This window comes from Netta rufina (genome assembly GCF_964035555.1).
Source record: "Netta rufina genome assembly, chromosome: 1".
Taxonomy (NCBI): domain Eukaryota; kingdom Metazoa; phylum Chordata; class Aves; order Anseriformes; family Anatidae; genus Netta; species Netta rufina.
In genome coordinates this window covers 148,455,929-148,528,017 of record NC_140123.1, presented here as the reverse complement: position 1 = coordinate 148,528,017, position 72,089 = coordinate 148,455,929, and the positions used below count along the sequence as shown (strand labels likewise).

The 72,089-nt window shown below is 35.3% G+C and overlaps 1 protein-coding gene across 1 annotated transcript; it reads left to right on the top strand.

Moving 5' to 3' along the window:
• Nucleotides 1-19,733: 19,733 nt before the first annotated feature.
• IGF1 (insulin like growth factor 1) lies at nucleotides 19,734-71,578 on the top strand (the record flags this gene model as incomplete). The annotated part of the gene is made up of 4 exons (XM_084286302.1): nucleotides 19,734-19,796; nucleotides 24,151-24,307; nucleotides 60,152-60,333; nucleotides 71,519-71,578. 4 exons carry the CDS (start codon nucleotides 19,734-19,736, stop codon nucleotides 71,576-71,578), a joined length of 462 nt encoding a protein of 153 aa, XP_084142428.1.
• Between the last annotated feature and the right edge of the window lie 511 nt (nucleotides 71,579-72,089).

Sequence of the window (72,089 nt, the reverse complement as noted above, 5' to 3'; positions counted from 1 at the left end):
AGATAAAATTCCTAAAACATTCACTCTCTTTCTTCCAGTTCCTTTTCCTCCAGGCATTCAGTAAAAGTCTTTATGTAGAGGTTTTATTGAATTGTAGTATCTCTGTGATCTTTCTAGATAACACAATATGTAGTGTTCCCCATGATGAAGAATATTCCGTATTATCAAGATGTTGCTAGAGCAACATAAGCTAAAAACCTCATAATAGTTTGTTAAAGTGTTTTAAGGCGAGAACGTTTTTTAGGTTTCAAGTTCATTGAACAAATTCAATTAATTTTGAATATTATTTTACTAATTTGAGGCGATTCTAAAGGTATTAAGGCTCTTAAGTTCTGTTTGGCTAAAATTTCACACAGTGGTAAGTTAAAGCTTTTCAATGATCTCAGGATTAGCCTTAGCTTTTAAAGCTCATACAAAGAAAAGTTCTATAGTCCTTTCATCTGAAATCTTATTTTCTTTAGGATTAGGAGATAATGCATCTGGAACAACATTCATTCATCCAGGTTTGTGGTTTATCTGAAAGTCAGTTCAAATTCCAGTAATCGCAAATGACATCTGGCTAAACATGCACTTGGGTCAAATTTAGACCTCAACCACTATAAAGGTCTGTGGTTAGATAGCATGCTAAACTTGACACCTCCCAAACAGAGGAGTACTTACATGCTCAGTATACAACAGAAAAAGTTAAACAGTCTTTTTTTTTTTTTTTTTTTTACCCATGTCTCAACATTTTTCTTTCAACAGCCCGCAAGATTAATTGTTAAAAGCTTTTGTAGTGTTTGTATAGGATTTTCTGCAAGATGTTATGCTAAAAATATTCACATTTATAGCCGATGCCTTCTTCTGTTGTTCAAATCATAAACTGAAATTTCAGAACTGTGAAATTTCAGAGACTGGTTTTGGAACCAGTGGTTCCAATAGGCAAAAATTGTACTGTGTAAACTAGACAGGTAATCATTTTTAAAAAGTGGGAAAAAAAAAACAAAAAACAAAAAACAACTAGTTTGACAGTATAGGGCATATCAGAAATTCTGCAAGTCCAAATTCAACTAAAATACAAGTTTATTTTTCACATTGTAACTAAACTGGGGAGCTACAAGTCTCTTTGCATCAGCTGCTTAAGATGAGACTTAGTGACAGGTTGTAGTCTCTTTCATTGTCCTTCCCCTTTTCTTGTACAGATGAGTATTGGCCTTCTCTCACTATCATTTTCTTTGGTTCTGAATGAGGGAACAACAGTCATCTTATAGATCCTCCAGGGCCTAGGACTGGTCACTCTTGCTTACATTTTTAAGAGTTCACACATTAAAAAAATATTCTTCCTGAAAGAGCAAACTACTTAAATCTCTTCCTACCCTTACTACATCTTACATCACTGGACCAAAAGTTCGATGGAAACTTAAAGAGGAGTAATTCAAGTCCTGACAGCTATTTAATGATATCTGTTTACTGACTAAAATATTCTGTTGAGTAAAGACCATGAGAAATATCAAATGGATGAGCCTGTTCAAAAAACATAAATGTTAGAATTCCAGTGAATACCTATGCTGTTATATAAAGAACCAGTCATGTTTGTTCTGAGTTTTTCTTTCATGTTATTTTTGAAGTACTGTACTGCACTATTTTAAAGCAGCATAAAAGTACAATCCTTACTGTCCTTCTTCCTAGGCTAATTACACCACTGATTCCACATCTCAGTATTTCAGTTATCACTTCTTCAGTGGCCATGACATACAGATCTATATTCCATTGGGCTTTGGGCTTTAGACTCTTAATATTAATTCTGAATACTTTTGCTGGCACAAGATGTCACCTATGGCTTTCAATGACTGGACAAAGTATTGTTTAATTAGAAGCAAGTCATTTCCAAGGAAAAGCTTTTGTATACCAATTTACACCTGAAATTCACCATCTCAAATACTCCGGCTTGTTGCAGTTAGTACAGCAATGAAAAGAAGAATTTATCTTAAAGGAGGCAAGGAAGCTGACAATGCATGGCAGTACACAGTAGTCAGAAAAAAAAAAAAAAAAAAAAAAAAAGAACACAAATCACAGGAGAACTACAGTTACAAAAATATTTGCTGCACTGCAAATTGAAGAGGAGAAAAGAGAAAATGACATGGCAAGAAAGAAAAAAAAATTCAACAAGACCACTATAGGAACAGTAAAAGAGAAGAGTTAGATAAGAATTTGGTAAGTGTTGTGTTTTTTGTTGTTGTTGTTGTTGTTTTGTTGGTGGTGGTGGTTTCTTGTTTTGTTTTGGTTTGTTTTTAGTAATATCAGATAAAGCTTGGCTTTGGACAACTCTCAATCTATTCCTATACTTCTGCCTCTAAGAATGTGCTTTTTTTTTTTTTTTTTGGATGTATATATTTTCTATTCCTTGTATGCTCTTTACTTATTCCTAATTCTGTTTTTAAGGTGGCCCTTTAAGTTAGTATATTCACAGCTATTTCCTACTCCTTCTCTGCAGAGCATTTTTTTAACTGCCTCCTGTCCCTTTGGCTCCAAACTGAAAGTAACATCTACACTGTTGATAGCTTGCCATAGTCTTATAATTACCACCATCTGTTTGTCCAGCATGCTTTTTTCTAGACCTTTAACTTGCTTGTTCATTTTTCTATTGGTCAGATGTGGAAAAGCCTATAATCCCAAATAACTGTACAGTAATTTACTTACAAATGAGATTGACTTTTGTATGCATATTGTTTTCACCTAGCATTTTCTTATTTTCATATAGAGAAGCTTCACATTTGGCATTTTTTTCATTAAGACTTTCTTAAGGGTTTTTCTGGGAGTTGGGCCAGTACCCATTCATAATAGGTTTCAATATGTTAATATTTGGTAATGCTGCAAATAGAGTTCCATATGGAATAAGACTACCCAGGCAGTGTAACTGAGAACCAGCATTTTTTTTCTCCCCTAAACCTGTGTTTGAGTTTCTTGTGTTGATGGATGCAAAACAAGCTGATTTCTGAATGAGCCATTTATAGAAAATTGTTTAATAGTCTTTGGAATTAGAGAAAAAAATATCCAGTCTGCCATATGGGGTGAATATATAGATATAGATGGGATAGAATATTTTAAACTGAAATGATACAGAAGTATATATCTTTGGTGAGATAAAACTCTCCCCTTTAAAAATCAGTAGCTTACCCAGAGTTAAATACCAGCAATCCAACATTAAGTCTATAAAAACATTCTTCAGCTCAAATTCTTTATCTGTTCTTGTCAGTATGATTAAAAGCTCAGATGTAATGTAACTGATGTCTAAATAACTTTAATTTTCCTTTGATAAACTGAAAAAAAAATGAAACCAAAAAAAAAAAAAACCCACAAAAACCCACCAACATTTCTCTAATGTTAATCCAAAGGGCACAATGTTACAATGGACTCCTTGTGATGCACTAAAACATGTGAAAATCTGTTCTTATCTTCAGAGCCCTTTACTAACAGCCACTACAATACCCAGCCAGATACAAGGGTGTTTGCAGTGGATTAGTCTGGAGCAATTAGCTATTAACACTTGGTAGTTGTTGCTATGGTGGGAAGAGAGGCATATATAATTTCCCATAATGATGACAGTAAAATAGTGATTGGTTCAGAATCAATCCCAGCAGGACAGGGAACATCTGAAAGTAAGTAGGAGAACCTGAGGACCTGCAAGTTAGGGATGACAGCTCCTAAACAGCATGTGGGGGGTGTGAGAGGGTGGAGGCACTGGTATTACTGGTATTTGATTTCTGTATTCTACCAAATTCACCACTTTTGTCTCACTGTTCTTTCAAGATTGCCAGGACAGGTGTGCATGCTGCCGTAAGCCTCTGTGCAGAGCAGGGCTGTACTACTGCAATCACTATTATGATGTGAAACAGAGGAATGTGAAGTCTATACAGAATGAAGTCTACAGATATGAAGTCTATGGCAGAAATGAAATTTTTTTGTTGCCTTCATGATTCTAAGCCAGTGATATAATGCAGGGCCACTTTTCTGCCTCTTCTCTAGAAAGAATATCTAAGACATTTTCTGTGACAATGTACGTAGCACATGCAACATTCATCTATATTTTAAATTGTTTCATCTAATAATTTATGCCTTGGTTTGTTTAAGAAGAAATTTAACATGACATAAGTTCAGCTCAGAGGAATTCATCATGTCTGTATCATCACTGGAATGAAATGTCTCTCCTATCCCTTGTTTCCATTTTCATTCAAATTGGACGGAAGAAACAGCCCTAGCAGATTCAGCTCGTCAGCTATATTGCTGGTAAAAATCTGTTTGGAAACAGATTCCTCCACATGAAAATGTGTGTGTTAATTAGCCCCTTTTGTGTCAGCCTGTTTCTAAGCCAAGTCTGAAGAGTCATTTGAGGGCACCGAATGTCTGTTCTGAAGAGAAGCTTACATGATTGAGAGTGTCATGACCACTTGAAAAACTTTCTTCAAGGATGAGAACTTTTCTGTTGGCAACATGTTATCAGGAACATCTAGTCCAGCACCATCAAGGATTTTTCTGTTTATTTTAAAAACATGCAGACACTACAACTTTTAGTTGTAGTGATACCGAGAATTGAGGGCAGAAGGAAAAATACTCAGAGAGAGATTGATTTAATGAACAAAGTACATTTCATATTGAATAAGTGCCTGGATTTAAGTGCCACAAGTTTACCTATCACCTCCTGCTTCATCTGTAACACTTTTAAGCACAGAATGAGGCCAAGAAATACAGCTAGAGCTTATGAATTTCATACCCTATTAAGAAGACTGGCAATGAACAAATGAGGTGCATTGGTCAACCTACTACCTGCAGAAAGAATTAAGTCAAAGGGTATCTGCATGATATGTGCCCATTTTTACTAAATTTGTGGACATAAAAACCTTCCCTTCTTGGCTTATCTAGTTGTAGCCAAGGAAGCACAATCTATTCCAAACCACCCTGACTTCATTGGCTCATATAGGGCCCCAATCCTCTGGATGGAACTGGAGTGAGCAAGGAAAAACTAACTCATTTCCTAACTAAACCAGCAAGTTTCTTCATTCCCTTCCCCCACAGCAAGTCTATGAACTCACTCTATCTTTCCCACAACTCTCTTCTCAAAGAGAAACAAGGGTTATTTTTCTCATAACCACCCCAAACTGCATTTCTGAGAGGACACTACTTCCTTCCATTCTCAACAATTTCAGAGGCTGCCAGAGGCTGCCCGTCTTCCCAGAAGTCACTCACAAAGTCAACAAGCAGTTTACCCTCTAAGTGTTTTGATGTTGGCCTGCCTTCCAGCAATTCTCAATTGGCACATAGTCTCCTGCAGACTATAATCAGCTTGGCACACGTTAAAACAGCCATGCCAGGGCTACGGCCAGAACGAGTCGAGTCAACTGCTGTGTTGCAGTTACAGTTTGTCTTGTTGGAGTTTCAGCAGCACACTCAAGACCAAATTCTCCGACTGCCCACATTGTCTGGCACTTTAAATCTCCTTTATGTCGAACTGAGAGCATTGCACTTTTAATGGGAAGAAATAAATCTTAAGAGAGCTGTCCTCCAGCATACTCTGAGTTCCTTACACAGCTAAGATGTTCTGCTCTCCAGTCTTTATTCCAAAAGCATCAAATCACAAAGGCTAGCTGGTCCCGTTACAATGTCGTATCAGACTGCCTAACACCCTTGCCTCTACACAAGATACAGCCCTTCAGAAATCCTGCTGAACAGACCAAACTCATAAGGCAGGCATTTATCCTTTGGATACAACACATTCACAACAGGGAGAAGGGCATAATCAGGTCCCCAGAGATAAGCATGAGGAAGTGGACTTCATCATTCCCTGGGAGGAGAAATGTAATGAGGCAGATACCAAGGTCTATCCTGAGGATGCCTTTGCAGATAATGACAGTGGAACATCACTCCTATCTATATAGCCACAGTCCTCTTCCCACTAAGCCACAAGGGCAGTCTTGGCAGATAAGATCACCATTCAGAAAAAGTAAATAGTCAGTATAGACTGTTAATATGATTAAGCACTCAGCTGTGCCCATCCAGTCAGCTCACCTGTTTGCTGTAGTTCTATATATAAAAAAAATGGGGAGTCCGGGTGAGTGATTTTACCCACCTGACCAAGAAGAGGGGGAGGCATCCAGAACATCTTCAACACTGAACAGTAAAGTGATTGCTAGGTACAGGTTTCCCAAAGGGTGACTTACAGACATGGAAAAGTAACTCTTCCTTGACTCCTGAGTTTGTTGTTGCTTTTTGCTTGTTTGTTTGTTCATTTGTTGTTTTGTTGTTGTTTATGTAAGGCAGGATGTATTTGCAGTAGGATATAGAAACCATGATGTTGGGCATGTTTTAATGAACACACAGTGGAGAAGTCAACAACCTGTACAATTGAGAAGTCACTCACTTTTCATCTATTGTTCTTCCAGAAGCCCATGATGCTCTTATTGGACTTTTTTTTTTTTTTTTTTTCTTACATGCTTTGAAAACCCTTATCATTATCTCACCCATATTCAATTTTCTTTTTTCCCTCATCAACTTGCAAAAAGTCATTAACACTGTGAAAGCATCCAAACAAGGTAGCCCTTGAAGGGCACTATTTCCATAAAAAGTTCAATATCTAGTCTGAATGAAATTAATATGGATAGCCTTTTCATGTAGATTCTGACTGTATTGGCCATAAACACTTTCTGGTTATTGGTAGTTTTCTAGTTTTACAACAGAGGAAAAAAAATCTGTCATTAGATCTGTCATGAAGGGTTCACTACTTTTTAAGCCTCCCTCTCTTCAAGTAAGTCTAATACAATCTGCTTAAATTGGAGAGCAGAAATTACTTTTACACTTAACTACAAAACCTGTTTTTGCTGTTTATGAAGATAATCTATTATTTTGTTCTAATGACCAATATATGTTGATAAAGATGCTAAACTTCCCTTATTTTGTGTCTACCAAGGTCAAGATCTTCACTGGGTTGGAATAAAGAGTGGCAGTCCACGCTCTCCTGACAGGCTTTTTCAAGAACTCCATAGTTCTGAATGATCCTTATAGCTCTCTCCACATGGCCAATCCACCTGCTTCATAGGCAATGTCTCTGTGCTTTAAGTGAACCAGAGGAAAACTCAACAGAATGAGGGAAGCCATTCCATGGAGCTAAATTCCTTGCAGTCTCATTGTATAATATTACAAAGGATGCTCACAATGAATGCCCAAAATGACCAAGACATAGTTGGGCAGAACTGAGTAAATGCTGTTACCCAGTTACCCAGATATGATCTTGGTGTGGCAAAGAGAAGCTAAGACTAGAATGAGCACTGGCCATAGGGACACAGTACTCAAGATCCAGTGACCATACATGCAGAAGGCAGAATGGTGTTTCTTTGTCTCTGGGCAGTAGGTTCACCTCCTTCCTTGGAGCATCCTGCTTCCTCGCTTGCTCCTTCCCTATCATGTAGTCACAGAAAAATCAATGACAATGTTGAAGGGAAGCACTGAGAAGGCTCCCTAACGAAAGGCAGCATGGCAGACCATAGAGAGTGATATACATGTAGAGCAAAGAAGAGAGCAAGTATCCTTACAAGAGATGTTACAAGAGACTGTATCCCAAGGACATCCCGTGAACATGAATGATTGAGAATCATGTGATAGCCACTGCAGCCTTTTACATGTCCCCTCCCTGAGCTATCCTTACTGGGGAGATTCTCTGGAACATTTTAGAGGAGCTACATAACTGTAGAAATCTAGGATGCATTAATAACTTTCTTTGTTTTTTGAGCTTGCTTTAGTGCAGGAGAGCTTCTGGGCCATCATAACTTTTCCTAGACTGTGAAGGGAGGTAAAGTCCAAGAAAAAGGTATTTCCTCCAGCCTATTGTAATGATTGAAAATAATTCCCAGCTACTACTATAACACATGCATATATATATACACACACACACATATATATAAGTATAAATCATGTTTCATCACCTTGCAAGACCTTGATTTTTTTCCTGAAGTTATAACCAATGTGCAGTTATTTAATATTTTGAACAAGTTGGGACATGTCTATCTAACGTAAGTCTAGTAAAACATACCCATGTTGGCAGTAAGGCACTGAATATTAAGTTTCTCTTGGAGAAACCTCTTAAATATAAGCAACTAACAAATATTTTTGTTGTTGTTAATATAGGTCACTTAATTTTATGCTTTATCAAAAATCGGTATGTGATGGTACACTTGAATCTGTGTGTGGCTTGCTTTCTTTTTTCCTTTTTATACTTTTGGTATTAACTCAATTTCAGAGTTCCTACAAATTTACTGTAAAGGATCTGTTTGACAATGAGAGAATAAGTTGCCAGCCATGCCAATTATAGTGATTTTGTGGTGTGGGACTGTAGGCCACTGGGAACTAAAGACCCATGCCAGAAAAAAAGAAAATGCTTTTCTAGGCATCTCTGTTTCTTTCACAATTCTATTCACTTATTCAAATCAAGCTATGGCTTACTAGTATGTTATCTAAAAAAAGAGATTAGGTTTACATTGGGACTTTTTGGGTAGCTGATATTAAACAGGGACACAGAAGAAATTCTTTTTCTTTTTCTTTTATTTAATCTTTTTTTTTTTTTTTTTTTTTTTTTTCTTTCTTCCCCTTAGGAAAGTAACATCTGGAACAAATAGAGTCTTTAACTGATTATCATTAACACAATTGTGTTGTGTTCTCAAAAAGCTATTAAAAAGTGTTAACATGGTTACATCATGAACTTCAGCTGGTTCTTATAACACATGAATCAACTGAAATGTTCACATCGTGTATATTTAAGATACTGTATTTTAAAACATGATTTTGAGAATATTTTCATTAAATTTAAGATGATTTACCAATTCTTGTAGTTAATTTGAGGATAGATTTAGTTTCCCTTATCACACTGAATGGTATTTAAGCAAATATGTAAGTATATTTACAGGTCTGTAGGTAGTAAGCCACAAATCAGCTTGGATGAAGACAAAATCTTTTATTTTTTTTTTCTTTTTTTTTCTTGTTTTTTCTTTTTCTTTTTTTTTTTTCTTTTTCTTTTTTTTTCTTTTTCTTTTTACTTTTTCTTTTTCTTTTTCTTTTTTTTATTTTTTTTATTTTTTTTTTTTTACATTAAATCCTTCTGTTGTTCCTATTATTCAAACACTGCCTTTAAAAGGGTAACATATATGATTAAAATTAAAAACAGACTACATTAATTTTGAAATAAATCAATAAATAATCATAATCAGTATGTGTCTTGAAGGCTCTATAAGGATGTTAAAAATGTCTCCTTGTCTAAAGCCCCAGTGGAAAGTGACAGCTGTTTTTACTATGCACAGCATGGTGTATCACTACAATACAGGAAGGAAAGAAAAACATAGCCATCTGTAACTGCAGGGATAAAATCAGGGACCTAGGATCTATCACTAACATCTGTTACAAACCTGCTTTTTTGGCACCAGTGTATCCCTACACACCTTTATGGAGAATAACTGTATCATCTAAACCATTTATTTCAACAAACAGGTATTCTTAGCAGAACATCCCAGGTAAATCACAAAAACACCTCAGTTAGTTCATCATTTATAGTGATACTATAGCCAAAGGCCATGTGGCTTCTGAACTCTGAAAGGATTTTATGTGTTTGGAGTGATAACTTCTCAACCCACCTGACAGCCACAAAAATCCAGTAGTAGTTAGCAAGTACAAGTACAAGTTAGTACACAGTGCATCTGGATCACTTCAAATCTTTTAACATACAAGGTCATATAATGCATGCCTCAGTCAATTGGAAGGCTGAGCTGTGTGAGAATACACGAGTCTGTTTCCCGGACAATGTTTAGTCATTGAGGTTCCTGAGACTACGCATGGACAGTGAAACTGAGAAGTACATCTAAGCTCTCAAGTTCAGATGCACATCTTGTACACATCCTGAGTCTTTAGTCAAGAATTGAGTATGTACTCTTCCTTGCTGTGGTTTCCAAAGAAAGGCACTGTCGAGGTTGCCTGCTCTGTGAAGTGCAAGCATAGCCTCCAGAACCAGCATCACTGATGTTGCCACAGGCCAGTTTTCCACAGACTATTTTTCATGTCTTTGGGCACTATATGCCATGTGCAGTGATGAAGAAGCAATAAGAATTGTACTAAATGGTAATTTTGTGGCATGGAGAATGAAGCATGAGCAAAAGGAGTGAATTTCATTCTCAAAGCCCAAGAAATGGCATCTTTGCTGTTCAGATGGATGTTTAGCAAGACTGGAAAGTGGTCTGGGCAATGCCAAACATGTGGCTGCTCATATTGCCTTGATTCCAGCCTCTTATTAACCTGTAATTACATGACCACATAATATTTCCCCCAAATAAATCCTCTCTTCTTCAGGGAAGAAACTGAATGAACGGTGAGGAGTGATTAAAGGGCTCAGGTGCAACAGTAGATTTTTTTTTTTTTTTTTCATATAATGTGCTTGATTTTTCAACAGTAAAATCCCTCTTTTTAAGTTAGAGGGTAAAGGATGTAATTTTTATATAGTAGCAATGTTTTCAATGGAAGAAATACTGGCAAAACAAACAAATCTTGTTCCAGAAGTATCAGTAAAAAAAAATGAACATAATGTTTTACATTGAACATAGTGTTTTATGTGTATTAAAATACAAATAGATTCATATGTACCAATCATAACAAAAAGTAGACAGAAAAGAATCTAGCACACTTTTGTTGCCATATAAACAATATATGTTTATAGAATAAGAATAGCAGAAAATAAAGATGATCAGTTTTTAATCTTTCACAACAAAAAGAGTAGAATACAAGAAACAGAAACTTAACAAGCATATGAGAGCACTGTAATTAATCTTCTGCAAGAAGGATTGAAAGATAAATTTTAAACTACAAAAAAGCAATGCATTCTAAGACAGTATGTTTCAATCTTGCTATAATGTCCGTGGTTCATTGATTAGTATATTTGGTGTTACTGCTGTAATACTATACAAAAATATTCCAAGCTTACACGACACAAAGCTTCAAACAAACTTCACTGTGCCTGTTAAAATTTGCTTAAGTTTTGACAGTTTTGTACCTGCAGTCTTTATGCCAGCTCATGTAAGAATTGCTGGCACCCCTCTACTGCTATGAAGAATAAAATGCCATGTCTCCTTCTGCACCCAGCACAAACCAAATCAACACTGAATCTGCTCTGCCTTGTTCAGCTAAAATGTGATCTTACATCCACAGCTGATGTGGCTCAGACTTGTATTTCTACATGACCCATTAGCATATAGATCTGGTGTTATAGAAACACAGCCTAACCACTTCACATGTAAAGAAAAGCAGATAATATTAAAAAATTCATAAACTGAGAACTGACAGATTATCAGCAGTGTTTGTCACCACCACTAGATAGGACTCAATGCTGTTGAAATGTCTACTTATATCATCCACCTTTATTGGGTTTGGTAAAAATCTGAAGCATTCACGAAATGACAGAGAACTATAAAAAAAAAACACAATCAGTACAATGTATAGGTAGACAGAATGCTTATATGTATATTTTCCTTTCTGTCAAGAAACAAAATAATAGAAATAGAAATACAAAAATAAAGAAAAAATGTATTGATTTAAACATCAAGTAAAGATTGTCATTCCAATGATAAAATCTGCTGCTCAGACTGCTACAGTTTTCAACTCTTGAAGGAATTAATTCCAAACACTGATATTTGGAAGCCTCTCAAAATTGCACCAATATTAAGTACTTTATTATAATGATGTTGTTGCCCATAAAAAGAAAGATTTTAAACACTTCTCTATAAAAACAATAATAATCTTTGATCTATAAAATGTCCTATGTAACAAAAAGGCATGCAAGAAAAATAAGGATTGAAGATGTGATAGCTGTAAAATGAAAGTAGTGAAAAATAAAAGTCCTGTTTAAATAGATAACAGAGATAGTTAAGTAAATAGATAAGTAAGTGTACTCCCTCTCTCAATCTTTTCTGAAAAACCAACCAAACAAACAAACAAAAAAAACACACCAACAATTAAACTACTAAAAAATGAAGTCAGTTCACTTATGAGTCTCATTTATCTCCAACATCTAAACTTCTATCCCTTGATACTTCTTACAGAGCTTGCCTACAGAGCATGATAAAGCTTGTTTTCTTACTTTTTTTTGTGTGTTTTTGGATGTGACAAAACATTTTGGATTTGTGATTTTTTTTTTTTTAAGATTTTTTAAATTTTTTTAAAAGATTAGTTTCCTTTTTTTTAAGAAAAGGAAACTAGATTAAATATTTTGGAAAGGTTAAGTAAGATTCAAAGAAATCTTGCCAATCTTAAATGGTAACCACCTATTACCATCAAAAGAAGCCAACCAATGCTGCTACCACTAGAAAGCAATCTAAGAGGCAGTAGCCTCTTTGCTTTTTTTTTTTTTCTTTTTTCTTTTTTTTTTTTTTCCTTTACAGGGGCATGGCTCAACCCATAGGCAGGCTGAGGAACTGAAAACAAAGTTTCTTACCAATAAGCCTGAGAATCAGGACACTATTCTATAAATCAGATGTGTGGACTAAAATTTATTTACTAAATTGTTGCCTATACCTGACAAGGAATAAAGTAGTGTTAGTATAATATAATAAACAATAAATTATTTCAGAAAAAAAATTGTCAAATAAGGTCTTTGACAAGAACACTTGTGAAGAGTGTAAAAGGAAAAATAAGAAAATAAGTAAAAGGAAGCATCTGTTGGGAATTCTTCCAGCTGTGCTTAACTCTTTTGGAAGATGACAGAGACATAATATGCGCAGGGCTATGCAGCAACTTTCACTTCCTATAAATATACAGATGTGTTGTTCTGGCCACCATGATGTTTTTCAAAAAATTCATAGCATGGTTTGCTCTGTTTTCTGTCTACAAGCTTCAAAGCACATCACAAAGCATTTCAGAACTGCTGATCCTATTTTACAGATGGGAAAATAGAGAACCGATTGGAGTGATGGCTCAAGTGGCTTAAGGTAATACAGTAATGCAGGGGTGCAAATGATAATATGAGCCAAGTTCAACACAGTCATATTCAAGATCTATTAGATATCAAAGAAGCATTTTCATTTGTTTTAATGCATTCATGTGCAGGATTCATTGAAATCTGAGACCACAGACAAAAATGGTCTCAATGGCCTAAGCAACCATCACTATTGAGAAAAACTAAAATTATAACCAATGACAAAATAGTGAATCAAAGCTGATGAAAATAAAGGGGTGAAAAATACATTACACTTACTAAGCGGTTATTCAGAATCATAAAATCCATGCATGAGTTAAGGTAGATGCACTCCTTCTATTTTGCTAAATGCAGAGTCTAATTCTGCTACAGTCCAACATACTCTGTTTTTTAGAATTTTTTTGGAAAGACAGAAAGGAATTGTGATTTGGTCGTTTGATGAGAAAATACTGCATACAATGCAGTAACAGTTGCAGAGATAGTCGGTATATGCTATGGCTACCATATAGATTGAAGTCAAAGCTTTAAATGGCAGTGGTTAGCTCTTTATTACTGTGAGGCACACATCAGTAAGAATCAACATAGCTTTTATTTGTGGCAATTCTGTCATTCTGTGAGTTCTTTCTTACAGTCATTAGAATTTCAGCAATTTCAGTAGCTCAATAGTTAAATAAATTATTCAGTAGTTTCTTAATGAAAGCAGAGTTGATCAAAATCTGAAAGTTATAATTAGGTGAAGTTATTTATGGGTTTCTGTTAATTTTTCATTAGCTCTTAATGTTTTGATAAAAATAAACCTGAGGATCATTTTAGCTAATAGGTCAAATTAGAGGTGACCGATGTATCTTTATTTTCTATTTGAAGAAAAAAAAAAAAAGTCTATAAGGGGGCTTAGTCTTTGAAGATGCAGAACGTACTGGCTTCAGTCCACAAAACACTGTATAAATTTTATGAGATAAGCCACTTGTGTGTAGTAAATCATGGGAGTGAAGAAAACTGAACACAGAAGAAACAGTCCTAAGCAACTCACTAAAAGCCAGAATAAATGTAATTTAAATAAATTAAAAATGGACTAAGTGAATGGTAGTTTTTTGTTTAGAGACATCTTATTTCATCTCTAAGTGGTGTTTGCTTGCAAGAAAGGTATAGACGTAAAGTATTCCTTATTGTTATTTATGAAAGATCTCTTCAGGTCAAGATAAAATGTACAGGTATTTTTGCCATGTTCTCATACCATCTGATATGTAGGGAAATATGCAATCTACCTGCGATAAAATTTACAATATTCAGTTTGTTCTCTTTATAGTCCTTTCTGAAGCAGGAAAAAAAAAATCAAAAAAACATCACACACAGACATTAGAAGTCACGTACATATTTAACACCATTAAATATATCTGCTAGGCTTTATTTTATAAAAATGTATGATCAACAGATACACCCTTGTGATGACTCAGGAAAAACAAGTATGTCTTCACAATTCATCTAAATGTGGGGGTAAATGTTTAGGAAATGAAAGAAATATCTACGGCCATGCATTTTTCTCTGGGTGACAGAGACATATAAGTGGCAGTGCAAATCATCCTTCATCTACCAGGAAGCTACACACACACACATCCCAGGCTATCGTAATTCTCACTTGTTTTGCCTTCTTTCTCTGTATGCAAGCATAGTGCTTATGCAGTCATATTTCCCAATTTTATTTCTTTGTTAAATCTGACTTTTTGCTTCCTTTAGAAATAAAAAAAAAAGCAACTTTTTGGAGCAAAGATGTTCTATTCAGTGCTTAACATTGGGAAAGGGAGAGCCAGAATACAGACGGCTGGAACTGGGAATTTCCAGTTTAATGGAAAATTCTGGTATTCTGGTTATTCTGAATCAGAACAAACTATTTCAAAATTTCCCACAAAACAGAAAATTAAAAAAAAAATAAAATAAAAAATATGCTTTCAAAAATGTTGAAACACATTTTGTTTGGGCTTTCTAGTTCTGTTTACTTTACATTAATTTTCATATTTTGTATTTTTGTTTTGCCAGTCATAGCTATACATCATCTCATGCCACTTAGTAATAATAAGTGTTACTTCCACTATTTTATAAATTTAAGTATTTAAATTGTGCAAACAATATACATAATAGTGTATATACACAATAATTTATATGACAAATTAAAATTATCATAGTACTCAATATTTCAGTTCACAGATGACCCATGTGTTAATTTTGACTGTTCTTAACACCAACTGTTTCTGCTATTACTCGTAAGTAGTAACTCATAAACAGAAATTCTGGACTCACACATCCATGCTCTTCTTAAAACACGTTTTTCTTGATCTATGAATATAAAAGGTTTCAATTTACTTGATCCTCATTAAATCATGAAACTTCCACATTCCCTGTTTTGTCCTAAAGAGAAAATTCTTTTCAAGGCACTGCTATTCTCCTTAGTCTGCCTTCAATATTGCCAATGTAATGATGGCTGAAATTGCACACCTTCATTCTGCCCATCAAATTTGTACCTTGCTTTTCATGTAGTGATGATGCTACTTAGGCTACCAGAAGAAAAAGTTTTTTTGTTTGTTTGTTTTGTTTTTATACATTTACTTAGCTCAAATGAATTATGAGAATAAATCATTTCTCGAATTCCTATTTTCTTTCAACTGGATGAAAGGATTTTTCCACCATATACCTGGCTTATCACTAACTTCAGTGCAACATTCCATATTCATAAAATACTCCCTTTCACCCCTTTCTCCACAGTTGTTTCCTAGAAAAGAAAGCTAAACTTCTCCAATAGCAAACATAATATTTTACAAATAATTCACTAGAGACTGTAAGAGCTAAACAATCATTTGTGTGTTTCAGGAAATAATACTAACACTGTAAATAACATTCTATCTTATCCAAAAGCAAGCAAGATGATTTATGAAGCAAATAAAAAGAGACAGCTCCAAACCAAAAGGCCTTAAGTTGGAGGCTAAGCAAAGAATAAGGAAAATACATTCACATCATGCCGAAATTCAGTGAAATGTTACATTCTCCACTTTAAAACCTCTTCAGAAATGGATCACAAAAATAGTAAATAACAGAAGACATCGTGTCCCTATTTATGAAGAAGCCAAAGGTAATACTCAGGCCAAAGACTGCACTTACAAGAATCTCAGATCAGCATGCCAAAATAAGGCCGCCTTGTGGGGTTCAGTTACCTAAACACAGGTGTTGAAGGCCATCTGAGATGATCCAGAGTATCCAAGAAATCTACATGGGATCAGCAGATATGACACAGAGACCTCAGGGAAATACACATCCTTCTGTAGTGGAAGCTGGAAGACATGCAGAATATCCCACAACACTCAAAATGACAGTAAATGCCTAGGTTTATGTGAATACTGCCTTTAGTGCTTAGCATCATGATTGGGACCTCAAAAAGTTAAACATATATATATATATAAATATATATAACATACACAGTTCCCATTAACCTGGTGAACTGAATTCAGTAGCCAGTCAGTAGGCTAAGGGAAGACTGATAAGACATCATTCCTGCACAAGGGTCTTCTGCCTTTTGGGAGGAACAGGGGACACATTACCACGGCATTCAATATGGATCAAAAACCTCTTCACTGTATCTCATTGCATTTGTGTCTATTCTGCCCAGGATGAATACTTTTAAAACAACATAATAAAAGATGATATTATCACTGCTATATTCATATAATAAAGAACATCTCTTCACCAACCACTGTGCTAATTGTCTTCTTTCATCTTGTCTTCCCCCATGCTCTTAGCCCTAAAAAGGTAGTGTCGATTCTATCTTAGTTCCAGAAGATTTATAATCCCAATATAATAAGAGAAACAACTGTTACAGATAGCAAATAACTGGATGTAGGTAACATTTATCCAATACAGGAAAGTGCAAGAGGATGTCATGCTGGCTGACTTACTATAGTTTGGATTTTTCAGGCATTGTGGCAATGTTCCTACCTTTTAAGGAAGAATTTTAAAAGGCATAATGTATTAATTCAGGTAATTGATTAATTACAGTTTTGTTAGCTGTCTTGTATAAAACATAGTTCTCCCTGGAAAGACTAAAAAATGAGCATTACAGAGTTACAGCATGTTAATGGAATCATAGGAGTATTAAAGTGCAAAAGATGAGAATGAGAACATATAAACATATAAACTCCTAAATATCTGATTATCTCACATACTTCATAAATCTTTATGGATATTAGATCGCTACGAGCTATAGTTAAGAAGCCAAAGATATCCATGCCTTTTGATATCGAATAACTATACCCGTTCCATTTTATTTTATTTTATTTTATTTTATTTTATTTTATTTTATTTTATTTTATTTTATTTTATTTTATTTTATTTTTGTGAGCTGATTATATTTTGTGAGCATTTTTATGTTTCATTCTCTAGAAAATAACTAACTAACTAACTAAATAAATAAATAATAAAAATGGAATGGCCCATGAAGAAAAGCACTGAGCTGACTATCTAAAAAATTACTACCAAAAATCTGGAAAGTATTATCTTTTCCCATCTTTTCACAGTATCACTTTAAAACAACAACTAATTGACAGAAGTGAAGTGCTTTGGAAAGTGAGATTGGATGGCTAGAATGAGGGTTTGGAGTTCAGAATGGCTTCTTGGGAAGAAACAGGATCAACAGTTATGTATAGACAACACGATTCTTTGGCTACCATGAAAGCCAAAAGTTCCATCTTCTACTGCGTGCTGCTGTCATGACCAAGACAGGTGTAGTAAAACCTGAGAGAAACAAAAAGCAGTGAAATGAGGGTTTGAAGCTTACGCAGTGGGGAATTGATAAATGTGTGGATTCCTTCTGTTATTTCAAAAGAAAAAGCAAGAAGAATTACCTGCACCCCTCTGTAGTATGTACTTCCCACATTCTCCTATAGGCTGGTGAAATAAATGATACATGTGCTGTGAGTTACATTGGGTATCCTCAAGGTACGTGTAGAACATGTGTGGAGTTCAATGAACTCTAAAACAAGATATTAAAACAGAGGGCCTGCAGTACAAATGTGTGTTAGAATACTTGAAATTGTAGTTGGTATTACCTCAGCTAAACAAACTTTCCTCAAAGCCCCCAGTGATTCTACCATTATACTACATTAGAGGAAACCCCTTCCAAAGAGCAATCAGCTTAGCTAACCATACACAGCTTAAAAATACACAGAGCTGAGTATTAGCCATTTGTAGAGGACACTAATAACTAAGCGTGTCCTTTCTGCCTGGCAAGTACCATATAGTTCAAGGTGGATCTGAAAACTGAGAGTGGACCTAGGCCAATATGATCTCAATTGTTATTTTCAATAATAGAGTACAGCTAGCACCTCAACATGCAACTGTCTGTGACATGTATTTGGCTGCAGTCTTATTTAATCCTCTACTTTTAAAATGCCGTCTTCCAAAATCAAAGGCTAACAAGTACAAATTGTATCCATAAAACAGCATCACAACTTTATTCTCAATAGCTAAGCATTGAAATGCAAGCATACATTATAAATAGAAAAACAGCTGGCTTGGAGCACATTGCAAGCCACTAACACAGTTGAGGGATTTGAATGACATCATAACCCGTGAGAGCATGTTGCTGGCCAGCTGGTGTTATTTATAATATACTCATAATTGAGGAAAAATAAAAAGGCAAAAGTTAGGTATTACAGAACTAACAAAGTAAGTTAGTTTGAATTCTCTCTTTTCCAGAGTCACTTAAATAATCAAGAGTAACTATGAAGATGACTACTAAAAGGGGAGGAAATCACTCTATAATTACAACAGAACATTTAAAATAAAAGTCATAGAAGCCCTTGAAGCTGTACTTCTTGTTTTACTACATTCATAGTACTGTAAATTCTAGGAAATTATATGTCTTCTGTGTGGGTGCTAAAAAATCACAAAGCAATTTTGCCCTATTTACAAGTAGTGCTCAACAATTATTTTACTTTTAGCAAATTGCAAGCTGTTATTTTAGGGTTAATAGCACAGAGAGTTGGAGGGTTTAATTGTTACTCAGCATATAGGCGTGCCAAGTTTAATAACGTAAATATGCAGTAAAAAAATAGTAGATTGACTCTGTCTCTCTATGTTAAAATAAATAAATAAAATATCTGTGTCTCCGTGCATAAATAAAACATGTAGAGATGGAGGGAGGAATGCAAAGGTATACAAACAATGCCCTTACCTATGTAAGTTTTTGTGTATTTGAAATGCAGACACGCACACAAAAATACAAATATACACATAGCCATTGGAAAGTTAACCAGAATACATTTTCTTATTTTTCGTGGCAGCATAAGCTTTTTTTGTCTGCTAACCCCTCAGTCACTAATTCACATTCTTTTAAAGGGAAAAAAATATGCTTCTGTGCTCTAGTTTTAAAATGCAAAGGTATGATGTTATTTGTCACCATGCCCAAAAAAGTCCTTACTCGGTAACTTTGCCAGAAGAGGGAGAGAGAGAGAAGGCAAATGCTCCCCCAGCTGTTTCCTGTCTACAGTGTCTGTGTAATGTAGATAAATGTGAGGATTTTCTCTAAATCCCTCTTCTGTTTGCTAAATCTCACTGTCACTGCTAAAATCAGAGCAGATAGAGCCTGCGCAATGGAATAAAGTCCTCAATATTGAAATGTGACATTGCTCTCAACATCTCACATCTCTCTGGATTTCTTTTTTCTCATCATTACTGCTAACAAATTCATTTCCAGACTTTGCACTTTTAAGAAGCAATGGAAAAAATCAACAGTCTTTCAACACAATTAGTTAAGTGCTGCTTTTGTGATTTCTTGAAGGTAAATCTTTATTACTATTTCAAATAATTTTTTAGTTTTATTTTACTGTGTATTGTCTGCTTCTGGTTTGAAGAGTATTCTGCACTTTTCAATAACATTATTTTAGTACTGAGAATTATTTATAAATTGCTGAACATGCAATTTTATGTGATCTGGAAAATGGCTGTATGTAATAGTTGCAATTACATAGATAACTGTAAGGGTAAACTATTGCAGATATATGTCTTAAATGTCACTTCTATTCAGAGAACTTCACAATGTTTCAGTTATGTCATTATTAAAGGGTCCAATTACATCATTGTCTATATTGTTAATTAATGCTTTTGGACAAGAACTTTTAGCTATTTTCTGCAGGTGCAGGTTTTTATAGGAAAATAGGCATTGTACACATGTTAAGTTTCTGCAGTTTTAATATACACAATTATAAATAAAATCTTCATGTTTTGACACTGAAACTTTTAAGTGATGTTGTCCTTGCAGCAATTTTCTGGCAGTATTGTTGCATTTACTTTGGATTTTTTTATTTTTTTTTTTGCTTTCATAAATTAAAAGTAAATTTGAAGTTCTGTTTGTTTTCTACATTAGAACCCAGCTGCAACTCTTGCTGACCTTGCATATTTGTATAGCTTAAGCAACTGTATATAAAGAAAATGGAAATTCTTCTACATGTTCTTCTCCAAGTTTTCCCTTGTAGGGAGGGCTGCTTCAGGAAAGTTTGCATATGAAGTTTCATGTTATGACCCTAGAATTTCTACTCATTAATATAAGCTGTCGTTAGGTAAATTTGGCTTCAGAAGGTGCATTGACCTCTGTTTCTCTCAGTTGGCCCTAGTTCAACTTTCCATTATCAGCAAATTTATATTCTTCAAGAACTTTTTTTTATTATTATTATTTTCTTTAGTGGTTTGTAAGCACCCTTATGCAGTTAACAGAGTTCTTCTCTTTTAATTGCTTAGGGCCTAATTATTTTTTTTTAGAATGTCTTACACTTAAAGACACTTACCCCATTCCTTAATGTGATTTAGAAGAACAGGTCTGTAATTGCAATGGATTAAACCATTCTCTTAATGTACAAACAGGCATCCTTTCCAATGTACTTGAAAGGTGAAGATGACTTTTTTTAAGGTTATTAGCAAAGCATTAAGAGATATAAAAGTAATATGCTGGTTCCTCAGCTAGTGCTTCCTGCCAAGCTTCCTTGGAAGCAGGGGAACATATTGATTTAGGTTAAGATGTAGCCCTGATTTTTTTAAATCAAAGTTAGCAGTATTTAAACCTTGATCCATTCTGAAGTACATATGATTTATAAATATGTAATAATTGCTAGTGAACACTATTACTACATACTAGTTACTTGTCTTACTACGACTCAATAATTAGATCCAACAGCTTCATATCAATATGAATATAACCTGATTTTTTTCTATAGCATATACTATCCATAAAAATGTTGCCCACTTCTAGATATTTATAATTATTGCGTGTGTCCTTATATGCTATTAAAATGACCAGGGATGTGAAGAATCCTTATGCACAACTTGTGCCAAATGATAGTTTGTACTAAGAAGTGGACTTGCATATAAGAATTAAGATGCAAAAGAGATGTAGAGTGTTCATATATGACATTCCTCTGTGGTGCCACTCTTCTGGACTATTAAAAGAGGAATGCAGCAAAAGCTGGTTATTTTACTAAAAAAAGAGGAAATTCCAGCTGTGAAAATATGGTCAGTCATTCTATGCAACTAAAAGAAGTGCTTAACCAGGCTCATCCTGAACCTGTATTCAATTTCCAAATGTAATTAGATTCTTCAATAAACCCCACCCACATGCCAATGCATTTTCTTTTTAAACTCTCAACTTTCTAGTTAGACTTGGGACACTGCAAGTACTCTGCCTGTTTGCAAAGGACCTGAAGCAATATTGGATTACAACTTTGTATTTTCTTAAGAATATTCCCCTCAGACATAATGGGAACTGTGATTTTACCACAAACATATTGAATCAACTAATGTTATGTTTAATTAAAATGATGAGGTAAAGTTAAAGTCTTAAACTATGTTTTGGAATTAGTTTTGATGAAACAGCACTTAATTATTTTATTTTTTAAAGAAAGATTGAGCTGTAGAAACATGTGTGTCTACCCCCTCCCCCCCCCCCAATAAAAAGTTTTTACTTGTTTGCAAGTTCTTGACTGCTTTTAAATTTGAGGATAAAGTGTAGAAATTCTCTGTGGTTTATACTGTGCAGCCTTTTTGGCCTCCACTAAAGGAAAAACAGTTGATAATCTGTTTTGTTGTAGTTCAGTGCTGATATTTATCTTAAAATGTAACCCAGCTGAAAAGACTTAAAAAAATACAAAATTGTTAAATGTCTAAGATTTATGTTTATTTCTGGACCAAATGTTATACAAGAACAAACTGTTAAATACATAATGTTCTTGTATTTGTAATGTCTTTCAGCCTTCTGAGCCTGTGTGCTAAACAGTTTTCTGCTTTACCTCCTCAGAACTAGGAACTGGGAACCATCTTAAACTGCAGGTGCATCACATTCATCTTAAAAATTAAAAAATACGGCAAGGGAAAAAAGAAATTGATGTCGTTAAGATATGGAATCATTACAGGAAATAATGTTGTGTGTTATCATTATTCATTCATCTAACCTTCTTCCATCTGTCATTGAAGTCATGTCCATGCATTAAAACTTTTTTCTTATTTTTTTCTTCCCATGGCAAAGTTGTCTAACGACTGTTGTGAATGGGAAAATAATTATTCTTTCTTTTTATGATATATCCTGAGATTAGATTTGCTCATTATTTTCACAGTGGAAATATTATCATGAAAAAAGGGGGATACATTCTGACTTCCTAATTTTTCTCTTATTCAGCTTTGACTTAAGTTGGAATAGGGGACTCATCCAGCAAGATGCTAAGATCCCTTGCCAAGAAAAAAAAAATCTTGAAAATTATTGACTTAAACTAGAGAAAGCTCAATACCTCACTGAATCAACTTTTATATGAACAGACAAAAGATAGTTTCATCAATTTTTCAAAAGTTTAGTGAAAAAAAATCAGGGAAAGAGTCCCCGAAACCCTGAAAGAAACTTCAGGAGATTGATCACTTTATCCCAGTTCTTTGCACTTGTCTACTAATACAAGTCAATTTTAAGCCAAGCAATAATGATTTGTAACTTCTTACCTGACTGCAATACTAACATCAGCCTCGCAATAGAATGAAATTAAATGCAGATTTACACTCTTTAAAACTAACATTTTTGGCAAATGACCTAAATCAGTTCAGAATATGCATTAAGCACATTCTTCACTGTCTTGATACTAAATAGAAATATATTTTCCTACTATTTGAAAAATGCTATCTTATTTGACATGTTGATATACATTGATACAAAAGGAAGTAGAAAAATGGAATGGTGTACATTTACACCCACTAAGGATTGACCCTTCTTCAATCATAAGTCCAGGAAAAGAACAGTTTGTAACCAAATGCAAGTGAGAAAAAAATCATCACCTGTGTTCACATCTCACAGCCAAACCTGACCTAAGCAGACAGTGAAAGTATACCTGTTTCTATCAAATACAAATAAAAGTCCTTAACTAGTTCTGCTCTTAATTTCTTGAATGCTTCCAAATGTATACTTGCTAGTAACAGAGGACAGGAAGAATCATTCAGTCTGGTCCCCTCCTCTGGAAGGTCCCACATGACCTCTTCTGTAACTTTAGCAAGCTCTACCTTAAAATGTCTTTCCTTTTGTGCTCATTATTTTCATTTTTAAGGTGTCTGGAGAAACACAGAGTTCTAATAATTAAAAAACCTCTTCCTCTTGGGCCAGATTTCCTTCCATGTTATTTACAGCCATTTATTCTTATTCCAGTGCTGTTTTTTAAGTTTAAATAACTTGTCTGTCACATACCACTTCCACATCCCCTAGTACATTGGCAGACAGCTGTCATATTCCCTCTTAGACTACCTGGACCCAAACAAAACAACTCAAGGTTGTCTAGTCTTCCTTACCCTAGTACCTTCCCAGATCCCTTTGCCTGGAATATGTACTATTCCATATCCTCCTTTGGCAAGAGCATAAATCATAGTTCCTACAACATTTTCTAACTGCCTGTGAATGTGAACCAAGACTACTCAGTAACGTAAGTCATCAGTTTGCAAAATGTATATTCTAGAATGTGTAGAGTTGCAACCTCATGGTGAGGCCTACCCTTATACTGTGTTTATTGTCTAACAAATTACAGTAAATATGCATTCTCAACTCCCAAGGGTGCAGGAGTAATTTTCTTTAGGAATCTATTGGGAAACTCTGACACAGTACTTTTGTTCCTTGGCAGGTGAAGATGCATACTGTGTCCTACATTCATTTCTTCTACCTTGGCCTGTGTTTGCTTACCTTAACCAGTTCCGTTGCTGCTGGCCCAGAAACGCTGTGTGGTGCTGAGCTGGTTGATGCTCTTCAGTTCGTATGTGGAGACAGAGGCTTTTACTTCAGTAAGTCAACCTTTTCGTTCAACTCCTAAGTTTTTCCATGTAATCCGTTAGGGTTTGTAACTGCTCTAAGCAAACATAGGAATTATCAAACCAAGCTACAAAGTGTCACTAGTATCCTCTATCTCAGAGATGCCCAAGTCTTCAATGACAATGAAGACTCAGTAAAGAACAGAGGTGTCATGATCAATCTCAATGAGATTTTGATTCATTTTACTTTTCAGACATGTCATTGTTTTTAACTGCTTCCCAGCTGCTGCTATCCCACCTGCTATGTTACTGCTTTCTACTGACCTGCCACTGAAATTAAGGGAATAAAAGGACACACTAGACCCAAGATATTCATGAGGCAGAACTGCATGTACCTATTATGTCAGATGACTTGTAAACAGTTTAAGTACACATTGTATCATATTAAAACACACTAAGCTTCAACATCTGGTTTGAAAAATGAAAAGCTGGAAGGCAGTAAGTGGAATGATACTGCATCCAAGTATCCACATTCTATATCAGTTAAGCACAGGTGAAGTAAAATGCACTCATGATGAGATAATAAAGAATAATTCCACTAGAGATGATAGATAAAGTCTGTAATAGTGTGGATATATTAGTATTTGAATAACTTTTTGGAGCAAGACCTATACTTGGAAAGTAAATGCCACAATCCTTTTCCTTTGTTGCGTTTTAGATTGTGCAAAGCTCTTAGTAGCTTCTTACAAGTGTTATCAAAATCAAGAAGTACACAATTCATAAATAATGAAAATCTATTTCTAATTATCTGCTATTTTTTATTCATATATCATACAATTAATGAAACATGTAGCTCATTCATTTAACTCATTCATGAATATACTTATTCGAAACATGTACGAACTTGTGCTTTTAGAGCCTCTGATGCTAGTGTTTACTCCTAACAATATGGTATAACTGGTTATTCTTGTCCAAAGTTATCTGTCTTTCAGGACTTCAGTTTCCCTTCAAAACAAATAAACAAACAAACAAATAAAAAAACACCACCTTTTTCAATCCTCATTTCATCCTAATAATTCTTGCCTTCCAAGATACCACTTTTGTTTTTCTGATCAGTTTCCCCCCACACCATCCGTATTCATTTCTACTCATGGAGTTATTGCTTTCAAGATTTTTCTCCTTGCTTGCAATAAAAATAGAATTGAGGAAATCCAGATTCTTGGACCTTCAATTTACAGAAAATCCAGATAGTCTCTACAAAACAAGTTGCTAACTTTTTCACTTTCTTTTTCAGACTTTCTATTAAAGTTTACCCTTTGAAACTGGGAGCCTTAGTTTTGTATATGCACAGTAATTCATTAAAGAACCCTTCTTTTCTGTATTCAATGTGTTAGCTATCAGAAATCAGCATCTGCTCTTCAGTGCTGCTTAACTTAGCATGCTGATGCTGTACACAATATCAAATATACTAGAATCTCTCATAAAGCAACATACATTTTTCACCAGTTCTTTATTTGTTCATTTGAACACCATAATCTGTTACATTTATCAGCAGCTGAGTTACTGCTAATGGGCTATTTGAATAGCCTACATATACTTTCTTTTTGTAGGTAGAAGGAATGTAATGGAAGACTTTCTTCTCCCCTTCTTGTTCCTACACCAGAAAACAATGAAACAATATATCGTTAGAACAGAAGAGCATTTTTTTAACTGTGCATGTATCTTAGATGTTTTTCCAGTTATTTGTCTCCTGGCAAAATGTTTGCCACTTGTTCAGAGAACTATCACACTTGCTTACTGCAAAAATGGCCAGCACTGCCAAACAACCTGACAATTGTATACTCTTTGTGTTCCTCTAGATGAAAAATTGTGAAATATTAATTATCAGCAAACACTCTCTTTGTTTTCAAACTCAGTTGTTCTAAACTTACACAACTTGTTTCACATCTCTACATTCCCTGAGCTAGATGACCCTTACTTGAAAGAAGGTGGGTTTCTGAAGTTTTAAAGGAGTTCATAACCCCTCCAATGCTGAGTTTTGTTTGGCATCAGTAAAGGCACTCTAGTTTTCTGTGGTGTGTGCCTACCTTCTGAGTTTTCAATTGAAATTAATACAATCGTTGACACCAAGAAGTTTTACCTTATTTGGTACGGATGCCTATGGAAGATTTTACAAATGAATGACCACCGTGTTTTAGGAAAGTCTTGTATTTAACAGAATACAATCACAAGATTCCATGGGAATTTTATGAAGTTAATGCAAAGTTGTTGGGTGCTAAGTAATGTGTGCCTCATGCCTGACTCTACTTCTGATTCACGAAGTAGTCATTTAATCTGTTTTAGCCTTTATCCTCTTATTTGTTAAATCTTAATCTAAAATATAGAACTATAGAAAAGTAAGTCCAGTAACACTGTTGTGAGGATAGCAAGTTTTTTAGCCAAATATACTCCATATACAACATATTACTGGAAGCTATAAATGTTTCTCTGTTTCATGATACTTTAAAAAAGACTACATCATTTGTAGAAGTAAAAATCCAGTGAACCTTTTTCTTTTACAGTGAAGTGCATGTCAATTTAAATTGCATTTTAAGCCTTCTATTCTCATTCTCTTGTTCCTTTATATAAAGTATAATCAATGGTTATGTTTGCCTTTAACTCACTCAGGAAATAGCTGTGAGAGAAGGTTTTCTTCACTAGAGACTCCAAACATAAAGAATACCTTTTGGGTGAGGTGGAACTCCTGGTTCAGATTCAAGGTCAAAGCTTCTGACTATTCTTTGGGAGTTGTGGGTGGAAACAGAGAAGAATTAATTGTGTTACGTTATGTTGAAACTCTGTACTCCACAACCACAAGACTACATCTAGTGCTAGGATTAAAAGATTTTTTTTTCTTTATATAGTCTACTCTGCCCATGAAAACTAACTTTCCTAGCTAGAAAATTCTTCACAGATTTTGAAGAGATGCCCCAGCTGCCTCCCAAAAACAAAGACAATTATTGACTTCAAGTGGAAGTCAAAAGCTGTTTCTATCACTCCTGTTTTTTATGGTGGACTAGCAAGGAGTATTTTTTAAGGGACTAGCAAGGAGTATTTAGGGGAGGACACTGCAGAAAACCCAAAACAGAACATCTGCTTTTTCTCTTGGTCACAATTAACTCCAGCCAGCACTGGCTATTTCTTGGACAGCTTCTTCCCCCTCACAGGATTCACCAGTGAAGAGAAGTTTTGTTGCCACCTATCTAGCAACATCTCTCTAGTAGAACTTCTGTCATTAAAGTTCCCATGCTTATGTTAGGAGAAGCCAACCAACAGGGATCCTGGCCACAGCTTGCTGTTCCTTGTAGCTGAACCTCCAAAAGAAAACAAGTGGCTACACTTAGACACAACTCTTCTCAGTTAATGCTCCTTCAATATCAAAAACTGGATTTAACAGTCATGAAACAAAGTGGGATGCCTGCCATGTTCATTTGAATGTTAATGCCTAGAAAGGCATTAACATGTTATTACAAAAAAAATAAAAATAAAAATGCTGAAGGCAAAGAGTGTAGGAAAAACTGAAAGTACAGACTACAGAAAACATACAGAAAAGATAGCTCAGGAAGGGGTCAAATTTTGCTTGAATAATCTAGTCTTATCACAAGAATTTACTTTATATGTTAATCAAAAAAGAGGTTAAAAGATATTTTTTCTTCATACAAGTTGAATTTGATAGACAGTCATTCATTCTAGCTCATGTTGTTTCCTGAGAAAAGACAGTAAGTGTAGTTTGCTCTAAGGAGCAAATGCTATATTCTTTTTTTTTTTTTATCCAGTTATTTCTCCTTTGAAAATATGCATTTTCCTTTCCCCCTAAATGGATACTACTTTAGCTAACAGTATATGTGAATGCCAATAAAGAATTAGATTTCTTATTTCTTTGGATATTTTTCATCATTTTAATTTCTAAAGGCCAGCTTAGATAGCGATAGTTATTTGAAGCAATTGGACAGAGTATCAATTTCACGAATTAAAAAAAAAAAATGTTAAAAAATGAAAAAAAAAAAACAGTTTGGGCTTAAAGAGCATCCCCTGAAGCACTACTTGCATAGAAAAGGAAGAGCTGAATTTAGATACCTGACACCATCTAGTTCCTCTGATACTCTTCAGATTGTGAAGAATAACCTGGCACATGCTTCCATACATACAAGTACGAATCTCATAAAAGACACAGGCTTTTCTGGAATAAGAATAAGGCTCACAGTGTCAACTGCTTTGAGGATGAACCTGGACATATTTTTACTACTTATTAGTAACACTGAGACAATCATAACTGTGCAGCATCCTTGGGGATATTCCCAACTGTGAGCAGCATAAAAGTACTCAGTTATAATAATCAGAAATCAGGAAAAGACAGTGAACATAACTTTGAGCAATTAGAGTCGTTGTGGAATCTTACTGCTTTGTAGAACTAACATATCTATAGAGGAACTGCTGCCTTACAGAGGAGGAAATAAGGGGCCTAGCAACAGGCAATCTTGTTGCTTCTTCCATTTCCCTTTAACTACTTCTTGTTTATGTTGGGAAGTCTGCTTTTAAGATGTTATTAAAGTTTCTAGGCTTGTCAAACCTATCATTGTAATTACAAGAGATGGCATGGCACTCAGTTCTTTAACTACTCCATACCTGTAGGAACTATGAGTCATTAGCTCCTCTGTGTGTCCCTGATTGAAAGGAATGTTAATATTACCAGCCCAGAAGTGGAGTGCTGAAAAGTTGCAGTAGACATAGTCTACAGTTTCAGTGACAGTCTTACAAAACTCTGCAAAGAAATGCTAATCATCCTGGCCATGTTCACGCAGGAAGATCTGAGAATGTTTTTAAGTTCCTTAGTCTGGCTACGTGCCCCATCCATGTCCAAATCTTGTGAACATGGAAGACTTCGATGTATTCCTCAATTTTTATCCCCAGGTTCTTTATGTCTTACAGGAAAGCTGTAGTCTGGAAAGGAACTAAGGCTGGCTTTAGCCAGGTCCAGAGGGTAACTGCTCAAGGAACCAGAAATACAGGCACGGTTATTGACACAAGTCTGTGGCTGTGGCATCCAGAGTGATAATCGCTGTATAGTCAAATAACTGACATGTTTGCTTTTTTCCCCCCTGCAAAATTGAGGAAATTCTTGGGAAATATGCCAGTCTTTAAAAGAATTTTGTCCTTTTTTACTGCATTAAGAAAGGCTAGGAAGCGTTAATCTTAAGCAACCCCTGTAACAACAGAGAGAGAGGTTCCACCTACTCTTTCCATACATCAGAGAGGGAGTTTGGGAATATTTAGCCTCCAAAACAGACAAAAGTTAGTCTCTACATTCAGGTTTCCTCCACAGCTGGTTCTTCTCTGGTCCCCAAGGATTTCATTAGGGGACTGCAGTAATAATATTAAATGAACTGAGTGGAAGCAAACCATTGATCAAAATTTCATACTGAAGCAAGAAGTCCCTACTACCAAACCAAATAAGTACAGGTCCTCCAGACATTAAATTTATGTATCCTTATTAGCTGTTAGACATAGGAGATGCTAATGCATTTTATGACGTTTGTGTTTATCTATGCAGTAGACCAAGTTTCAAATTTGGTCTCAAATAGCAGAAAGCTGTTATTTGACATTTGATTCCTTAACTGCTGTTAGCTATATGCATATTTAATACAATGTTTAGTCTCATGTTGGATAAAGTCACTCAAAGAAGCACTTGGCAAGATCAGCATTAATTCTTGGCATAGCTGCCCCTCTTACTTTTCCACTGAATCTTAAATACCAAGAAAAACCCTTCACTGACTCCAATTCTGGCATATACTTTATGTAATTGGCCAAAACCTTTTCATATGGACCTCTTCATTTGTCCTGGTATTAATAACACATTTTCAATATTTGATCAACAGCAGGAACTGTCACGAAGCAAATTATTCACTTTACCAGAACCACAGTCTCTTAATTAAAACCTTTTGCATTAACTACTTCAGCATCTAGGGCAATCTATACAGAGTACTCATTCAAAGAAGGAAGTTCATACAGCCATTTCTCTAAAGCTTATTCAGCACTTCAGCTTTTATACATCTGTTCCAAACTCTCTCACATCACCGAAAATGAAGTAGAGACTTAAAGCCATTTTCATTTCAGAGCTTTGCTGAAAAAAGATGCCCCTGAACTTATTTATAAAACCGTACCCAAATGTCAACAGTTCCACATGTTACAAGCTTAACTTGATGAAAAATATGACAACACATGAAAGTAGTAACCAATGGTTAATTAATTTCTCATTCTAAAAATTTAGATGAAAGAAAGCAATACTACAGATGTATGCTAGTTGAAGATTTTATGTTAATTTATCCCTGTTAATAACTGCAGGATCTTCCATGTCAAGAGGAAGAAAAGGCCTTCACTTCATACTTTTTTTTTTCTTTTTTTTTTGCTGTTATGTTTCATGTAAAGTTACTGCACAAGATACAGCCCAAGTACTTGGTCGTTTGTTTAACTGACAGACACATTTCATGTTTGCTTTAGTAAATGAGGTTCTGAAAACAAGAATTTTAACACATCCATAGCCTTTGAAGAGGCACAATGTATGCTGACCCTTATGTAACCAACTTATAGAAAATTCTACATTGTCACTGTCAGTAAAAGTTGCTTACTTCAATCAAAAGGCACCTTAGACACTGCCTAACACACAAGTTTCAGAATAATAGTATAAATTGCTTTTCTTACTATAAGCAAAAAGTAAGAAAATTGAAATGCTATATTTGTTTCAGCATCGTTAAGAATTAAACAAATTACACAGGTGAGCTTATCTTGTCAATTTTATCCGAGCGATTTGTAGGTTAAATTTCTGATTGCCTCTCCAATGCCAATTCCTGGAAAAGTGTTTTGGAATTCCTTAGAGAACTGCTTTGAATTCCTTTAGTAAACTTAAATTCCTACAAAATCTGAAGCAGACACAAGTCTTAGACACTTGCTGTATTTTCTGATTGAATCCAATGTACAGTCAGCTTTAATGTGTTTTCAATGTTCTTGCTCTTAAAAGACAGCATGTAAGTTGTTTGCTTACCTCACACCAAATCTTTTCCTAATTAAAACTGATCAGCTTCCATATATCATAGAAACAACACAAAGTTATACCTGTTAGGGCTCATCTTTCTTATTTCTGAGTCTACGGCACATTTATCTATTTACAATCTTATTTTTGAAATTCAGCTGTGATCTCAGATTTCCCGTCTATGAAATGCAATTGTTGTGGAGTAAGAGAATGCTGTGGGGTTTGCTATCTGCAAACAGCAGACCTTTTCATTTCCTTATGTTCCCATAAAGCTGTAGAAGTAGGGAATGAGTGTCCTGTTAAAGCACTACCTTTAGAAACCTATGGCCCACACCCAAATCTGAAACTATATGACTTTTTTGGTATACAAATATTTGTTTATATTGTGTTTTTGTGTGATGAAAAGAAATGTGTACAAGGCTGAGTAAGCAGAAAAAAGAAGGGGTTGGCTCAGACCATTCTGATTCAGCTCAGCTCTGTGAACAAAATGGTTTTATTTCAGAAAATAAATATTCTAACAATACCTAGTAACTATTTCTATCTCCAAAGTAACACCCCAGCCACTATAAACAGCAGCTTCTAAGGAAAGTAAATACCACTGAAAATTGTTTTGACTTCATCTGAATTTTCATTAACAGCCATCTCCTACTAAGGCAATGGACAAAATCTTAAATTACACTCACAAACTCTGTATTTCACTAGTCAGTATTTAAAATAATATTTTTAAAGAGATTTTTTCAGACTTGCATTAACTATACTGAAGATTTCTTTTAGCTCAGACACCTAAAAATGACTGGATAAAAGCTTCTACTATTACAATGAAATTTTTATAGCTTCTTTTTGTAACTCTTCATTGATTACTTTAGGTTACGTGAAAGCTAATAAGGACATCTATTTCAGGTTAACATTGCAAGTTTAAAATGAATACGCTTTATACCTTGAAACTTCCGTAGTCAAGTAAGATGTAATAATTTGTTTCTACATCCCCTGAATTCCTGAATTACTAGTCAACAGGTCTTCCATGAAAAAACTTAGTTTTTCCTACGTATTTCAAGTTTTATGTTTCTTTCCATTAAAGTTTCCAGCCTTTCACAGACATATTTAGTTTGGCAGGAAGAATCTGGTGACTCATAGACTGAAGAGATTTGAGAGCAAGCTACTGAAAATGTATCTAATTTCTTCTTGTGTAATTTGGGAGCAAGCTACTGATAGTATGTCTAATTTTCCTAGTTTAATCAGATGTATTATTGGCAAATACATGCCCTGAATAAAAGACATGTTTATTCCTGAAATATATAGCTAAGATTAAACACAAAAACACCATCCATACTTGATTTTAGAACACTTATGTTTTTTTTTTTGTTTTTTTTTTTTTTTTTTTTTTCTAATTGCTTATGGCATTATACACTAAATCAATGGGCACTGAATGAAAACAGAGATATTGCCGAAACCATTTGCATTATGACCCTATTTACATTTTTACATTCAGCAAAATGAAGTTCCTTCTGACTTTTTTTTTTTTTTTTGCTTTTAAAGGGAGGATAGAAATGTAGCAAGAATAGGTGATGTTATTCCTCTGTGATTCATATGGAGAAGGACAAAGGAATTAGAAAACCTCTCATTTGTATTTTATATTGATGATTGTATTGTTTCTTTCACTTTTCAGACAGAAGTTTATTTTAAATTTAGTTCTTTCTAGACAGTTGGTGACAAACATTTAATTGTCATTTATCAACATACAGACTGAAAATTTTTGAGGGATCAAGATTTTTTTTGAGGGATCAAGAGCTTGGTCCAATACACATGAGGAGATCCTGGTTCACATTCACTCCATCTGCTTTTAGGCTTTTAAATTAGATATCAGAGTTAGGAACCCACTCAAGCCTATTCTAGTCTGTGAAAGGAGTTTGAAACTTTCAGAGCTTTCTGTAAGTTATAGATATGCCATAGAACATACCTGTTCTTCTCTGCTAAATTAAGTAAATGAGCTATAGTAACTGCATCCTTAAATTAGTTAACTGAATAAGGACCCTCCATTAAGAGCCTACATTTGGTGGAATTAATCTATTTAAAGCCACACATCACCAAACTCTGAAGTGGAGATAGGGGTATACTCATATGGACCAGATTTTAGATCAAAGCAAATCCCAAGCTCATTTTAGCTACCATGATATAATGCCATTCAGCAGTGACACAGAATGTACTTCATGAAGGTAACACAGGTTAGGCTTGCACCTTTGGCCTCCTTTAAGAACTACCAAGTCATTAATTTGACTAAGTGTGAATTCTGCTGGAGACTGTACTCTACTCTGATACAGTAAAAAGGAAAAGCCTATCACAGCCTATTCACACTAATCCATTCTTTGTCCTGTGCATATATGTGGCCTAGCAGTTTTCTAAGACATTCAGACAATAATAATATTTAAAACCTAGAGTGACATCTAAACATGAAAACTGTAGGTCTTTAATGGTGCAATTTCTCCATTAGAGTGCTGTGCCATAAAGTACCATGATGGAGAAAGAACACAGAATGGTGTTCAAGTACTGTTTTGAGATTCTCAGTGATAAAGCAATCTGAAGATTTAAACAATAGCTACTGATGACATATTGAGCTTAGCTATAAAAGAAAATACATGACTGAAATAAATAAGATAGAACTTTGCCTAAGTAAGTTAGACATCCACCGAGTTGAATTAAGAACACGAACGTTCTTCTACCTTTCTTGCTTGAGTTACTCTCTTCATCCAAGGCAACAGAGGAACAGTATAGAATCACTCCAGAGATAATTGCATTCCATGACCTTCTTTAAAGTTAAAATTTCCAAACTAGCAATGAGGGTAGGAGTTGTACTTCAGGTTGTTTAGATCTTGAGAAACTGTCAACTTGTATTATTTTAAGACATTCAGAGAACAGGACAAAACAAATAAACAAACAGAGAGGATGATTTATATTTGGTATGAAAAAATAGGTATACAATTTAATTTATTTCAGGTTAGCCTTAATAATATGCATTGTACCAGTTAGTCTGGCTTGAGGGAAAATGAGTAGAAATGAAGGTAGTGTTTCCACATTGTTCTCTCACTTCGCAATTATGTGAACAGGACTTCCAGATCTAAAAATCATGAAGGTTGATCTTGTAATGAGATACTCATATGAATGTTTTCCATACACTTCTAAAATTCTGCCTTTATGTAAGGAATTAGATACAATAGAAAATATAGCTATACCAAGATACAATTATTTCAGAAAGTGTAGGGGTCTAAACAGTATAATATTTCAAAAAACAGTAGGAATATATTTTAATGTAATTTGACTCTTACTTTTCTTTTTACAAACAATGGAATAAAATTCTACAACTACTTCCAGTGGCTTTAAGTGATCTACTATAATTTTATTACATAGTCACTGTACTTTAGTTTTTGAAAGCAGTAGCAGTTGATACTGTAAGAGACAACTATTTCCTATTATCATCAAGATGAAGCCTAATAAAATGAGCAGAAATTATAAGTGGTGATATTATTATTATTGTCTGCTGCTCCTTTTAAATATAAACTTATACTCTGATATTTTTGAATAAATTAGACATTAAGCCCCAATCAAGAACCATAGAATCATAGAATATCCTGAGTTGGAAGGGACCCATAAGGATTGTCAAGTCCAACTCCTGACACCATACAGTTCTACCCAAAACTTCAGACCACATGACTAAAAGCACAGTCCAAACACTTTTTAAGCTCCAACAGACTTGGTGCAGTGACTTCTTCCCTGGGGAGCTTGTTCCAGTGCACAACAACCTTCTCAGTGAAGAACCTCTTCCTGATATCCAGCCTGACCCTCCCATGCCTCAGCTTGACACCATTCCCACGGGTCCTGTCACTGGTCACTAAAGAGAATAGATCAGCGCCTGCCCCTCCACTCCCCCTTGTGAGGAAGCTGTAGACTGCGATGAGGTCTCCCCTCAGCCACCTCTTTTCCAGGCTGAACAGGCCAAGTGACCTCAGCCACTCCTCATAAGGGCCCCCTCTAGGCCCTTAGTAAGCCTTAGGCCTTAGCCCTTCTTTGGACAAATAGAATCAAATAACCATAAATAAATAAATAAATAAATAAATAAAATAAATAAAATAAACGAAAAAAGAATCAAATCACCAAATGAATTAACTGAACTGTCTTTGAATTATGAAATAGGTGGGAGTGCCCCAGTTTGTTTGTTTTTTGTTTGTTTGTTTGTTTGTTTCAGAGATATAGTATCTAAAAAGTGTATATTTGCAGTTCACAGAGAAAAGAACTTGTCAAGGAAAAGGTGTTATATAGTATAATAAAGGAAGAAATACATTATCAAAGAGGGAAAAAATAGTGACAACTTACTCATACATTGTTTCCAAAATTCTGATGTCCAAGTCCAGATGTTGGTTTGGGGAAATGGATCTTCAAAAATAAAATATATATATTTTTTAAATTTAAGAAACCTTTTTTATTTTTATTTATTTATTTTATTTAGTATGTGATGCTAATAATCTAGGCTGGCCTCGTCCAGGGTTTTCTTCACTTCACAATCCACAGTCAAGAATCAATGTATACTAACTCAAGGGTATCTGCTGACTTAATTGGCTTTGGCTCAATGCATTGAGGATAGTGTGAGTTAATTTGAGGAATTATCCATGTTCACTAAAGAAAACATTGATCATTGATTTTCCTAAGTCTTTTGGCCATAAGCACCATTGCACCACAAATATTTTCCCTTGACTGTATTCAAACCAGTCATCTGTTTTCCTAGGAACTACCAGTTGAACTTTTGATATTTTCCCCTCTCTATATAATATAACAAATAGGGTTTTTCTTATGTGATCAATAGACACTCCTTGTGCCTGATGGGAAGAGGGCAAATACACACACACACAAAAACTTATATTTAACATTCTTTCAAATCAGCATGAGAGGATCATAGTGTAATTTTAAAGTTCGTTTACCATTCATGCATGGCATAAATTATTAAAAAATACCAGTTCTTCATGTATTAGTGCTTGCTGAGATGCCTAAATTGGTCTGGGTTTTGTGGCAGCTAGGTGCATACATCTAAAAGATTAAGGCCTAACTTTTTAGAAGTGTTGATCTATTTTCAAAAATGAGTGCGAGTCTCATGAAAAGTCAGTGAGACCTTGGAGGCTTCCAAAGGCAGATGAAGCAGATTTTCAATGTTTTTTAGGCACTCAAGATGCAAATGGACACTTGAGAGATTTTCAAGGGAAATTGTGTCTAACTTCCACAAAAACCTGTAATAGATGGCCCTAGACAATTTTTTTTAGACTCCTCCTAGGCAAATACCTGTGTTTTTGATCTCTTCAGTGTCTTTGGAAATAGGAGTCAGGGTCCTTAGCCACTTCTTTAAATTTTGCTTATGGACCTTATTGAATGCTTGTGAAAAAGCTATCACTATTAAAAGCCCTTTAAAATAAGAATTGGCATAATGACTTAGCTTCCTCTCTGACGTGAAACATACTAATACGCTTAGTATGAAATCTTCTTATTTCTAGCATAAGTACGTGAAGCATCAGATGAAAGCTAATAATTTCCCAAGTGAGCTAAAAATAATGAAGGCTGAATCTGAATAAATATTCTAAGAGGCATTCTGGAACTGACTGTGGTTAATAGGGACAATAAATGCTACCTTTCTACTAACCTCATTTCCAAGATGCCAAAGACTGAATGTGGATCACAAACAGTATGGGAATGAACATGAGAAAAACAATTATCATTACATGAACTTGGAGATAATTCATATTTTGTTGTTTGCTTTGTCTTCTAAACTGAAAACTATAATTAAATCTTACAAAATTCTTTAGGAGTTATGTTCACAAGAGGTCTTATTTTGGAATTCCACATACTTCTGACTTAGACTTAGTTTCCACTTCAGTGACAGCATCTGACAGCATCTAAATTTATTACAGTAATTCTATATACAGTGTAGCATAAGGACTAGGAGAATCCACCTTTTTTTATGAAAAGGTATTTGCTTGTGTAACCATAACTAATGCAGGAGTGAATGAATTAAATGCATTTTTTAATATCTGCTGTAACTCAAACAGAAGAGTTTAATGAAAAAGTTAATGACTGAAACTGGTCCTATGAATCCCTTAAAATCAGGAGATGTTAGCCTTAATTTTGTCACTTTACATGTCCACAGGCAAATCAGTTTAATGTTATAGCCTGTCATTAAAGGACTACAGTCTTTTTAATAAAAAATAAAAATAAATGTGTTCATAGTTACAGAGGATGCGTGATTCTCGGGAGAACCATTCAAATATTTATTATGTTTTCATTAGGTAATGGCTGGTCTTGTGCCCTAGTGATTTCCAGGATCCAAATAGTACAGATAAAACTATTAATATTTTCTTCATAAACTCTTCTAGAGTGCTTATCACACAAGTATTTGATAGTTGTACTCAGATAAATATATTATATCTCACAATTTCTCAGGAAATTACCTGTTTATCCGAGCATTTATAAGGTTTTTGGTCTATTAATTGCACATCCAATTGGAAATGGCAAGGATCCATTTTGCAAAGTAATTATAAAATTTCTGCTCATGCTCTGTATGTTCAAAACAGAATACAAATGTCAGTGAATTTAACCTAGAGATACAGTCACATAGTAGTGTCCCTTTATATAGGGGAAATATGCTCTATCTTACCTGAACTAACAAAGCATTTTTGACAAGAGAGCTGGAATCAAAAGCAACCAAATCTTCCTCTAATTTTATTCAAACCTAAACACCCTTCCAAAGCGTCATGAGCCTCTTCCTGCTGCCATTGTAGCAACAGAAATTACCTCATTTCTGAGTTGCAGAAATGCCAGACACTGTGCAGGGCATCAGCAAGCACTGACCAGGAACAGTTTTCATTGCCAAGTGGCTGGTGATAAAAATAATTCAGTGCAAAATCATTTAAAATTTTAACTGATTGAAATCTCTTGGTCTAGAGATCTGATTTTAGATGAATACATGATAAACAATACAAGAAATAATATATAAAAAAACCTTTAATTTTCCTTTTCAGCTATGTAATTCATCTGATGCAATTTGGTAGAGAAAAGCCCAATGGTTGTTCACAAAAATTCATAGTGTGCTGTCATTGTGTAAACTCTCAGAGTTACACTCTAAGCCTTTAGCTGGAATAAGTAACTTTCTATCTTCAGTAGTGACAACATCAACTAGGCTTATCCATTCATGGAATGTCTACTGAAACTACCAATCAGATGTGAATTCATTCAAGTAATTTTATTGTGTAGATATTAGCAGAGACTACCAGTGCATTTCTCAACAGCAGCTATAAGAATAAAATGTTTTTCATATACCAAGTTTTGCTGGTAATGGACAGTAACTTGATTAAAAAAAAATAAAAAATCCACTTTGTGTGACAATTTGCTCTTTCTTCCTGCTTTCCCCACACTGGATGATGAGCACTCCAAAAACCATTGGGAAAACTGAACAACCTAAACAGATAAATACGATTTTGTTGGTTAAGTCTATCCTAACTGTCCTTGACTTGACTTTTTTTTTTCAGACAAAGGAACTGATAGTGTATTACTGCTATATTGCCAGTATAGATTTAAAAGATTTATAAGATTTTGTTAAAGTATTCATTTTGCTGGTTCTGTACAGTTTCAACAGATGGAAAAAGATGGCTAGAAAAACTAAGACCTAATTCTGTATCAACAGTAGATATTTTTATTTTTTTTTATTTATTTAGTGAAACAACTACACTCACAGAAATATTACAGCTGAAATAGGCAGTTGAAATCTGAAAGTCACATTGTCCTTATTTTGAGTCAGGCAGTTGAAATCTGAAAGTCACATTCTTCTTATTTTGAGTCAGTAGAGAAAATACACCTTTTATCTGAACCACCTCTACCTCTTCAGTTTACATTATATCCTCATGCCATGCAGAAAGAGGAGCCATAATGCTATTTTAAAGCACTGCTTTGAATTCATTTTAGACACGCTTGAACTCTAGTAATTTAGCTGATGGCTGTTTGATTTCAGTGCAGCCAGTGAGAAAGCAAGCAATCCAATGACCCCAAGTTCACTGAGATTACTGGAAAACAAAAACAAGGGTTTGGAAGGCCAGTGCTTTAACACGTAAAGAAATACATTGAATACTTCAAAAGATATAAAATTCTTAGAACTGTTGGACAGGCTTCTGTGTGTGAACTTTCCTGTCCAAGCAGCATTGCTAAATACCACGACTCCAGTCAGAAGGCTGACATCATGTTGTTGTGTAACTCATAACCTCATAACTCAAAGTCACTTTCTAAAATGCATTATGCGAGCATTCAGCAGCTTAAAACCTCAACAGTCAGATGTTAAATAGTGTACAATTTGGGAGATTTATTTGTAACATGAGCTCTTTATATTTTTTAGAAGAGAGAAAGAGAATGTAAAGCTTGTTAAGCCAACATCAACACTGGAAGCTTAGAGTCAGACAGGAATCACCAGTACAACTGATCATTTTAATGGACAACAATAAGCTTGGGCTTTTACACTACAAGTAGGCCAAAGTGCACCTAAATGCACACAGAAACAAACAGCATCAAGCTCCCAAAGTGCTGAGGAAATGGTATGAGTAAATGGCCAACTTAGCCTAGTATACGTTAGGCTCCACCACCACAAACAATGGAGAACAGACACTAAGAATCCTCCTCTCCTTTTCTTCAAACCTTTCAAAAGCATCAAGAGCCTCCTTCTGCTGCCATTGCAGCAATGGAAATCACCTAATTCCCGTAGGCTGCAGAAATTCCAGGGCAGAAGCTCTGAAGGGCAGCAGCAAAGCACTGACCGGGCACAGTTTTCATTGCCAAGTGGCTGCTGATAAACAGACTTCAGTGCTGCCAGGTATTAGTAAAGGAAACAACATGTTCTTTGCTTCCAGTGACATGTGGCAGGCAGTATCTGGTGTTACCTGTACTACCTTTCCTTCTCGAACATCAGTATATTGGGACTGTTTTTCAGAGACACTCTGTTGGACTCATTGACCCTGTGTGACCACAGTCATCAGTGGAGGTGTTATGTATCCACTGCCCTCTTGATGATCCACATAGGAGACCACTGGTATTGTCTTTCTCTATGACATATAAATATATGAAATAAAGGCTTACTGTACCTCTAATGCTGCACAATATTCAATGAGTTTTGAGACTATGGTTTAACAAGATAAGGGACAACGTGCCTCTTACAACACCATCACCTGGGAGAGACTGAATTAGAGTTTCTTTAGCATGAACTTAGCAAAAGGACCTGAATTTCTCTAGTGACACTAAATAAATAAATAACCATATGGTCTTTCAACACTTGGGAGTAACTGCTATGTAAAGTTCAAAAGATTTCTGGACACAGATTACTTCCAGTATAAAACCCGCATTCACTTGACTTCTTCATATGCTACATAAGATGATCTTTTTGTTGCTAACCAATTTCTTGTAAGTACAGAAAAAATATTTATCAATTTTGCGCCCATAACAATAAGCAGTGAGATGTTGAAATGTCCAGGAGTATACTATTACAGTGAACATAGTCCCTTTCTATGCAATCCATGAATCCAGAAGTAGGAATTCTGAATACTAAATGCCTAGTTGGTGTAAGCTGTCTCTCACCTTTTATACTTCAGAGGACAGCACTCCTCTAGATAGGCAGCAGATAAAAAATAAAGCAGATGGGAGGGCCATAGCTATTTCTAGCTCTAGCACTAGCTAACTTAAAAAACCTTGACCAAAGTGTTTTATCTGTATTTGTCTTACTTTCACCATGTGTGAAAATGAGGCAATGATGTTTATTCACCTTTCAAATGTTTTAAAATCCACTCATTAAGGTAACCATTCAGATCCATCCAAGTACTACTTTTTTAGACACTTACCCTTATATAACTCAACCACTAGAAGTGTTAAAATGTTAAGCAAAATGCCACATTACAGTGAAGGTAACAAATTTCAGGTAATAGTTTATCACACATAGAAAGACAGTTCAGTAAATACAGTAAAAATGTATCTGTTTACATAAGGGATAAAAATTGGCTACTGCTTTCAAGTCAGAAGTTAATGTATGCCATACTACTGCAGAGAATCCCTGAAACCTTTTTTAAACAACACCGTAACAGTTACATAAAACTTCATGGCAAGTTAAGTAGATCACCCCAGAAGGCCCCACTGCCTATTGCAAGTATATAGCACAAGGTTCATAGGCTACAGGAGACCAATTCTCCTACCCAAACAAGCAAACCATAACACTTCTAGGCACTGAAAGACTTTTCCTTGGATTTCAGCAGAAGCAGATGCAGGGCTGACGACACATGGAACAAAAAGAGCTTACTGAAAAGAGAATGGCAGTAAAAACACAAGCTCAGATTGCAATTTCTCTGCAATCATCCTTGCCTTTCACCTTAACTCTAGCTTTCTAATATTACCCCTTTCATCTGAAGATCGGTGCAAAGCTTCAATAAATCGGAAGCTCATTTCTTCATGTGTGCTTCAGATTACTCTGCTAAGCAAATTGGTGTGGTGTTTCAATCTTCATTTTACTTCGGGGTGTAAGTTCTGAGTCATCATCATTCAATTTTCTCCAGGCTTCCAGCTCCCATTTTCTGTTTTTCTTCCTGGATGTGTCATAACTACTGAACTGTACCACCCGAATAAAATGGTAAAGCCCAGCAGACATCTGCCAGTGACAAAACAGTGTGCTGTCACTCTAATTCCCCACACATTCCACTTTCACACAACTTTCTTCCCATCCTCTCAGTAAAGTGGTAAAGCCTACTAAGCAATTTCTTTTCATTCTCCACAACATTCTGCCAATACTAACACAGAGATGAGGCAATAAACCAGGAGTTGCCTCAGAGTAGAGCCCACTTGCCTTGCATGCTCTTTTCCTAGCCCTGTTTCTATCAATATTCCCAACAGGTTAACTTCCCTGAAGTCAGTGACTTCTCTGTAAGTAGGCTATTTGTTAGATCTCGGTCAATATTGTGTTAATTAACTTTTGAAGGTATTATTTTTTCAGAATTGCAAAATATTTTTGATTTAGGAAAATTATTTGAGAGTTTTACTCTTTTGAATTTTATAGAAACTCTGCTCAAAAGGTTTCAGTATTTCTGAAGGCAAAAATGATGGGGGAAAAAAAAAAAAGCCATTGTCTGAGCTTTGATATCTCCATTATTCAATTAAAGCAGTCAATACTGTAGTGTATTTATTTTAAAAGCAGTCTTTGTACATAAGAATTGTGTGCAGAAGAAATGAAGGCAAGAATTAGCAGTAAGAGAAAACTGTATCAAGCAAGATAGAAATTTTTTTTTCCAAAAAGAGGTAATAATGATGGATCAGAAGAAAATGTAAATTAAGACAGAGGGGCCTTTAAAAGTTACTATTAAAGTTCTGTATTTGGAAGCTACCTTACCTGAACTAGGACTTTGATTCCTTTGAGAGTGAATCATGTTTGAACCAGGTTTCAAGGACAGTTCTCCTCTAACAAACGCACAGCACATGCAACTGCATCCAATTTTTCTGGGTTGGGCAGTGATTGCGCTGTGTACTAGCAATTGCATGTCAGTGAATAGCTATATAAGTACCAGTCTTGCAGTCCTGATTAGTGCAGACTGTGAAGCAGACTGTGCAGGATCTTTTTAGAAGTGCCCATACCAGTCCACCTAACCTCAAAGTAGCTACATCTTTTTTTTTTAATCTCAACACAGACCAAGAAAGAATGTTTTTAAGAGAAACCTCACCTCAACACCCTGATGGAGAAAAGTCTGGATCAGACCGCTGCTATAATTATGGTAGCAGTAATGAATGATGGCAGCCATTCTAACAGAAGAGTTGCCAGATGATAATGCCTTGAAATTATCATGAGGGAGGTATAAAAACAAAACTTCTTGCATTAGCCCAGCTCTTCAGAGAATTGAACTGATACTTAGACTGAATTGATAAATACCTATACTTATATCTGTACACCTAACTCTACTGATAAGTAACTCAGAACCTTGGAAATCTGCAGTTTTTAGGTGCAGAACCTAAGTGCACATATCTGAAACAGAGTAATTTTCTTATCGCTTCCTCCCTAAATTCCACCTTAACATCCTGGAAGTACAAGGGTTATTCAATAAAACAGCCATGCACTTCAAATAAGAAGAGGTTAATTTTTAATATCAGCATTCTTCTAATCTTATTGTCAGAAACTACTCAGTGGTTTTAGCTACACCTTTCTTTCTCCCATCCTTTACAAGAAGAACAACAAAAACCTGAAAATCCTATCAAAAATGCACAATGTAAAAACTTTGAAACCCAGACAGTTAGGTTTGGTTAAATTATAACAACTCAAAGTTGTGGAGATTAGTATTAGAAAGCTTCAGGCAAACTGAGGTTTAGGTGTTGCTACCTGCTCCACTAGCAATGTTATGGTGCCAAACAGTCATAATTTATATCTATGATTACCAGACTTTATCCTGAGCAGCGTTCTGCTGCTCAGTTGTTGATAGTGTTGTGGGATATTTAGTTTTCTTTTGCAGAAATATTTGATTTTCAAACACTTACACACTCTTTGTGCAATATGACAGTACAAATTGTTCCTTAGGGAGTGGGCTGCCCCTCGCTGATTCCAGCTTGAGCCATACCAGATGCCATACCCAGAAGAACTAACCCTTAATTATTTTTTTTCTTCTACATCCACTAAGTATGATTTTATATAGTTGTCTCAGAGCACTGAGACAATAATGAACGAATGGTCCATGAAGAAATCTGGAAAGGTTTCAGCAATTTTTCTTAGGAAATGAATCAAAATGAATCTAAGCAAGATATGGGACATGGTGCAACAATGTCTAGTTTCTTTGGAATAAAAGGAAAGAACAAGTGTCCTATCACTGATATTTTATTATTCATTTTATCATTCATTCAGCCAGTATGGTGTCTAATGAGAAAAATTACAATGTGAAATAATAAATTAAGAACGTCTGTTCTATTAGGAAACAAATATAATACTCAGTAATTACTACCAGGTTCAACATTGAAATGTTAATATGTATGAATTTTTAAAGACTTCTCTTCTTAGCAATTTTACAGCATATTAGTTTGAAACATTGTGGATAGTTGCCAGATGCGATACAGAGGTATGGTAGCACACTAACAGAGAGTGTATTTATCCTTAGATCACCCCTCTCTGCTTCTCTCAAACCAAAGAGAAATGATTTCTGAATTTCCTAATGATCTCGCAAGATAAAACATTGAAAGTTGGTAGATCTAGAAATTATGATATTAAAAGGAGCATTATATATTTTAATTCTAGTGCTAAGAACATAAACCTTTCCTAAGTCCTACTTATCAGTACAGTGACGTCATCCTGGAGTAGGGAAAAGGATAATCTTCCTTGTTGCTGCTGTAATTGAAGAATGGCAAGGAGTTCTGTTAAATATACCACACACTGTGCAGATATGTTTCATTACATCTAGTCCTTTCTTTTACACATCCATAGGGTGGATTTTAAGCCATATACTGCTTTCTGTATTTCCAGTATCTTTTCTCTCAATAACAACGACTTGTTCCAAGCATTTTTCAGCACTTCCTCTCTGCTCTTTGCCTTCACTCCACCAGCTGTCACTCCAGTGACATTTCCCAAGCATGAAGCTGACAAAGAGCAGGGTAGAGCTTAAGTGCTTAAGCTGTGGAGATCAGTAGCAGTATTTTAAAATATCAACATAACTCCATGTTTGGGGAACAATTTCTGGTATCATTACTTGAATGGACAACAGTGTTTACCACACAAGCAGTTGCACAGGCTATGGTTCATTTATTTCAAAAGCTCATAAAAGGTTACCGAGCTATACCACATTGATACATTTTGTCTGTACATTTGATGATTTTCCACCATAATATTTCATTTAAACTAGAAATTAAGAAAGCCTACCCTGATTAATAATAAGGGATTTCTGCATAGACAATTAAGAAGCTATTAATAATTTAGAAAGGAGGTCAAAGGACAGCATGCAGGACAGATATTTGAGAAGTGTTGCACTTCCTGATTTGCAAATATACCCTACCAACTCATTTTTCAAATTCCAGAACTATATTTACAAATAAAAATGATCAGAATGATCCAATCTAAAAAGGAGGATTTATCACAGGGGGCTGCCTTCCTCTAACAGTTTAGCTTTCTTCTCACTTTCTACTTCTTGTCTGTTACTTGAGCAACTGCAGTACAAGATCCAAATACTGACAGGAAAACTGTTGTAAGGTGCAGTGGTAGCACAAGCGTTTACTTCAGTGTGTAAAAGTACTGGTCCCACTACTTGAATTAAAGTAGCTCTGCCACTTGAACAATACAAAGACAAGTTTATTTGATTATTAATAGCCTCCAGAAATCTTAGTGAACATGATTCTGGGAAGTGTTCAAGACATGTTCAAGAAAAGTTCAAGTCATGTTCCAGTTTGCCAGCTGGATTGAATATGGCATTTACCATTCCCATCTGTACCTATAAACAGATCAGGGAATGAATCCTGACTCCCCTTTGCTCAGCAGCATCTCCCTAGTGTTTCTCTTCTTAACACCCCTGTGGTGAGGAGGATAAGGCTGAGTTTCAACAGGCCACTCTCACACTACCCATAAGGCCGCAGCGTATCTGCAGCTCAGGCACAGCCTTATACTGGGCCTTCACCTTCCCTTTTCCTTTCTCCTTCTCCTTCCCTTCCTCTTTCCCCTTCTCTGTGCCCTTCCCTTTGCAGCCGCGGGTGGCGGCTACCGAATGGCGCCGGAGCCCCCTAGCGCCGCCCGGCCGCCCGCAGCAAGGCCACTGCCAGCCTCCGGCCTTCCAGCCCCACAAGAGGGCCTGCAGGTGCAACGAGTGTCAAATCTCCTGGCCCTTAACGTTTAGGGACCAGAGGTTCACATGGCCAAAGCTAGTCGAAGTGAAATATTACAAAACCTTGAGAACGATACAGAAGTAAACAACGGTCCCTGTCAGTTTTGCTTCGATTTTTTATTACACCTTCACATCAAGAACTATTTTCACAATGCATTTGAAGGATAGGAAGCCTTTTTGTAGACCCTCAATACCAGGGTAAATTTTATCTCTTCTGTGCCAATCACACAAATCTTCTGAAGGTCTAATCAGTGCGCTCTAGAATATAATTAATACCCAGGAAATTCCAGTGATCAGATCTATCGGCTAGCGATACTACTCCATTACAACGGCTCCATGTCTCTATCTCCTATGACATAGAAACAATTCTATATATATGTCACCACAGCATATAATTCATGCAATATTCTCATTTTATATACAGCTGAAAACACAAAAAGCCATTACTGGGGCAACACACACCACAGTAGTACCAGTGGTATTCTATGCAAAAGCTGCATAGCAGCTGCTGGCAAAAGATCAGTCATGCACACAACAAAAGACAGACAAGTAGAGAGAGAGAGAGATTCAGTCTCATCCAGGTCAATGCTATGCAGCTATTTCCTGCACCAGACTTTTGGTTTATACTTTGTATCACTAAGATTAGGAAAAATAAAGAAAAAAAAAAACAAACACACACAGCAACGATGACACTTATGTTCACTGTATTTCATTGTCACTAATTCTAAATGTGATATATGTTAAATTTATCTGTTCTACAAAAAAAAAAATTTGCTTTTAAGTAGTATAGAGAAAGCTTTATGCAGTAGTTTATTTTTGTAGTTTTAATCTTTAGAGTGATCACAGTTGACTGCATAGCAGTTTTATGATGCTGGATGGGAAGTTAAAACAATTATGAAGTTTAAATTGATAACAACTTATTTAATGACCTGCTGTCTAACTGCTAGAGGCATAAACAAAGATACCTAGAATGCTGGAATGAATTTAGGAAATTCATTAGAAAAGTTATTAAGTGATATTACAAAGAAGACGAGATGGAATGTATGAGAAGCATAAGCAAATGACAGATGAGGAGAGATTGCATATAATTAAGCAAAATCACAAGAGATGCAGTTTAGACAATCATTTAGAAGCTGAGGAGAGAAAACAGACTCATTTTAGACAAATGTAACTGTGAAATTGACTTCATTTTACTTCCAATTATCATTTTATCCTGGATGCTAACCTGAAACTTTTCTGAGTTTCACAAATGAGGAGAATGAGATCTGCAGAATTAGTGTCATCCTGGTTAAGGCCCTTCAGCTGGAAATCTCACAGGAACAGCCGCTCTCACTAAACTTGCTGAACTTCTCTTCTCTCTTCCAGCCAGGCTGCACAGCCTCTTTAGGTTATTTCGGCACCTCCTTTTCTGGCTAGGAAAAAGGAGTTCAGAGGAATGTAAAATGAAAAACAAGGGGAAAAAATTAATCCAACTTTCCCAAACCACAGAAAACTTTCATTTAGTATACATTTTGACCAAAGTTTCTGTGAGAGCAACAGTCGTATTTTATCCAAAAATTACTCTGAATGGAAAGAACTCTAAGCAGTTTTGATACTAAATGACTAAGAGAGAGAAACACCATGCTGTCAGCCTCTGCAACCACACTCTGAGTGTATAAATGCTAAAAGTGCAGGAGATTGCAAGTATTATCACAATTACACAATAGCGATTTCAGGAGGCACAGTCAGAGGAAACATATATTAGAGATTATTCTGTTTTGTTATGAAATTTTAGTGCCTAATGATAAAATTAATTTGAATGTGTTATTAAAAAATAAAAAAGCTTAGTAGATGTGTGTCTGTTACAGTTGAAAATGACTTAACCTCCTCTGGACACTAGCCCATTCCTTTAGTTGTAAGAAATTAGACAGAAGAAGCAAAAAAGATATTACAGGGAGTATATTTTTTTTGGTGTGGAAGTATTGTTTCTAGCTATTTGATTTGGTATATATCAATATTAGATTTAATTGTAGAACTAACTACAATTAACTACTTAAGAAGAGGTGTTTGAAAATATTTATGATCTTATTAAGTAAAGTTTTGGGTACCAACAGAGTATGCCCAAAATCCAATTTGCTGTGTACTGCTTGACTCTTAATGTCATGTTTGAATACTAGATTATTAATTTCAAATACAGCTAATAACTTGCAAATGCAAAATTAAATATCTAAAGACTCAACAAAAATATTTGAAAAGGCCTTAATACTGATGTCTATATCCAAGAAATACTTTCAGGCACAACTCAAAATCTGTTTCCAGAGAATCAACAACTTTATTGAAAATCCATCATGCTTTGAGATCTAGTAGCATTTTAAACTATAGGTGTTAAATGCTTGAGAATTATAAATGGCTGTAATTTCTAATGAACAATACAGGAATAAAAGATTCTTTAGAAATATACTTCATGACATTCACTTGATTCTACTTTTTCATTTTCTGTGATACCATGTAGGCCCTCCACTGGCCAAGTAAGCATAAGACAAGTTTTGTGGGTTTTTGTATGTTATTTTTTTCCAAGAAAACCATAGCTCCTGAACAGAAATATGCTCAATGTGAAGTGGACATAATGACATGCAAAGTCACTGGCCACGTTGGGAAGAATGATTCTCTAGACTGAAGCACACCTAAAAATGTTAACATGTACAGTCACTACTAAGCTTACATATTAGTGTAATGGTAAGATAAATTAAAAAGACTATACCACTGTAACTTATTCACCCCACTTATTTTCTGCTGAACATGATTCCTTGATAGGATTACTGCCTGTTTGCAGTATAAAACTTTACTGCCTATAAGCCCTTCTATCTTCAATGATCCTACAGAAATTGTAGTTTTGGTGTATAAGATGCTATCCTGGAACCAATTTCTGCCTGCACTATATCAGCATTACTTTGATTATGATCTCTCTGCATGTCTTCAGTAATAAGAAGGTGTGCTTGGTTGTCAAGGAGAATAAGAGTAGTTTCATTTATTAGTCAGCACTGACTTCTTTTTCTTTATGTCTCTGTCACTGGAACTTATCCTCCTAGCTCCTATTGCAGTATTAAATCACTAACAAAAAAAATGGAGCTACAACTGGTAGAAAACCAGTGTGAGTGAAAGGTGAATCAAGCATAGTAGTATATTTCAGCTAGATTTAGCTAGCTGTTGTTTCCAGATACAACTCACTGTCCCTCTCTCACCCCAGTGACTTCATCCTCACTCCCTAATGACTATGTACATCACTGGAAAGTTTCACTTTTTCTTTTATCTCATTAGACAAGTTAACAGGAGCATCATGACCTCAAAAGAATGCTTTCTTTCAAGATTAGATTTTTTCATGACCGAACAAGTCAAAAGTAACGTTAATGGAAGACAGGTATATGGTTAAGACATTGGCCTAGTGCTTAAGTTGATGTAGGTTCAGTTCCTGGCACTGTCACAGCTTTCTCCCGTGCAAATAATTGATAGCTAGATTCCATAAATATTCCTGAAACTAAGTAGTATCTTTCTGTGCAAAGAGCTCTCTTTATTTAGGATAAAGTACTGTTTAACATCAGTGAAGATAAAAGAATCTAACTCTTAATCTTTCTGTCTTAATTCCCCTTCAGAATGCAGTGGTTAATTTGTCCTCGGTAATCAGGAACCTTGAAATTCAACCTTCATGAGTAAAAGTATCCCAATAGCCCCAAAGTAGCAGACCATTAGATATAAGTTTTCACATTTGCAATGTTGGCCATAAGAAAACTACATGCTTAACTGTCATAAAAAACATTGTCATCTTACCTGTGCTTATTTTTTTTTTTAAGTAATGAATGCTTCTGGCTTCTAGAGAAAGGTTCAATTACTGAAAGTCTAAACAAGACTCAGACAATACTTTCCAAATTACTGCACAAGTACAAAGCTGAATCTTGATTATTTCTTATTCTCGATTGCTGCATAGAGTAGTGTACAAGGTTGGATGCTTCTTGCTGACAAAGCCCTTCACAATGATATCAGATCTCAGTAAACAGAGCCTATAGCTCCAGAACTGAGCACATATTGGAGTAAATCTGCTGAAGTTAACTGTATTAGACAAATACAAACCTCGTGTGAGTGAGAAGTGAGCCATGCCCTTCCTAGTTTCTTCTTTCTCCCTCTTTTCTGGTGTCATATTTTTTCTAATGAGGGAAAGAAAAACGTAAACATCTGTCTCTATAATAGATTAGATAACAGTGGCCTCCTCCTAATTGCTTACACCCTGGAAGGACGACTGTCATATAAGTAGAAATAGAAATTGTAATGTGTCACAGTAGCTGCACCCATGGATACAGTGAAAGATAGAGAAGACAGATTAATTTCAGTATTATGCAACAGCCATTCAAACTTTCTCCCTCTAACTAGTTGATGCAGGAATAAGAGTGCCATGTTTGTCATTTATTATATTCTTTCATTTCCCACAATACAGCTGAGAACAAGTACCTTGATAAAATCCTGGTTACACACTGCAAAATATTGTATTGTTTGTTATGCAGTCAGTAGGATTAACTCTGGGAAACAGTCATTCAGTTTCACGTTGTACATCAGGATTCTTTTGTTCTTACCTCCTTCAGGGAATCACATCACATCCACTCCATGCAAATATCTCCAGATGCCACTAAGATGAACTAAACTGTAAGATTGGAAGGCAAAGCAAGCAATTGTTCATTATCAGCTTGACGCCAAGCCCACTAGGGGCAGTGGAAGTCTTTCATTGATTTTAATAGATTTTGGATCAGGTTCTATATAAGTAGCTTCTGGCACCTGATTCATAATCCTGGCTGCACTAAAAGATTTCCCAATGACTTCATTGATGCTAGAATTTCACCCAATTACACTTTTTGCATTTTTATTCATTTGACAATCCAAATAAATCAGAATTTTACATTGGCTATGAGATAAGAAAGGCATGGAAGGTCATAACATGATTGATCATCCTTCTACCACACACAATGGTAAGCAGTAGTTATTTATTGTGAGAGCATATACAAGAAAAAGAAAGAACATGTTCTCATTATGGATGGATGACTGTATTACTGTTGTCCTCCTGGATGCACTATAGTGGGAAATATCCAAATGTAGCAATGACCTACTGGTTTCTAATTATCTTGTCCTAAACCTCGATAAACCTGCCCATTCTTGCAGTAGTGAATTTCTGTCCAGCAAAGCATTTCCCTTGCCAAAGTATATATTTTTTGGCAGCATCTGGCACTTTCCAGCCCTGGAATCTGACGTAGGCTTGTAAATTGTGCTAGGTTGGCAAGGTTTTCACCCTCTAGAGCACTGAATTGGTGTAAAATAATACATTATATTGTTTCCCACTCTTTCTGCTCTTTTTTTTTTTTTCCTCAAAAGAATTCTAAACTCTAAAATTTCCATTTCATATCCCAGTGCAACACTCAAAAAACTATAGGTCTTTCTCTTCACACGTTGCAACTGGCTTAGGAACTACTGTGTGAAGGAAGCATAATGGCTCTATCATATGCTTAGTGTGCTTCATGGCCTCCAAAGCAACAGTTCCATAAAGAGGGCAAAGTACGGTGCAGCTGCATGTAAGAGTAAATTGTTACAAGTGCTGTACCTCAGAAATAAGTTTAGGCAAAGAGGATTTTTATTTTTATTATTATTATTATTTATTTTTATTTTTCAATTTAATATACAATGAAGAAAAAAATGTTTCTGAAAGAGTATTTCTAAATGAAAAATCAGCCTTCTCCTACTGTGTAACAGACTGCCTGGTAAACAAAGAAACACAAATTTAAAATTAAGACACCTTTTGGGATAAATCTACATTTGTTGGGTAATGAACTTTACAAAAGTGAAATAGTTGTTTTATTCACCACTTGAAATGTTAAAGAGTTTTCAGTTTTTCATAAGGTGCAGCTTATAAAAGTTAATTACTCAGGGAAAATTCTCCTTGAGTAATTAAGTCAAGACTTAATAGATTTCTCTTATAGAGGAGTATTAAATGAGCGCCTATGCTTTGCCTGTCTTACTTGCCTGGTATTTTAAAGGACAAGGACCTTAACAGCAAGTAAAGATCTTCTTGCCTTCTTGACTCAGTAATTAGTGCGATCCAGCATTCTACAAAGCAGTAGCTCTCTTGCAATATCTCACTATTAACAAGTGCATACGCTTTCATGAAGATTTTACTTGTGCATACTGATAAAGCTTATCCTCTATTCTCATGCATATTAAATTAGACTTCAGAGCTAGATCATCCATTCATTGAGCATTTATAAATGCTAATATATGCTTATTTTGATGAATACAAACAAAAATCAGTCTAAGCATAATTATTTTTTTGGCACTGACAAAACATTGAAGGAAAATGGAAGCTAAATATTAAATATTGTAGCTTCAAAATACATGCAACTTATTTACATGAAAATCAGATTTCCGACTTTGCAAAGTTGAAATCATAAGGTATTTCTGTTAAGGCACTTTACAACAGGTCATAAGATTTGTTTTTTGCTTGCTTGTATGTTTGTTTCAATACTTCATAGAAGAATCAAAATAAAGGCATTTCCCACTGATTGAACATTGACTCATAATTTTCCAAATACTGATTTGAAATTCCAGAGTACTCTCAAGAAGTATTCCTGATATAATATTAAATCATTTGTCTAAGATCGTGAGGAGATTAAAAGTGATATCAACACACATATTTTGCATACACATTTATTTATAATGCACTATAGGGAAGGATACTAGCCTTACTGTACAAAACATAGTAAAAGAGGCATGGAGATACATGATTAAATGGCAGACTGGATGGGATGCTTTTTGGAACAAATATGGGTCATCATATTTAATTGCTAAAATGGAAATGGAAATGGATTCATACTCCATCAGCAGCATATTTTGTGATTTAGGACAAAACACTTGCAATGGAAATCATCTTGTTTGACTTCAGTTACCTAGAGGTTATGTGTATACTCTAAGAGAAAATCAGGTAGCTTTATATCTAGTCAAAGAAAGAACACAGGGTCTTTCAGAGGACAATTAATTTTGAGTAATGCATCTAAAACAGACTAAGCCACTCAGACGTACCTGCCTGTTGACTACCTTAAACTAGACCCCTAATTTTCAGATAGTGAAACTGGGTAAAATGAATGGCAAACTCAGCATCCCTATTTGCCACCAAAAGGCCGACACTACCTGGAAGTCAAAAATACTTCAAGCCACCAGCTCCCAGCCTGGATCCAGTGTACAAGATGTTGTAGTTCTACATTGCAATATAGCAGTAGAGAGCCTCGTCGTTGTTCAGGCATGGACAAATTCTCTCTGGCTGACCTACTGCCCCTCAGTATGCCTATATACATACAGATATTGTAGGCTACAAATTGGACATACTGGTAAATGAGAAAAAGAGTTTGTCATCACACCACTTTGGAGGATCACTTACAGAAACACCCCAAAACTGCTGTCAGTGCTTCAAAATTGTACAAATTATATTACCCTGATATTTTATAAGAAACATATCGAGATTCTCTGGTCAAAAAGAAAATCCTCACAAGATCACTGTACACTAGTAGGTCAATAGCCTTTCATGTTACTTTAAAAGCTGCAGTTATAACCAAATGTTGACTCTATTAGTAGGTTAGGAATATGGTTCACTCTTTCTCAGATTTATTATATTTTTCTGAATTACAGTCTAAACAGCATTCTTGAGTTCTACTCCTGGGCTGAAAAAGACACTATGTACAGCACATATAAAGAGTCATATAAAACCTCGAGGACACAATACCACAGTTCTTTCTAGAGTCCTCTAAAAATAGTTTAGTTTTGTGTTTATTCTGGGCTGTTTCTCATGTCATTTCCTCATGCTAGCGTTACAACAGTAGATTTTAATTCTCTAAAGAATGTCTAGGTAGTTTGACAATTGAAACTTTTATAGTCCACCTACACCAGTGCTTCTAACATTGAGGCCATCAGTCTAGCAGAAGCAATGGTAGCATCAATGAAATATTTGGAGTTGGGGGGTGGGAAGAAAACAAAGAAATCAAGCATAAACCAGCCCTACTGAATTACTCCACTGGCTTTGCATTATTTAAAGGGAAGTGCTGTTAGTATAGAAGCCAGCTGTTTAACTATTGGAATTCTGGAACTTGGCCTGCTTTCAGTGAACTTCAGAACAGTGTGACTAAACTTTGTATCTGCTTGTAGCACATGGAAAGAAACATTCACATATTTGGTACAGTAGATTAAATGAGAGCCAAAAAATCTATTAAGTAAACTTTGACCTACATGATATGAGACCTCTTTTGAGCCTGCAACTGACAAAAAAGGAAAGAAACCTCCAAGGAAATCAGTGTACATCAGCAAAAAGGAATGCCTAGGACTGTTATATGTCCACAGGCAGCACTTTGAAGGTTGAGTAAATATAAGGAACTTTTTGATAACAGCTGGAAGGCAGCAATGAAACTGTGTCAGAAGGATGAGAATGAGCTATATGGGTGCCCAGTATATTGACACAGACGAATCAGTCAGTATTTTAAAGCAGTATCATCAAAAATTAAGGAATAGAATACTGATATAAAATGTGCAGAACACACAGCCATTTATTTATTCATATGGATTTCGGTCTACAGATTAAGTTGTTAGTTACATTAGTCCCTGTGTAGGAGATCACTCAGACGTGTTCTTAATGTTGAATATGTGCCCAACTAACTGCGCAGGAGCTTGAACATTTTCTTAGATCTGCATACATACTTTGATAATGATCAGCTGGGACCATTTTGATCCTGTAGTCCTTCGAGAAGAAGATGAGCAGAGTACCAATAATACTTGCAGAAGTGATAGTAATTACTTGTAATTCTTGATCTCATCTTTGCCTGTAGTAATGATATACACAGCAGCACGTAAGAGGACAGCAGTAATTTCAAGTTTATTGATCTTAAATTAATGTAGGCACTAGACACTTCTGAAAAGTACAGCCCAGAATACTGATTACTGAAAAATAATCATTTTTTCCTATTAATTTCTATTCACTTTATTTACCTGCTATACAGCACTTCAGATAATATCAGTTTCTATTTCCTACAGAATTTAAGGATATTTGATTAGGTAGGTCTTTCAAAAACCTTAGGAAAACTTTTTTAAAGGGAAAGTTAAATAATATCATTTAACTTCACAATACTTATATTATTCTTTTAATGAAGGATGAGTAGCTAGTACGCCATGCAATACATGAATATTTCAGTCTATAAATAAATGGTGTTTCATTGCTGACCACGTCACTGATGTGTTAGTGATTTAATTCCAAACTCATTACATTTTCCATAGAGGTTTTTAAAACTGCTGTAGGACATTATATCCTTCTTGATAAAATGAACATTCTGTCATAAAGAAGAACTTGTCTCTGGTCTGGCTAAAGTAAAAATAATTTTGAAGTATGCTGAAATTTTACCTGAAAGATTCTAAAATTCAGGATCTGCATTAACTATTTAAACATACAATTACACAGGAGGAATGTTGCTACTGATTACTAAATAAGGCAGGTAATGCTTCATGGGCTATTCAAGGTATTTTATCAACTTTATAAACAGTTGCATTCAGATACTGAAGGGTAAAATAAATTGCATATGATCGCACAGGTCAGTAGCTAGATGTGAATAAAACTTAGGACTTTTTAAAGTTTGGGAAGACAAATAAATGTGGATGGGAAGACATGATACACAAATGAATGAGATATATTATTAAAGCTACAGTACATCCCATAGTTCCTCTACTTCATGTGTAGTCAAATCAAATGTATTGCTGTGAAAACGACCATATTTACCAGAAGGTCATAGATTTCACAATACAAACAATACTGATACACTCACAGAATGCTATATATCCCATTGCATATCACTGCTTTTTTTCATATGCCTTCAGTAAAAAAAAAATAATAATAATAATTAAGGAAAGAATGCATCAGAATACATAATTGAGCAAAATTTAAAATGGCAAAATACGGGTAAAATTATGTAAGTATAGGCTTGGCATGGACAAATTGGGAAGAACTACTGATTATTAAAAAGGATGAAGGACTTTCCAAAAAAAATCACCTCTACCAACCAGTTCATCTTTGGCTTATTTAAATGCTAAATGTTAACAATGATAAATAACAAAGGAGGTAACAAATTTTTGAGACTTTTGAAACTTTACATTTCCTTTCATTTTTCCCATTATAAACCTTCCTTATACAAATGGATCCCATAAATATGCTGCTATCAGCCAATATTTCTTCCTAGAGGAACATGCTGACCAAAATATACCACTAAGAAAAATTACCCTAGTAAGTGCTCTATAGAGTAAATAATTGGCTTCAGTAAAGAACAAGAACACTTGTTTTACAAAATGACTTTGCAAGTTAGAGTCTAGCAACTCATGGAAGAAAGACTTCTACTATCAAGTTGTGTTGTTAACCTGTGGAAGTTCTTAGCACAGATATTTCGTCTTATTGACTTTAAATTTTGTCACTGATAACATTGTCTATCTATTATGAATGTCATGAGGATCTGACATCTGTGTGATTCTTAAAAGTGCAAAATAATATTAATCCTAAAACATGCTATTGGCTTGACAGTTTTCTAGGTAGAAAGATCATGGAAAGCCAGTTGAAACTAATAAATAATCTGTCTCTCTTTATTTTTACTATTATCAGTCATGGGATGATAATAGTAAACACATGATTACAGCATGTCAAGGGATCAACTAAACCTAAATGCCTGTTAGCTTATGTGAAATACCATTCAAAATAAAAATCATAGAATCATAGAATGGCTTGGGTTAGAAGGGACCTCAAAGATCAAATAGTTTCAAGCCCCCTGCCACAGACAGAGATGCCTGCTACCCACTTGATCATGTTGACCAAGGCCCCATCCAACCTGGCCTTGAACACCTCCAGGGATGGGACATCCACAACTTCTCTTGGCAACCTGTTCCAGTGCCTCAGTACCCCTACAGTGAAGAATTTTGAATATCTAATACAAATCTATTGTCCTTTAAAGGTTTAAGACCCTTGCCCTATCATTTATCTGAGAAGAGTCCCTCTCCATCCTTTCTGTTAGACCCCTTTAAGTACTGAAAGGCCACAGTGCAGTGGCCAGAGCTTTCTCTTCTCCAGGCTGAACATCCCCAGCTCTCTCAGCCTTTCTTCATAGGAGTGGTGGTGCTCCAGCCCTCTAATCATCTTTGTGGTCCTCTCCTGGACTCACTTTAACAGGTCTACATCTTTTTTGTTCTGGGGGTCCCAGAACAAAATGCAGTACTCCAGGTGGGGCCTCATGATGGCAGAATAGAGGGGAACAATCACCTCCCTTGATCTGCTTGTACGATGTATTTGTTTAAGACAAATTGGTAGACTGAGAAAAGAAAGGTGAGCTTAACTAATCAACAGTTCATGCCAGTTCAGCTGGATCTATTAAGAGAAGTTACACCTTCATATACAGGAACAGAATTTGCCCTTCCATGTTTTAAATGGGAGTAAGACAAAATGTTGAAGAGCTCCGGGTATCCAACACAGTAATGACACTCCAGATTTTATCATGACTGCTGAATTTCAGAAGTGTTAGGCTATGAGAATCAGATTAATAGGCTTTAGAAATATTTCCAGGGAAAAACTTGTAACTTATAACTCAGTGAGTGAAAATGGTCTGGAAAACAAAACAAAACAAAAAAGACACCAAAACAAACAAACAAACAAACAACAACAAAAACAGAAACCACCAACTCTGTATCTTTCCAGTGATACACAGAAAACAATGCACACACACAAATCAAAATATTACCATAATCTACTCCTGGCTTGCTATTCTCTTTAGTCTTATGAAACAAATTATTTAGCAGACAATGTACAGTATAGAGGTCCTCAGTGGATTGCAATATACCAAGTAAGCATGTTTTTCTTTTTGTTTAATTTATAGTCCCTGGAAAAAGACATTTAAAAACCTATTGTCTGGGTTTACAAAGCTCATGGGGATAGTTAGTTCTTAGCTGACTGTACTGCTGGCTAAAATGTTAGACATACTTTACCACTAGAGGTCTTTTCATTTACGGATGTACTGAGGCCTCAAGGGTTCTTTGTCAGTGGACATATGTTTTAATCACAGAGAATTGCAAAATGCAGTTGTTGTCTTCAAATTGACAACTGCAGACCAGGTACATGGATATTAATCTAGAATTTGCTGTATAAGCATAAGAGGCAAGAATTTCTCAAAGAGAAACTGAATTTCCATCTTTGTTGATTTGCTCTTTTCCTTTATTTAGCTTGAGTAATTTCTTAAAACTGAATTCCTTGCCAAACCCTGTAAATAATAGATTTAAATAGATTTTAGTCACAATGATAAAAATGAAGGGAAGAAAGAAAGAAAGAAGTGAAAGGGGAGAAAGAGAGGGAAGGAAGGAAGGAAGGAAGGAAGGAAGAGAGAGAGAAAGAGAGAGAAAGAGAGAGAAAGAGAGAAAGAGAGAAAGAAAAAGAAAGAGAGAAAGAGAGAAAGAGAGAAAGAGAGAAAGAGAGAAAGAGAGAAAGAGAGAAAGAGAGAAAGAGAGAAAGAAAGAAAGAAAGAAAGAAAGAAAGAAAGAAAGAAAGAAAGAAAGAAAGAAAGAAAGAAAGAAAGAAAGAAAGAAAGAGATAATGATTGAGCTGACTGAATCAAGTTATTTCATTTTTCTTGGCTTTTGGTGAAATATTCTTTCCTTTTTTCCATATTTTGGAGTTTTATCCAATGTGTATCGTCTCTAAATGGAAACATTTAATGCTGAAAATGTCAAAACAAAACATTTAATCTTTTCAGAATTTTACTGTCTGAAACCAAATTCTACCAGAATTTAAAAATAGATGTAGTAAGTCAGCAACTGCTTTGTGTGTGTGTGTGTGTGTGCGTGTGTGAATTTACTGTTCTTTCATTTCTCATATAATAGAACAACCACACATCCAACTGGGTTTTATTCAAACGTGTCCAGGAAATAATGGGTGTGTAATCTTTGCATAGTATGGCAGTGAAATCTCTAGTTACTAAAGAAATCAGAAATCCCAGGGAAAAGAAAAAAAAAGAGAGAGAGAGAGAGAGAAAAGACAGTTTGACAGTTCTGTAAATGGAAATGTCACCCTTTACTGTAGCTGAGTGAAAAATGCAATTAAAAAAAAAAAACAAACAAAACAAGTATTTCCCACAGATGCCCTGTAAAAACACAAAACACAGGAACAATCATGTTATGTCAGTCCAATTTTCCATCTTGTGTAAAGCTATATAATATTAAATACTGTCTGTATCTGTTCCATCAACCATCACCCTATTTTTGCTGCATATCATTAGTTACTGAGTTACCTCATTTCCTGTTTCCCATTAGTTTTTGAGCTTGCAGATCTTAGACCCTATGCAGTTGTATACAATATTTATTTCCCCTTTGGAGCATACTCTCTCTTCATATAGTGGCTCAATGAAGCCTTTTTCAATAGAAAATACTTGCCTACTGCACAGGCATAATCTTTAAACACCAGCTACCTCAATCAGCTCAATAATTAGATTTCATCCAAAAGCTAAAAAGTAAATTCCCTTTGCAAGGCTTCTAACTGCCAGATTACAGCTTCCTTCCTCTCAATTTTCAATGCCAAGACAGTTCAAGAAAATGTTTTAATAATACTCTTCTAAGAAGATGTAAGTTTGCTCAAATGCTTAAATAGCAGCTATCCATAGACAAAGATCCAAGCTGGCCATTTCTAGGAATATCTTTGGAAGCTGTATCTAAGGACATTGTTTTAGAGCAGATACACACAGGCAGCCTCTACAACTGTCATTGGTGATTCAGTTAAAATAATGCAACTTAATATGAATGCTGCTGAGATCTTTGCATTTTCTTTCTAACATAAAAACTTTCCATTTGTGTTTTGAATAGGTAAGCCTACAGGGTATGGATCCAGCAGTAGACGCTTACACCACAAGGGAATAGTGGATGAATGCTGCTTCCAGAGTTGTGACCTGAGGAGGCTGGAGATGTACTGTGCTCCAATAAAGCCACCTAAGTCTGCACGCTCTGTACGTGCTCAGCGCCACACTGATATGCCAAAAGCACAGAAGGTAGGCCAGGCCAAAAAATAAAATGCTCTATCTATTTTAGGGAAGGAAAATTGTGTCAAGGCTGATAATGTAGCAAACAACTGATGTGTTCTACCTGCTAGGGACAATAACAATTAGTGTATTTTTGGAAAAAAATACATGGTAGGAAATAAGGAGGAGATGAAGTGTTCTATCTCACCTCTTAGAATAAAAAAGTGGATTTGCTAAGCTAGTAATTATGAGAGCTTATCCTGTTTCTGGGTATTAACTGACAACTACTCCCATAATCCAATCATAAATAGCACCTAAAAATTCCTTCAAAAAGAAATCAAACTGAGTGTCAAAAAGAAATCAAACTGAGTGTTTATATACTCATCTATCCACAAACTACTCACTCATCCTTCTTTCTAAGGAAGAGGTAGAATGAGTGGTCATAAGTGCTTCTGTTATTCATTTCATTGTGTAAATGAACAATCTTTTTTTTTTCTTTCATCATAATTTTGAGTTTTTATTTTTTTATGTACCTGAACTAAATGAATTACATTCATTACATACTTAATTTTAACTATTTAATGATAAAAATGTATGTTCTCCAAGCACTTCAAATATTCATTGGTATAATCTGTATAGTTCTGGAGTTCAGTGTATCCAGATATTTCACCTTGCTGTATTAGATACTGTACATATATGTAGTTAAATCTCATTTATCTTCAACAGAACCTGTAGTTTAGGTAACAGATCTTAGAATAGGCTACCATTAAGCTCTCTCCCAACTGTCTCTTCCATTTGAGTTCTGAGTATCTGTTTTACATATTATCTGTCATCTTCTGCCTCCAGTGACATATTTTATTTTTGTTCACAGTTGTAATAGTTCCAGCATCCATTTCTTTTATATAAACTAATCTATAAAAGGGAATCCATTTCACCTCTTTCTCAAGAGTGTTAAACCTTTTAAAGGAATTTCTATATGCTTCTTCTTGGGAAGTATCGCCTCAGACATGAGTATCTCAAAAGACTCACATGACAACAAGTGAAGTCTACATCAGGTAGAGCTCAAAAATGGACAAGAAAACCCTGTGGTTTATTCCTATCTGGGCACACAGATATCTAAGTCTTGTGGAAAAAGAAAGACAAAAAGAAAGATGAAAACAAGCTTGGCCAGTAATCTCCGTGTTTCCTCCCATACTTGTTACTTTGGTGATTGGTAAAAAATTCTGTAACGCCAAGTGAAAGGAGAGGAGATACCTGTTAGCCCTCTGATAGATACCACTAACATAACACTTTCCATGGAGGGCTAAGAATTATGCCATTCTTTAGACAGATGTCTTTTTCTTTTTTGGTAAAAGGACAGACAGGGAAATATTTTCCTTATGAACTAGAAAGGTCAGAAGAAAGGCCTTGCATATTTGAGCAGCAGCAGAGAAGGGGGTGTTCAAAAGGGAACTGTATGTGGGAAAAAATAAGAGTGAGTATGTAGTAATTGAGACAACTTAGATGCAGAAAAAAAGCATCCAGGAAATGAAAAGGAGAGAAGACAAGAGGTGAAAGGGACACTAAAAAGCAATGTAGAGCAGAGGAAAATAAAAGAAAATGAATTAGATTAAAGGCTCGAAAAGTGAGAAATGTTGAAGGACTGAATAAACCATGTTGCATCACACATAAAACACAGAATTTTGAGGTAAGGGGAGAGAAAACAAAACTAGAGAAAAATTCACATTAAAGAAAACTATTGAAGAATAGTTTTCAGGAAAACTATTTTTTTCCTAAAACAGGAAAAGGAGAGAGGTGAACAGAAGCAGAAAAATTATAAGTGCTTCTTGAAGGGAAATTGGCAATAAAATAATAGAAATCTGATGGGAAAAAAAAAATCCTTAAGCTCTGTTCATGGGTAAAATTAGATTGAGGAAATAAAAAATACAGAAGCAGTAGGAGGAAGTATAATTCAGATTTATGGTAAATAAGGAATATATAGTTAAATGAAACAATGCATTAAGAAAAAACTATGTGAAAAGGCTCTAATACATATTCTCAAATAATTGTTTTTTCTTTCATTTTTCTTTTTGCCGTGTACAGGCCTCCATTAAAGAAAGACAATGCCATGATTTTTTTTGGATAGGTTCCCCCAGTATTATATTATTTACATATATAAATATATATATATACACACACAATATAATATATAATATATATTATATTATATATATTATATTGTATATATTATATATAAATATATAAAAGTATATATTTATATATATATTATATTTAGCTGATTCATAACATTGATATTTACTGATTTTAACAACAACAACAACAAAATACCAAAGACAAATTATTTTTCCAAGCTGAACAATTTTTTTTCTGCTTTAGAATATTTTCTCTGTGAATATTATCTTATACATAAGGCATAAATCTTATAATATATATAGAGAATTATATATGTAAGATAATATATGTATATGTGGTCTCTGCATTTTCTTATTTCAGTATAGCATTTAAGGCAGGATTAACTGAACCATATAATATGTTCTTTCACACAGAACATCTCAGATTTTGTACACAATCAGGTTTTCTTGCCTTTCATGCTTCCAATGTAGTTTTTATTTGGCATCTGCTCATAATCCATTTTAATAGAAAAATCATGGATTTTGGCTTTGGTTTAAGTGTTTTTATAGATGGCCTAGCTTCTTAAGTCCTTGAACAGATCATTCCTCCTATGTATAATTTGGTAGAACCTCAGTAAACTTATTTCAGTAGAGGAGGGTTGCTCTTCTGTTTATAAGTCATATTGATGTTGATCTTTAGTCATTTCATTACGAACAAATGTACTACACTACACACACAAATCTCAGTGATGAGGGGTAGGCACTGAATGATTATTGTGGCCTGGGAATCCCCAAATGCCTATTTGCTGATGTAAGGCCAGCATCAAAAAACAGATTTAATCCAATTACAGAGACTGTGTGTGTAGAGTTTTGTTTGTTTGTAGCTAACAAACAAAATATTTCTTTCTCTACAGGGTTGTTATCTCTCCTGTTCTAAGACCTTTATTCACAAATAAATATATAGGTATATTGAAAACTAAAAACCAAATAATTAATATACATATTGCACAAAACATGCTTCACTTATTCACCAAAAATAAAAATAAAGTATTTAGAAGCACTTTGTTATTGCCACAGCTGCTGTAAACAATAGAGCACATATCCAACCTTAACTCTATCCTAATTTAGATAGCCAGCTTCCACCATCTCTGTAATTGCTCTTTCACAGTCAGCCTACACCAAAATTACCTTAAACTGGGGCAGCCAATGAATGCACCAGACATGCATAATTGCTTGCACAGAGAAATGAAGTATGCTTCAGAGCACAATGCTATAGCTACAGGCTAACCACTCCAAAGTCTCTAGTGAACAGATGGGATAACTCAGATTATCTTTCCAGCTGGATTTCAGCACTATGGGCCTTAAGGAAGTTGTGAACTACAGAAATATGTAGTTTTTGTTAGTGCCCAGCAGTCAAACATCCTTCTCAGACGTCTATCTAAAGGATACCAAACTCTCACTAGAGCATGTGTGCCCTACTTCAAAAGAAGTATCTCCACTACTCCCAGAAATATTTTATGCTCTTTGAGTCGTAGCCTACAGGGGTCACCAAACCTGCCTGGGTCAGCAGCTGTGTGTAATGAAAAAAAAAATATTGCAATTTGAAATGCATTTTGAGCCTTCAAATTAACAACTGATACAAGCTGGGGAACATGATAGTCCATAGTGAAGTAGCAGCTCTGCTTTTAAATGCTCTGAAGCTGAAACAGAAGAGATGTTATTTTCTAATTTTTGGTGGCAACTGGACAATGGTTGGTCAATAAGAAAATGTAAAAATAGTTTTTTTTTCAGTAGCCATCATATGTAGATGTAACAATCATATCTGCAACAGCAATTATGCAAAACCAACACAGCTGGCTAAGACTTAGTAAGCTGTTTATATCTGTTGGTTCTCTTCTGAATGTGAGCTGCAATGGTAAAACAGAATAGGCTCTATCCCTATAATCTCCATTCAACATACTCTGTGTTCTAGAATATGTTGCCCTGATCATTGAGAGTCCTCAGTACAACAGCAGCTGTCCAGAAATACAGAAATGGCATAAAATATGTAAGAACTAGAAGTAATGAAATTGGTTTCTCCAATAAGTTTTTAAAGAAAAGTTAAGTGATTTAACTTGATTTTCACTTTAGTGTTCAGAGTGAAAAAAATAATAAATTAAAAATGTTCAGGTCAACTGTTCTGGACTGTTTGCGGAAGGGAAATAGAATTATCTTACATTCCACTGCAATGCTAAGGCCAAGGCCATAAAGACTTTTCTTTTGTTTATTTAATTTGATTTATATACTTTATATTACTAATATTCATGATTTTTTCTATGTCTCATTATTACATTGAATTAAAAAAAAAATGTTTTGAAAAGCAAAAGTCAGATTTTTCACAATGGAACTGCTAGAATTGATTTTTTTTTTTTTCCAAAGGAAAACATTTTAATCTCAAAATAAAGCTTTTTGGTTTACTAAAGCTCTATTTTTATTTTATTTTTTGTTTAATTGACCTTCATTAAACTATTTTCAGCCTCCACAATACCTTGAATTTCAAAGAATTTAATATCACTTTAAAATCCCTTTTGCTTCTAACCAAAGCTACTGAAATTCAGTAGTTCACCTTTTTTAAGGTGAACTACTTAGTGTAGTGAATTAAGGTGAATTAATTATTAATGATAAGGTGAACTTATCATTAATTATGATAGTATTCAAAAACAAGATCCCAGTAAACTAAACAGTTAAAATTCCATAGAAATAATATTTATGAAAATATTTGCATACTTAAACAAATAGCAAAATTTAGCAGGATCAGAATCCAGCAAGTAATTCCTTATTCTTTTAAAGAATAAGGGAAATGTGAACATTTGATTGAATAATCCAAACAATTTCCAGGATGTCTTTTCCAGTCATTAAATGATTACTCATGAATTCAGTTTATCCAAAGCTTGCTTTGTTCATTTGCTCATTACTTGAATTCTCTTTTAAAAGCTTTGTTAGAATTGTTAGTGTTAAAAATAAGATACTTAGATACATACTAACTACTCATCTCACCAGAATGGTTAAAAATAGGAAATCAACTGCATATTACAAATCCATTATAAAAATCTACCTCTGTTGCAGTTAGTTATATATGCAGTTAGTTATATATATAAACAAACATTCATAAAGAGGACACACGTTAATCATATGTCAGCACATTTCTAAAACTAAGAGAGATGTTCCTGAACTTTTAACAAAGAGAATAGGTGTAAAACCAAAGCACATTATAGATCAAGATTTTTTCTTCCTCCTAAAACTATGAGAGCAATTGCTGACCTTGTTTTCAGATTAGAATCTCATTTAATGAGCAAATACTGATGTATTTGTATCAGCTAGTGAGGCAGGAGTAAGGAAGAGGGAGAAACTTTCAGGTTTTGAACTGGAAGGCAGAGTAATGGTTTAATCTATTTTTACACTAAGTTTATGTCTTGTATTTTAAGCTGTGTGAAAGAGGAACAAGAAGGAGAATTAATATTTTATCTTCAATGTACATGGTTTCATCTAGCTTTTCTTTCTTTCATTATTCTATTTTCTGAGAAATGCTAAAAAAAATATTTTTTTTTGAGTCTATTTATTCTTAAGTGAAATGAGTTTTAACAGCAGTTTGGAAAACTGGTGAACAGATCTTTGAAAAACAACTGTTCTCTGTTCAAGAAAAGGAAATCAAGCTATTTCCACAATAATTGTGTGTATAAAGGAAGACTGTGAATTGGAATTAAGCAGTGTCATAAAACCAGTGGCAAAAAGTTCTTATCAATAAGACTACAAGATACTTTGAGAATTAACACATGAAGTCAATACTGCAAAGGCTGGTTAAATCCAGTAAATAAAGAAGAAGGAAAGAAAAACAAAACAAAACAAAACAAAACAAAGTAATTTCAGGTAATTTCATGCCATTACCTTGCACCCTAAGCAAAAAGACCAAAGAGGCATACCTCATGATATAATTTTGGTCTTCCTCAAATTTTTATTCCTTATCCTTCTTTAAGCCTTATTTGTGGAAAATACACATAAATGTATTATCAACGAAGTACCAACAGGAACTGGATTCTCTCAAAAGATCAGATGCTAGCTAAAATCCTTTCAGATTTTATCTAATCATCAAATTTAAATAAATAGTAAGCAGAACTGAGAGAGAGGGGCAAATATGTTAATATTTTTACTTTATGAAAATGTCATTAAGAAAATAGAAAGCATATTGCATTATTTCACATTATTCTTTCTAAGATTGCCAGTATCTTCTGTAATTGGCTCTCTATCAACTCACAGGTACATTTACAGACCAAAATATGCACAATGGCAAATCCTAATTTGTTGTACATCCATGCTACTGTACATCAAAGACAGTGAGGGAAGCTTTAGGTATAGCAGATAGAAGTTGGCTTCTTCACTTCAGTAATTTCAAAAAAAAAAAATTGAAAGCAGAATTTGGCCTTTTTCACTTCAGAAAATTATTTCCACACATTGCTTACTTTAGTCTTATTATTTTGTTATTGACCACACTGCCCACAAAACTAAAAAGCTTTCAGATCGACCTTTGCTCACTGCTAAGATATCATATCTTAAATAAAACTACAAACATTATACCTCACATCTATTATCAATAAAGCAAGAGATTGGCTTTTAATGCCAATATGAGGTTTGAAAGTCCGTTCTAATAGTATAGGATTGATACTGTATGCTTCCCAGTAACCTTCATCTTAGTTAAATGACCTTCATTGTCAGTGGGGCAGTCGTTATCCTAATGTTAATGCTGCACTGTCTCCAAAAATCCATGTTTAAGGTGGTAGGCTTAAAGTCTGTACTTCTCTGTTCACAAACACTTATGCAAAGTTGACGTTTTGCAACTGACATCTTAACATGCTTACTGTCTTTGTCCAGATCTAAATATCAGACCAGAGGACATGATCATTAATTTATTTTTAATTACTTTTTCAAAGACTAGAGAAATAAGGCACAATTTTCTATAGCAGAGTAAATGCAAATTTAAAATCCTGATTCAGGCATTCACACTTGTTTTCAATAGTCTCAACATTGTGTACTTTGAAAAAATATGTTAGATGTGTCAAAGGACTTTCCTGCATGCATGTTAATGCTACCACCAACAGTGCCACTTCTATGTATTTATGGATCAAAACATTGATTCCAGGAGATTAACTACTCTAAAAGCAAACTACAATCTCCCCTCAATTTCAAAGCTACCCTGTGTGTTATGACAGCTCTTTTGCCACCTACATGCCACAGCTGAAACCCTGCTGCGTCATGGTATTTGCGTTATTTCAATGGTTAAGCCATTTTGAAGTCAGAAAACATTATCAGAGAGAATTTATCGCTTAGATGCAAAATAGCTGTTGTTTTATAATAAGGTTCTCAATTTCCTTCTTATAGATCATGAGTGTGCAGCCTTTAAGAATATATCACTTTTTTCAAATAGCATGTAGTTTATAATTCTTTTCCTGTATCCTGGTGAGCTTTCCTCAAAAGGGAGAACCTAGGGCCAGCAGTGATAAGGCTATTTTGCTTTGTTACTATGAGGAAAAAACAAGGCAGATGAGTCAAGGAATTACCATATTCTTAGTGCATTGTTATGAGATAAACACTTAGAATCATAGAATCATCTAGTTTGGAAAAGACCACCCAGATCAACAAGTTGAACCATCAGTCTGACCTACGGAGTCCCATCACTAAACTATGTCCCTTGGTACCACATCCATACCTCTCTTATATACCTCGAGGGACAGGGACTCCACTACCTTCCTTGTCATCCCTTTCCAGTGCTTGATCACCCTCTCCATAAAGAAGTTCTTTCTAATATCCATTCTAAACCTCCCCTTGCACAATTTGAGGCCATTTCCTCACGTCCTCTCACTTGTCACCTGAGAAAATAGACAGACACCTCCTTGCTGCAGCCTCTTTTCGGGTAGTTGTAGAGAATGATGGCCTCTCCCATCATCCTTTGCTTCTCTAAGCAGCCCCAGCTCCCTCAGCCACCCCTCACAACTCCTGTTTTCTAGTCCCTTCACCAGCTTTGTTGCTCTTCTCTGCATATGCTCGAGCAAGCCAGTATCCTTCTTGTGGTGAGGGGCCCAAAACTGAAGACATTATCTGAAATGCAGTCTCACCGGTGGCAAGTTCAGGGGGACAAACACCTCCCTAGTCTTGCTGTCCATGCTATTGCTGTTGCAGGCCAGGACACCACTGGCCTTCCTGGCCACCTCAGCACACTGCTGCCTCATGCTCAGGTGGCCATCGACCAGCACCCCCAAGTCCTTTTCTGCTGGGCAGCTTTCCAGTCACTCACGCAGTACTCAGCACTTACTCTAGTTTAATGTCATGCCAATAGACTTGAACAATTTATCCAGCCTATCCAGATCCCTCTGCAGAGACTTCCTACCCTCAAACAGATCAACATTTCTACCCATCTTGGTGTTGTCGGCAAACTTACCGAGGTTGCACTTGATCCTGTCACGTAGATCATTGAAAAAAATGTTAAACAAACCATTGTAGCATAAGGCAGGATCCTTAGCAGCGTAAGACTCATTGGAAGTGCTGCAATGATGCTTTAAGTGAAAATCAGTGAAAATTGAAGGGTTCATCCAGAATGAGTGCTTCAAGGTGAAAACTAAGGTACAAATTAGGGAAAACTAAAGACAGAAGGGTAGTTTTAGAAAAACTGGAAGAGAAACAAGTGACCAAACAACAATGTGTGTGTGTGTGTTTGTATGTGGGAGGGGGGAGGAAGGGGGATAATAATGATAATTTTTGGATAAGCAGAGTTCTGTTGAAGTTTTTGTTTCTATATTCAACCCATCCTAAGAAAATTATTCCATAATGCTAGAAGTAAAATTTGATGAAGACAAGCCCAAGCCCATATCCTATTGAACTGATCACAGAAATAGTGACTAGATGATTCATCTCTTTCTCATTTAGTGTTGGATTTTGGGATAAGAACATCTACAATAACAGATTTCCAACAAAGAAATTTCTTCGTTATGAATACTTTATTATTAACAGATTTGGCTTGTCAGTGATGATAATTTTTAGTTTGGCTCAATGTTATTACTCGTTGGTGGTATGATTAATATAGTGCTTGTTGGTTTTGTTGGTTTAGTTTGGTTTGGCTTTATATTCTAAAAATAGTAATTTAACTCATACCCATTAGAACACTATTTAAAGCCAGTGACAATAAAGAAGCTGTATGCGAGCTTAAGTTTTGTGATCCTTTGTCAGTTTATGATTTATTTTAAGTTTAATAGACACCACAAGCCAATGGAAAACTTGTATATAGAATATTGTATATAGGAAATCATTAAAAAACAACAAAAACAAGCTACCGTAATGCACTAAATCAGCTCCCATTTTCCTTCTGTCTATTGGAAAAGCAGATAATATTTCCAACACTTTTAAAAGTTTAGAGGAGATTACATTTCTTTTTCTACAGCTAAAATAGAAGACAATACAGTGGTAGAGCAACACAAACAAGCCTTTCTCAGGGAGATTTTTTATGTATGTCTTTTTTTTTTTTTTTTTTAAGGACAACAGACTTTTAATAATTTCTGTTAACCAAAAATTTTACTTCTGATGAGGACTATAAATATGGAGAGTCACTTGCTAATTCTGCCTCTAGTCTGGTACAGAATGGGAAAAGATTTGAGTCGAGCTAATATTTACCAGCATGGTTGTCGTGGTTTAACCCGGCCGGCAGCTAAATACCACGCAGCCGTTCGCTCACCCTCCCCCCTCCCCCTCTGGGACGGGGGAGAGAAATGGAAAGTGAAGCCCGTGAGTTGAGATAAAGACAGTTTAATAAGACAGGAAAATAATAATAACAAAATAATAATAACAATAATAATAATAATGATACAATGGTGATAATAGGAAAGTAATAATAATATGTACAAACAAGTGATGCACAATGCAATTGCTCACCACCCGCTGACCGATGCCCAGCCTAACCCCGAGCAGTCTGGCCCCCTCCCCCCGGCCAGCCACCCCTATATATTGTTTAGCATGACGTCAGATGGTATGGAATACCCCTTTGGCTAGTTTGGGTCACCTGTCCTGGGTCTGTCCCCTCCCAGCTCTTACTGCACCCCCAGCCTGCCTGTTGGCAGGACAGAGCGAAAGGCTGAGGTGTCCTTGGCTTGGTATAAGCACTGCTCTGCAACAATTAAAACATCGGGGTGTTATCAGCACTCTTCTCATCCTAAGCCAAAACACAGCATTCCACCAGCTACTAGGAAGAAAATTAATTCTGTTCTAACTGAAACCAGGACAATGGTAAATGAGAAAATCAAACCAAAAGATGTATATCACAATGTTCAGTGCTTCTGGAACCTGGCCTGTGTATGGAAAGAGTGAAATGAGGGCATTGTTCATTCCAAAGCCCTCTTGATTTGCCTGACACATCTCTCTGGTTATGAAAATACAACTGATTTGGCTGCAGATCCTGCAGTGAACCCACACTTTTTACCCCACTAAAGGCCTTATCCAACAGAAACCTTACACATCTAATATGCAGCTTATGCAACATGTAGGTAACAGTCCCACTCAGCAATTTTGAAAACCTCTACTCACTAGGTACCAAAGCCCAGGAGGATCCATAAATCCTGTAGTTGCAAATTTAAACTTCCCTGGCCCCTATGCATCCTCCTTTTTCAAATATCGTTGTTCTAAAAGAAAGAAAATTTTTGGTACCTACTGCATATCTAAGCCCATCCATATTCCAGTATGAAGAGATTTCCTCTTCCAAAATGCTCCAAAGTAACAGTTTCGGTATGGTAAGGTTTCTCTGTATACCCTTACTATGCAAAATATAGTTAATGTTGTAACTACTCAAATCAACAATGACAGCAATCAAGATGTTTATGCCTAGAAGAATGGGGAAATGAGAGTACAGAAATTTTGTATCGTCAAGTTCTCTGTGAACTGGCAGAAGGGCTCTAATAACTCCAGCGTTGCATTCAAGATAACCAGGATAACTGTTTTCTCACTAATCTATGTTGTGTGGTCATTCAGAATACAGAATATTTAAACCCATATGGAATAATTTTTTTTTTTCTTTTCTTTCACATCTTCAGGAAGTGCATTTGAAGAATACAAGTAGAGGGAACACAGGAAACAGAAACTACAGAATGTAAGAACATGCCATCCACAAGAATGAAGAATGAATGTGCCATCTGCAGGATACTTTGCTGTAAATAAATTATTTGTTAAACATCAGAAGACTTAAAAAAAAAAAAAAAAAACAACAACTATGGTTTAAAAAGCTTGATGCATTCTCAACCAATGGGCATTCTCCCAGTGAACAATGCAACTAAACATTCCAATATTAAGTCTTTTAGAGAACAGAACATTTTAACCAGCCCAGAGCTAACATATTCTGTGGTTGATATATTACTGTTTGTTAACCTGTTTTAAATGTCCTGCACAAAATCTCTTAAAGTCCTGTGCCCCTCAAAAGCCTACAAATTTATGGGCCTTTGATGGATCCAATTGCACTAAATTAACCTATGAACACTGGCTGCTGGAGTCATTCATCAGCCTTGTCTAAGTGGTGGTTTTTTTTATTTGCACTTCTATACAAGCAACAGGCTGTTTGTTTTACAGTGTCTGATAACATTGTTTGTCTACCCCTTCATATTTGCACAG